This window comes from Eptatretus burgeri, chromosome 10, assembly GCF_056783735.1.
Source record: "Eptatretus burgeri isolate ZD-2024b chromosome 10, Ebu_testis_v1, whole genome shotgun sequence".
Lineage (NCBI taxonomy): Eukaryota > Metazoa > Chordata > Myxini > Myxiniformes > Myxinidae > Eptatretus > Eptatretus burgeri.
In genome coordinates, this window is record NC_140970.1 from 3,699,108 (window position 1) to 3,770,658 (window position 71,551).

Here is a 71,551-nt window from a genome sequence, read left to right on the forward strand (position 1 = left end):
TATCTTTACTTTGCCTTGCCAGCCAGAAGTTAAAAAAACCAAAAACCAATTTCCACACATTACATGGTTTGAGTCTCGTGGGAACTTCGAAACACAAGTCTCAATTGAAGAACCCACTGACACAAAATGTCACCATGAGCTATCGGGTTTTATGAGAGGGGAAAAGGTGAGGAAGAGTGGGATTTCAAAGATAGAAGAAGGCTGTTCCCCAGGAGGGAGAAAAGGGGCAAAGGAGTGAAAGGTGATTGCAAAGGCTGTGATGAATTATTTATGGATAGATAATTTCAGATAGAGGATCATCCTTCCATTAGAATTTTGAACACCGAGAGGGAATGAAGTGTTACAAGAAATATGAGAAGGAGCAAGGAAGAGAATGAGCAGAAATATGGGAAGGAGCAAGGAAGAGAATGAGCAAAGGAGGAAAAGTGGAAATATGAGAGAATTGTGAAAATCTGGAAAGGAAACAACTCCATTAATTAATCAGTATCAACACGATCACCACCAACACTGTGAGCATGCAATGGTCACATTGATTTGCAAAAACAACTTTCACTTGTAACTCAGGATTTTTCCCTCCGACCAAACAGTTAATGTTCTCAACAAGGTGAAACTATTGAAACAAGAAAAAGAGCAATCAGATTGCAGACCCTCACCAGGACTTATTTTGAGTGGTTTTTTTTTTTTTTTAAATATAAAATTTTTTTATGTGGACCATTTTATCCCGAGATGACCCTCAAAAATTCATACTGATCACATGTGGCGTTCTACAAATGCAATTATGATGTCATTTAAAAAAAATCACTCATTCCCCATGGGGAGTACTTGCTATGGGCAAAGTTTAAATTTTTTCGATAGTGTGGTTTCAGAGATAGAGGTCCAAAGTTTTTCCGTTTTCCAAAATGACTGCCACACCACATGACCTATGGCGTCATAATCATTAAAACAATCTACGTGAGTAGTTGTACCAGTGGTGAAAATTGTCTCAATCAGAGAAGTGGTTGCAGAGAAAAACACGAAGTTCTGTGCGGACAAACAGACAAACAGACAGATCCAAATGTAATTCCCTCTCCTTTGGCGAGGGTAATGAACATAATGCAAACATGAGCATATTTTAACATCTTTGCTGCAGCAAAGATAGCAAAAGAAATAATTTTTGTTCCTCAAAAAAGATGTGAAGAAGTAAAAATAAAATTAACATGAGGAGTCGGAAGGGGAAATTAAAAAATCCATTTCAGGCAGAAGAGGACTTGAGAATAACTGAATGAACCAGAAGGGCACTCGGAAGAGTGCATACCTCCACCACGTAATGCCTGATCCATGAGAACATATCAGGTCCAATACATTTTTGAAATATCATGCTATACAGTACTATATCGTTTTTGGCCCCATCTCTCAATGAGTGAAGAATCACTTTAAAAATTAAATAAATCTCGTATCCAGATCCAGATTCGGATCTTCACCAAAATCGAATGAATTCGTCATTACCAGACACACAACATGTCCACAAAATTTAATCCGAATCCGTTCACAACGTTTTAAGATACTGTGCACACAAACAGCAAACAGACAGAGACGGGTGAAAACATAACCTCCTTCACCTTCAGTGACGGAGGTAACAAGAAAGAGTAGCCAAAGAAAAACGAGTGGATGATCCACTGGCAAGGAAAGATGAATTCAAAGAGAGACCTCAACCCATAACGAACCATGGAATCGAGCGAGCGATCTCCACGGGGTAGCAACATGGACCAAAACCCAGAAGCACTGCTCAATAACCCTGCATCAACACACGAGAAGTAGTGAGCGATCGAGTGGAAGAGTAACACGGTGATGGTGAAATACACAAGCTCCAAAACACGACTGAAGCCTCATCGTTGTGTTTATACTTCACTTCGATCCGGAAAGGTGTAACAAGTGTGAACAATCAGAACTTCATCACCAACAAACAATCAGAAATTCATCACCAATGAACAATAAAAACTTCATCACCAATGAACAATAAAAACTTCATCACCAACTAACAATCAGAACTTCATTACCAACGAGCAGTCAGAACTTCATCATCAATGAACAATCAGAAGTTCATCACCAATGAACAATCAAAACTTCATCACCAAACAATCAAAACTTCATCACGAATGAACAATCAGACCTTCATCACCAACAAACAATCAGAACTTCATTACCAACGAGCAGTCAGAACATTATCATCAAAGAACAATCAAAACTTCATCACCAATGAACAATCAGAAATTCATTACCAATGAACAATCAGAACTTCATCACCAATGAACAATAAAAACTTCATCACCAATGAACAATCAGAACTTCATCATCAACGAACAATCAGAACTTCATCACCAATGAACAATCAGAACTTCATCACCAATGAACAATAAAAACTTCATCACCAATGAACAATCAGAACTTCATCATCAACGAACAATCAGAACTTCATCATCAACGAACAATCAGAACTTCATCATCAACGAACAATCAGAACTTCATCACCAACGAACAACTTCATCACCAATGAACAATCAGAACTTCATCACCAACGAACAACTTCATCACCAATGAACAATCAGAACTTCATCACCAACGAACAATCAAAACTTCATCACCAACGAACAATCAAAACTTCATCACCAATGAACAATCAGAACTCCATCACCAATGAGCAATCGGAACTTCATCACCAATGAACAATCAGAACTTAATCAACAATGAACAATCAGAACTTAATCAACAATGAACAATCAGAACTTCATCACCAAACAATCAGAACTCCATCACCAATAAACAATCAAAACTTCATCACAAACCAACAATCAAAACTTCATCATGAACCAACAATCAAAACTTCATCACAAACAATCAGAACTTCATAAACAACAAGCAACTTCATCACCAATGAACAATCAAAATTTCATCACCAATGAGCAATGGGAACTTCATCACCAATGAACAGTCAAAATTTCATCACCAATGAACAATCAGAAATTCATCACCAATGAACAATCAGAAATTCATCACCAATGAACAATCAGAAATTCATCACCAACGAACAATCAGAACTTCATCACCAACGAACAATCAAAACTTCATCACCAATGAACAATCAAAACTTCATCACCAATGAACAATCAGAACTTCATCACCAACGAACAATAAGAACTTCATCACCAACGAACAATCAAAACTTCATCACCAACGAACAATCAAAACTTCATCACCAACGAGCAATCAAAACTTCAACAATCAGAACTTCATCGCCAATGAACAATCAGAACTTCATCGCCAATGAACAATCAGAACTTCATCACCAATGAACAATTAAAACTTCATCGCCAAAGAACAATCAGAACTTCATCACCAATGAACAATCAGAACTTCATCACCAATGAACAATTAAAACTTCATCACCCAGGGGTTTCCTTCGAAGCCGGTTACCGGTGACCCACAGCCGTCGACTCAGAGAAAAAATGTCAAAGGTCACCGCCTACTTCAGCGCCGATTTATCGTTTTTTTTTTTTTTTTGTCACCACGATATTTTTGTTTCGGAAACACCACGAAATCTCTACACCCCATGTTTTGAAATCCGAGACGAAAACACATGAGTATTTCGATAAAAGCGGGCTTATTTTTACTGTTAGTACTCTCGCTGGGTTGAGCACAACACTGACCTAAAAATTACACAAGCAGCTAAAACACGCCTCCTGCAATAGAGAGTTCTCTGCTTTAGCCTCGTTTTGAACTGTTGGCCTGATACCCTGATACCATACAGCAATGACCTCAAGAAAATAAACTTTGTAGGCCTCACAGTTTCGGTGCCGAAACGATGGCATCGAAACGAAAATCCCTGTTTGACTTTGGATTTTCGAAGAAGTCCAAAGACATGGGAGGTAAACTTCTGGCCATCAGTAATTGGTCTAAACTTGCACTCTTGCGAGTGCGACGTTGTTGTTTCACGAAACACGTGTTTCACCTAGTCTATTTTGAGCTTTTGTCAAGTGATGCGGCTCCAAAATACGCGGTCACCCGTTGTGCCTTTTTAATTTATAAAGTAATTAGCCTCTAAGCTTAAAGCAGCTTTTGTACATGTTATTATTCGTGGTTATTTGCACTGAAAATCGTCATTTATTCACTGAAGTGAAGGCCAAGTATGAGCAGCTGTGAACTGGCCAACTGAATACTGGTACCGCAGGTACATGCATGTACCATAGACTTGCGAGCTTTTCTTGACGGTATAACAACACGATATTGGCAGATAATGTCAGGTGGAAGTTTAACAAAATTGGGATTGTGACTGTGACACAGTATTCACACTTAGACCGTTTGATTGGTTGACTGATTGAAGTGAGCTGACATCAAATAAAGAAATTATCAGAAAACGAGTGAAGTTAAATACATGTTTATCATTCATTTTCAAGCAATAAACTAGTCTAAAGTTATTAGTTTGAGCTGTTTATTAAATCAAAACAAAACACAATAAAATAATAATAAACAATATTAAACAAAGTAAAATGAAATTGAAGAGGGAAAATATGCATAAAATGAATGAAAAAAAAAAAAAACTGTTTTTGTCGAGTTTTCCACCCCAACAGCCTGATCATGAGAACTATTTCATGTCAGAAATCATGCCAGAATGCATCTCCAGCAATCTAGGATCCTCCGGCTTCCAGGGCCCAAGGTGGGCCCTGGACCCCGGCCATACAGCTGCACTCGCGGTGATGGTAACCTGCTACTTTTTAATGGTAGCCTCCTACTCCAAAAAATAAGGAAACCCCTGATCACCAACAAACAATCAAAACTTCATCACCAACAAACAATCAAAACTTCATCACCAATGAACAATCAGAACTTTATCACCAACGAGCAATCAAAACTTCATCACCAACGAGCAATCAAAACTTCATCACCAAAGAACAATCAGAACTTCATCACCAAAGAACAATCAAAACTTCATCACCAATGAATAATTAGAACTTTCTCACCCATGAACAATCAAAACTTCATCACCAAAGAACAACTTCATCACCAACGAACAATCAGAACTTCCTCACCAACGAACAATCAAAACTTCATCACCAATGAACAATCAGAACTTCATCATCAACGAACAATGAGAACTTCATCATCAACAAACAATGAGAACTTCATCATCAACAAACAATCAAAACTTCCTCACCAAAGAACAATCAAAACTTCATCACCAAACTAAAATGAGCATCTTAACGCTTTTGAGCAAAATCTTGTTATTGTTGAGGTTAATTTTTGTTACATGTGATCATTTTAACACAATAAACATACATTCACACAAAACGTGCAACAAAATGAATTCTGAGTTATTGATAAACACCGAGTTTCACCCATAATCAATATTCGTCACTACCTTCGAACCTGCGGCGTGATCAATCGTGATGTCACGTGGTTAAAAACGTCTCCACGTTCAGATGAAACTGAATAAACGTTGTTTTTGTAAAATGTGCACTCCCTCGATCCACTCGGCACACCATTGTTGTGTTTGTTTATTTTATTCCTCATGTAAAATGGTTATAAGATAGTGTCACCATTTGACAATGATGAGCGGTGCTTGAGAGACAATAGGAGAGGGAGCGCGTTCTTGGAGCATCCATAAAGGTCTCCGAACCACATGCTCACAATGGTCCAACACACGTGGTTTTTAAAAACATTTTTTCAACACATCAATATATATATATATATATATATATATATATATATATATATATTTGCCTTGTTCTCTTTTTGGACCTGTCTTGGACTCTTGTGAGCATCTTGTGACGAGAACTTTTTCAACTACTCATACACCCGTTTCTCGTGTTGTTAAAGGGACACCTCTCTTGTTGCTATTTCAATTATTTTCAATCTTGATTTTTTTTAAATGTTCAATAAACAATAGGAACTCGTGATATTGAGTTTCTCAATGTATTTGAAAATGGTGGACTGGCTTTCGTGGCTTTTTTTTTTGGTATGCACAGTCAATGCTCGTGCAAGAGTTAGAACACAGAATGGATCAGGATGCAACTGCAGAAGGAGAAGAGAGGAAACTGGCAGCAGCAGGGCCGAGGGAGAACAGAGATGAAGACGGACAAACAAAGTATGCGGTTTAACGATGAGGGGTAGCTGAGAACACAGGGGATGGACAAGATGTATACAGAAGCACATTTGTGGGGGTGGGTTGGGTTGGTTTAATGGGTGTAGAAAAGATAATGGTTTTGGATGGGGGATGACCTGAGATGGTGGTGAACAGCTGTTTTGAAGACCTGGAGAGAATAATGAGATTGAAGAGAGTATGGAAGGTGGTTCCATAGGCAGGAATAAATGAGTGGAGGTGAGCAGTGGTTCTGAATTTTAGCAGTTTCACAAGAAGGGGGTTCCTGGTGGACCATGTGCCTCCTGCAGATACCTGGGGACGTGGGGGAGGGGGGGAGGGACAAAGCACAGATATGGTAGAGGGTACAAGACCAGAAACGAGGCAGAAGAAGACAGAAAGACCACCGACCTGTCGGCGATGGCAAAGTGATAGGCCCATAGACACGGCTTCATCACAAAAAATTGCAATGATCTTGAAAGCCTTTGTTTCCATGGTGTCAAGATGAAGAAGGTGTGAGGTAGGGGAGCCAGCCCAGAGGGGAGAGCAGTATTCCATCAAGCTGCGGATGAAAGGCTCATAGGTGGATTGGAGTTCAGGTGTGCCAAGGACGGACTTTGCTTGACAGAGACTGGCTTTGGGGTCAACTTTGAAATGTGGTTTGCTCAAGAGAAATCATGGCTGAGAGTGAAATCCAAGAGTTTGAGTGACTGAACTTCTTTGAGATGGGTGTTGAGAAAGTAGATGGGATGGTTTGCGATTATGGTCCTTGCGATCAGAGCGAGAGAGCGAGAGACAGAGAGGAGATTGATTGATTCCTCGATTCCTCAGGGTTAAAAGACATTCCAAGTGTTTGACCAGTTTTGTGATTTTTGTCAAGATCTGAGGAGAGGGAAGAGGCTGCTGCCCGTCTGTCAGAAGGATGAGGGATCTCACGGCAGAGTGTGGAGTCATCAGCAAAGAGATAAAGTGGATTTTTCAGAAAGTCAGAGAGATTATTGATGAAGACTCGGAATAGGATGCGGTCTTGAACACTGCCTTGGGGCACTCATGCCTTGACAGGGAGGAGAAGAAGAAAGGATTCCGTTGAGAACCTTGCATCGCATCGATTGCTTGTCGCACCATTTCTACATTTCCCAGCATTTGGGTGGTTCATCACCTCCCTGTTGCCATTTTATGCTTCACACTGACTGTTTCGCTGAAGTTTGACACATTTGTTAATTTCTTTTCCTGGTGGAGCTTGACGGAGTTCAAAATGTCTCTTGAATTCTCATTGTGCCCAAATTCCAGGGGCCCCTTTGCCAAATACTGCTCAACAATAAATGCTCGTCCATGGTATCATCCTCAATTTTCAATGTCTCAGAGAAATTCCAGTTTCTCTCACAATTTGAAATGAAAAGAAAATTGTCAGCTCCTTGTATTGCAACGCTCTGTACAGAGTATGGTCCCAATGGATGGATGGATGGATGGAAGGGCCTGGGCTCATGGAGGGGCTTCATGACAAAGGGCCGCAGTTTTAGGGTATGGGGAAAGAAAGATGGACATGCATGAGAAGTTAAGAAGGAATGACACAAAAATGAGCAACAATGGCCTGCAGAGGAACAACATCTCCAAGGGAAAAGTTTAATTCTCATTTCTATGAGATTAATGAATGGGTTTTTATACAGATTTCAAGACTCGTCATTGAGCTGAACAGAAGGTGAATGGGAAACAGCTGTACAATAATGCATGGATGCACCACAAAATGAGGAGAGGATCGTTGCAGGTGACAGGGGGTAGCATCTTAGTGACTGGAGAAAAGCTCAGAGGAAGGAATGGGAGAGACGCTGAGGTGGTGGGTGGTCGCAGATTTGAAGGTTTGGACCGAAGAACATAAAACATGTTCAGGAAGACCGTTTGACACATGAGAGAAGAGGGAGATGAATCAATGAAGGTGAGCATCAACTCTAAACTTGGTGAAGGGTAGGTAAGGGTTTCTGGTGGAGTGAGGGGGATGGGGTGGAGGTATGGATTAGGCAGAGAGGTGGGAGGATGGGAGGAGAAAGACCAGAAGGTAGATGGCATAAAACTATAACCATCTTTTGATGAGGGAGAAGCAGATCGTGAGACTTAGCCTTCTGTCATGAATCACCTGGAGGGCCTGATACTCTTTCACTTCAAAGGGGACAAGATGGGAAGCAGTAGTACCATTCCACAAGTTCCAAGACAGACTGGAAGAAGGCCTTGTACACACCGTTATAAATGGAGGACTGTAAAAGAAGGGCTTGGTTTCGTGGAGAACTCATGCAGTGGCTGGCTCTGGAGGCCATTGTGGAGATATGACCCACTCAACAAAGGTTATATCTGATGGTGAGGTCCAGGGGCTCTTTACACTGTATCTTTTCTCAAGGGTGATCACAGCGATAAACTAGAAACTTTACCAGAGTCCTTCTGCAGTGAAAAACTGAGTGTGGGTTTTTCCTGCATTTAAACAATGTTCCAGGTAGATCATCAGTGCTTATTTCTTAAGATTAGTTGTCAGGGATACTACTTATATGCACTGACTTCTTGGCACAGGCGTTGGCCCGTAATTGCATTTTTTGGTATTTGATCTTTTGATTCCACTCCGGGTTCCAGGGCCAACAAAGATACTGCTCTCGCACCTTCTTGCCATGTGGTGGTCATAACTCGCAAGTTTGGTGGATTTCTGCACAACCGTTTAGGTTCGGAGATAGCACAACAGACAGACAGAAGGACAGATAGACAGAGCTAATTATATCTCCCGTTTAAAAAAAAAGAAAAAGATTGGGGATAAGCATTTTTAAATGAAATTTGTACGTATTTGCAATCAATATTTGGAGACACATGAAATATGTAATGAGTCTGCATTTGACCCCCGGTTCATGCCCCAGGGGGTGGAGACTTTGGGTCACAGGGGTCAAAAAAGATTTTTTTTTAACTCAAAATTTGATATTGGGTCATTACTGGTGGGACTTTTTTGCCATATTTCACCTTTGTTTAAGGTTGGAAGCGTGGCGATTTGCGATGGTGTGCCATCGACTGCTTTAGTTTCACTTCAATCGTCAGAGCAAACCAAATAATTTTGGGTCCATCACCACTGAAGTTACTGCATCAGGACCGATGTGTAAATCAATGTCACCTCCTTGGAGTCCTTACAGGACAGTACAAAGGTGGTGCACTTACCTTTGAGCTGTCTTGTCTTGGTTTTTGATTCCTGATCACACTATCAACTGTCAGATCGGTACTTCAGAGGCAGGAGGTTGCATCACAAAGTGCACCATCCCTCAAGTGCTGGTTAAGCCGGGTGTCCCGTCTACTTGCATTAACTGTTGTACATTAATAGAACGATTTTTCGATGAAGGGTAGGTGAGGTATCGCCGGCACTTTGAACAAATTCCAAAGAATCCAGACCTATTGGAGGGGGCACTGTATCAACGGCACAACCATGCTCCCTCTCGCAATGATTGTCGCAGCATAAACGTGTGCACACGAAAGAAGAAGAACCTCGTTGCAAGTCCAGATGAACAACTTGTTCCTTAACTTGGAGCCTTTCATCTGTGTCCTGGTTTGGTGCTTTTCAATTTTGTGATGCAAGATTTAGAATTTTTTGGTTGCATCATGCACCAAGCATGTTTTTCCTCTTTTTTTTTTACCCAAGGACACAGTTTTAGACATTCCACAAGCAGGACAAGTGTCAATACAAGATGGGAATTGAGCAGGAAGCAAAGAGTCAGCCTGCATGGGTGGAGGAGGTGGGCACATAGGGTCCAGCGTGCTTCAGAAGACCTGACGTCCACCAAGATGAGGTCAAAACTATAGATGGGCAGGTCAGGAACACTGCATCCCCATAGATGGGAATTGCTTCAACACCATGTATAAGTAAAACGTAATATGGTTGCTATTTATGTATTATTTGTGATTCCTCAGATGCATACTGTTCATAAACACGTTCAGATAATGGGAAAAAAAATATAAGCTTGAGGAGCCAAACCACGTGCCACAAAACAACTTTATTTAGGTTCCACTGATGAACACTTCTGCATGTACACACACCACACACACACACACACCTGAAGAGAGACACGGATGAAGAATAGGTAGAAAGAGAGTGTTAGACAATCAGAGACGAATAAGTTAATATGAACTTGATGTTGATTTTAACTGCGTCCCAAAAATAACAATCAACAATTGTCGCATTTCCTATTTTTGTTTATTTCATCAACAATAAATAATGATGTAGTATAGTTTATTTCTTCGGATAATACACTGACTGCTATCCTTTGCAGATGCGGAGAGAAAGACATGCAGAACTTGGTGGTATTAACAATATTCACGAGGAAGAGTTTGAGTCCGAGATTTATCAAACTTCTCTTTTTTAATGTCCGACTCATAATAGGAGGGGATGGGGGTATGAAAGGGAAATGAATCAGTGCAACAATGCGAAGGCTATGAAGGAGTATGTCAGGGTGATGAAAGTGTGAGGGTATGTCAGGGTGATGAAAGTGTGAGGGTATGTCAGGGTGATGAAAGTGTGAGGGTATGTCAGGGTGATGAAAGTGTGAGGGTATGTCAGGGTGATGAAAGTGTGAGGGTATGTCAGGGTGATGAAAGTGTGAGGGTATGTCAGGGTGATGAAAGTGTGAGGGTATGTCAGGGTGATGAAAGTGTGAGGGTATGTCAGGGTGATGAAAGTGTGAGGGTATGTCAGGGTGATGAAAGTGTGAGAGTATGTCAGGGTTATGAAAGTGTTAGGGCATGTCAGGGTTAATAAAGTGTGGGAGTATGTCAGGGTTATGAAAGTGTTCGGGCATGTCAGGGTTGATAAAGTGTGGGAGTATGTCAGGGTTATGAAAGTGTTCGGGCATGCCAGGGTTAATAAAGTGTGGGAGTATGTCAGGGTTATGAAAGTGTTCGGGCATGCCAGGGTTAATAAAGTGTGGGAGTATGTCAGGGTTATGAAAGAGTGATGGTATGTCAGGGTGATGAAAGATTGAGAGTATGTCAGCATTATGAAAGTGTTAGGGTATGTAAGGGTTATGAAAGTGTGACGGCATGTCAGGGTTATGAAAGTGTGATGGTATGTCAGGGTGATGAAAGATTGAGCGTATATCAGGGTTATGAAAGTGTGATGGTATGTCAGGGTTATGAAAGTGTGATGGTATGTCAGGGTGATGAAAGATTGAGAGTATGTCAGGGTTATGAAAGTGTTAGGATATGTCAGGGTTAATAAAGTGTGATGGTATGTCAGGGTGATGAAAGTGTGGGAGTAAGTCAGGGTGATGAAAGATTGAGGGTATGTCAGGGTTATGAAAGAGTGGGTGTATGTCAGGGTTATGAAAGATTGAGGTTATGTCAGGGTTATTAAAGTGTGACGGTATGCCAGGGTTATTAAAGTGTGGGAGTATGTCAGGGTGATGAAAGATTGAGGGTATGTCAGGGTTATTAAAGTGTGAGGGTATGTCAGGGTTATTAAAGTGTGAGGGTATGTCAGGGTTATTAAAGTGTGAGGATATGTCAGGGTTATTAAAGTGTGAGGGTATGTCAGGGTTATTAAAGTGTGAGGGTATGTCAGGGTTATTAAAGTGTGAGGGTATGTCAGGGTTATTAAAGTGTGAGGGTATGTCAGGGTTATGAAAGATTGAGGGTATGTCAGGGTTATTAAAGTGTAAGGGTATGTCAGGTTATGAAAGTGTGAGGGTATGTCAGGTTATGAAAGTGTGGGAGTATGTCAGGTTATGAAAGATTGAGGGTATGTCAGGGTTATTAAAGTGTTCGGGTATCTCGGGGTTATTAAAGTGTTAGGGTATGTCAGAGTTATGAAAGTGAGCGTATGTCAGGGTTATTAACGTGTAAGGGTATGTCAGGTTATGAAAGTGTGAGGGTATGTCAGGGTTATTAAAGAGTGGGTGTATGTCAGGGTTATGAAAGAGTGGGTGTATGTCAGGGTTATGAAAGAGTGGGTGTATGTCAGGGTTATGAAAGAGTGGGTGTATGTCAGGGTTATGAAAGAGTGGGTGTATGTCAGGGTTATTAAAGTATGAGGGTATGTCAGGGTTATTAAAGTGTGAGGGTATGTCAGGGTTATTAAAGTGTGAGGGTATGTCAGGGTTATGAATGATTGAGGGTATGTCAGGATTATTAAAGTGTGAGGGTATGTCAGGGTTATGAATGTGTGAGGGTATGTCAGGGTTATGAATGTGTGAGGGTATGTCAGGGTGATGAAAGTGTGAGCGTATGTTAGGGTGATGAAAGTGTGAGGGTATGTCAGGGATAATCTTGATGTCTTCAGCCGTTAACGCCCAGGCATCGTTTATACCCCTTTCGTCTCCGACATTTTATTGAGCCATACCTTTACTCCTCCATAACCCCTTCATCCCCTCACTCCTTTTGAAGGAGTGAGGGTATGTTAGGGGTCATGGAGGAGTAAGGGCTATGAGGGAGTGAAAGGGAAAGATATCCATAGAAGGCAGAGATAGACAGAGAGGGATCCAGAGAGAGTATATATTATATTTATATATATATATATATATATATATATATATATATATATATATATATATATATATATATATATATATATATATATATATATATATATATATATATATATATATATATATATATATATATATATATATATATATATACACACACATACATACCCATAAGCAAGCTCTGTTACAACACATTACTAATATATATCAGCATTTGGTCGAAATGTAAAATTTTTAATGAACTCATCACCATCAAGACGAAAAGCAATCTATTCTATCGATTCGAGAAACACAAAAACATTGTGAATGTGTGGAGAAGAAGGGTCTCCTCAAATACAGTATGTGTTGGGGGGGAGAGGGGAAGTAAAAGGTAAGAGTTGATTCCTTAAAGCTATTTCTAATATGGAGATGCTTTCACAATGTTAGAATGCAGTTAAACTTATGGGCTTCATGTTCAAATCCATCCAGAGATCTTCACTGTGGACCATGAGCACCATCAGGATCTTGGGGCTGTGTTGTGTTATGACTGGCTGACTTTTCTGCTGCAATTTTTTCTTTGAAACCTTCTGAATTTGGAGGATCTACAAAGCTCATTGGTGCCTCTCTGCGGCGAAGTGGACTACGGAAACCTTCACCCAATGACCGCATTCTGGCGCTGGGGCTGGCCTTGGCCCCAGTACGCTGCCCAAGATAACGCAGAAGTCCTCGAAGGGCCTCCTCGTCAAGTTCCTCTCCTGTGTCTACCTGACCTGGCCTTAGACGGTTGAATGTTGGTTCACGAGCGGTGTAAGGTGGTAGTGGTCGTCGTCCTGGCCATACAGAGCTTTCTCCTGGTTCTCTCAGATTTTCCCTATCATTCTCAGACCAAGGCAACCGTTGCTGCTCAAAACGACTGTCAACCCCCATTTCTGGCAATGCATTATCTTCAGGCCATGTGGACGGTTGATTATATTCAGCATAGCTTTCCTCCAATTCCTCCTCCTCTTCTGGTTCTTCGACCTCATCATTACTGCCCAGGCGTCCACGACTCTCTAATGAACGCAGGAGCCAAGCGAGCCCTGTGGGTGAGATGCGGTCACCATTGTGACCCTGAGGCCAGGACACGTCTTGGTACTTCGGCCGCTGCTGGGATAAACGCCAAAGCTCACGTCGGAGAGACTCAACTAAGGCATCACCCCGAGTGCTACCCCGTCCGGACACTGCGGCTGCGATATCTTCAGCCGTTGGGGTCCAGACTTCGTTTATACCCCTTTCGTCTCCAGCATTTTCTTGAGCCTGTGAAGGCTGAGCCTCAGCTAGTTGACGCAGCCAGGAGCGAGCTAGGGTTGTAGCCCAGCGATCCTCTGGCTCTCCTCCAGCCCGGCTGTGCATGAAACCCGGAAAAACAGGAGACGGTCGGACTGTTGGGCTGATTAGGACCACCATGATCAGGAAAGCGGAGAGGCGAGGTGGAGGCATGGTCATCTGTCGAGAGGCGACAATAACATGGTTATTTTACCAGAATCTACCATTTCTTTATTTTTGGTCTTTGCCCAAGTAGACCCAAGAAATGGAGGTCACTTGCTGCATTTCCTCGGCTTGAATGTTCTTTATTAGTCTTATGATATACTTACTTGGCATATTAAAGTGTGAGGGTATGTCAACAAGAAGAGAGGCACCTGGTACATGGGACCTCCTGATAAAAAAAACTCTTGTCTGTATACATGCACCATCAGACCCTGAAGGTCGATAAGCTGTTCTATATAATATGTGTACGGAATTGTGGGTAAAAATTGCAAGACACCAAGATTGTTGTCACACTGTAGTATTCTGCTTACGAATTGCACTAATGGGAGGTTGCGAGTTCTACTTCGTAAAAAATCCTCCCAAGTTTTGCAGATTGAGGCCACAGCCGATTCAAGCAATATATTTATTGCTGCTGCAGATACTCCAGACAATTGACAGGACAAAGTGAAAGAAAACCCAAAAACATTTAACAGCGTTTGATAACACAATTATAATTATATCAGCATCAGGTGAATGTAATGGATTTTTTTACAATTATAAATATATCGAGATCGTTTTGAAATTTCCTGCGGCTTTGGACTCCGAAGCTTCCCACCAAGCGCATCCATCTGGCAAATAATTTATTGTCTCTGTGCCGTAAATGACGTCCGTTCGTTTACACAGGTGTGAAGTCATCAATGTTCATAACAAGGCATCTAACACCGACCTGGTTTCTTCTCACACACCCCACTGCAATCAGGCTCTGTCTAAGCCTGGTTTGCCCTGTCAATGCTTTCGTCTCTCCATTCTATTCTGATTCCTTTTGTCTGCCGCAGTTCCTCTGTCCCCCTCAACATCCACAGCCCCCTCCCCAACACAGTTGCCGATTGTTTAATCAACACGAGGAATAATCCCTTTGTTTGTGTTTCCGGCGCATCGTCTTTTGGCATTTATGGAAGCAACAGGTGGACAACCCCCTCTCCCCACCCCTCCCCAACCCCCTCCCCCTTCCACGCACACACTGGACATGTCTCGCTCCTCTCCCTTTGTTTATATACATATATTTCTTCGACATGTATATCTCTCTCCCTCTCTTTGCCTCTCCCTTTCCTTTGTACGTCTCATTTTTATAGCAGTCTCTGTATTTCTCCAAAATTATTGTCTCCATATTTATTCATTCCTATCATTTGTCTGCAGAGTCCTTTTTTTTTTGAAAGTGGCCTGAGCGTGATTTAATCTCGAATAGAAGATACACTCCTTGTATTCATTTCTGTATATATCTGTCCGCATCTGCACGTCGCCATCCCTCCATATCCCCCACGATCCTTACCTGCTCTTGCAGCCAAAGCAGCGACTGCCTGTCGATTCAGCACCACGGAAAGCGCCCGGATTAAGAAGGAAGGGGGGCGGGGCTACAAGCGCGCGTGCTGCGTGACGCTCCGTCACCACCCACGCATTAACACGTGACAACGTGCACGTGGATGTGAGCACCGTGTTACCGTGCAGGCGCAAGCTTCCGTTTGCCCTGTTAATGCGCTTTCATCACTCGGCGCTAGCTTTGTGTCAGGGTTAGTCATCCAATCGAACACGTCATTAAGTACCAAACACGACTACGGTAGCGCGTTGCCATGGAAACACATCCAGCTCATGCTCGGATCCAAAGTTTAAATCTCATATCCGCTTGTACTGCCGTGATTTGTCGAATGTCGACCACTATCCGTTTAATTCACGTAAAAAAAAGTACATTGATATCTTCTCATGACCTCGTGATTCATGTTAAGGTCCATTGATGTCTCTGACTGGTGGAAGATGCCATCAAGTTGCATTCTCATCCACAAACTGCCATGTCTTCAGCTGCACAAAGAAAGAGAGTCGTTCGGGCGCAGAGTGGAGCCACCGACGTAGCTCCACAACAATGGAGGAATCTGCTTCAATGATATCGCATGCGCAGTCAGAGTACGAGGCGCCTGGTACATGGGACCTCCTGATCAAAACTCTTGTCTGTGTCCACCAAAACCGGCCGATTCGAAGTGCGTACAAATTTATCATGACGTCATGATCACCTTTCCACCCTCTGTTTCATCATCACACTCAAGCTGTGCCCAAATGCCGCACAATGAGAATGTCAGTCTCTCATGATACGAGAGTCCCCTTGACATGAGGCCCATTAAACGAGCCCCCCCCCCCATCCTCCCACCACCGATTGCAACCCTTGTCCTCCAAACACTTTTCCGACAAAAAACAACACCATGAGGAAAACATGTAAATAAATAAAGGTCCTCAAACGGTGGGTTCGGCTGCGTGGGAGTATCGTACGCTGTGACGTCAAGATGCACAACACGTCACTGTGCGTGCGCTCGCTGTGTTCCATTGAGAGAATCGTCGGTTTCTCTCTGTTTTTTCGCCCTTTTGTTTTCCATTCCAAACACGTCCATCGTTCAGTCTTCCTTTCACCCTCACAATTCGACGTGTAATTCTTATTTTATCCTCACTGAAATCCATCTTATGACGTCACGAATATAATCCATTCATCGACATGTCATGAAAGTTCATTCCTTTGTTGTCCGATTTAACTTGCTTTCATCGTGTGACATCATCTTTTCCGATTCCATCTGCAAATATGTCAACTCGGATTACTTTGGCTTTTATGTGATCGATCTGTCATCTGAAGGAGGGTGGATCGAGCAGCTGTATCATTGTTTATTTATTTCGTAGACGTCGAGGCTCATTGTCGGTCTGTGACGTCTCAGTCAAATTGAATGTGACGGCTCCTGGATTATGGGAGCATGGTCAGGTCGTCAGCTGCACGTGGTGTTCCATCGCATCGTGTCTGCTTGAGCTTTCGAACTTGTTTTCGAGCGAAATCAAACTTTCCAAGCACGTCTCGGGGCGACGTCTTGACCAGTTGTTGACGTTGAGCATTTATAACCAGGCTGGCCCTTTGTCCGTGAAAGCTGTCGCAATTGTTTGTGAAATGCTCGACGCATCTCACCAGTCCTTTTCGTTATTATAACCATGCGTACCCTGACGAGGAAACGTCACAATCGAAAGAGGGTCTTCATTGGGAACCTGCACAGGTAACCCGCAAACCCACCGGCGGGATGAATCAAAGGTAACTAGGCAACACAGGCAGAGGGCAACGGGGCGGGCAATGAATGAAAGACCGAGGATGTGAGCCTCATGAATGGAGAGGAGGGGGGGGGGGGGACAGAGACAGGAAAGAATGAATGAATGCGAGTTGCGAAGGGAGACACGTCATGGTCGCAAGGGGGGTGTATGTCGGTATCAGTTTAATTTACATTCCTCCTCCTCATTTACTCGATCCCTCTCTCATATCAACCCGGTTGCCATGATTTTCACCTCATTGCAGCCCCTGAAAGTGTGACAGCCACTGCCTTGATCAATCAATCAATTACAGGCTTGATGGTGTTCAACGGTGACGTCATCCTTCGAGGCTCATATAACGAAGCTGCCCACGGCAGAGAAACCGAGTCGTGTTGGATGCTTCACGATCACAGGGCTGGGGATGGAGACAGTTCGCGTGGGTGGCTCGAAAGGAGGGGGAGCGAGGGACGGGTTTGAGGGGAGGGTGAGCTGGTGGGATTATGGGACAGAGGGGTGAATTGGAGAGGAGGGGTGGGGGACGGGAGGAGAAATTGGGGGGGCTTTTACTGCAGAATGAGTCACTGAGAGTGAGTCACCACTGCGGTTACTGGCAAACTCAAGAGCAATGCATGAGACGCTGTCCACAGGGCAGAGAATCAGAAAGAATTGCTCTTTGTGTTGTATCTTCAAAGCTTGTGAAACAGCATTTTCAAAACATGATTTGTTTTTGTTTAAGGGGACGATGCTTAAACGAAAGACCTTCATTTGGATGATGTGCAAGTGATTCAGCTTGAGCGACGATGTTTGTAAATATTGATCTATCTGTGATTGGAATACTGTCTGTAAAATGTTCACAGCTGGACCGAGGCAGGAAAGGAGGGACAAAAACAAAAGGACATTGAGAGACACAACACGATGGGAACAGAGTTTCGGCATAGCCGAAACATTGAAGATCCTTTCGTTCACTCACAACAAAAAGTAGATTATTCGCTCTTGCGGCTTCTATGAGTCATTTGAATCATTTTCAGGAATGACGTAACCATGACATCCATTATCATCGATATTGTGACGATGAGACACATTATCATCAATGTAGTGACTGCGAGATATATTAGCATCGATGTTGTGACCGACCTTTCAACCCGTTATTGTCGATGTTGTGACCATAAGATGAGACCCGTTTTTGTCGATGTTGTTACTATGAGACACATTATAATCAATGTTCTGACCATAAGATCTATTATCATCGATGTTGTGATCATGAGAGCAATTGTAATCGATTTTGTGACTATGAGATCTATTAGCATCAGTGTTGTGACCGTGAGACCCAATGTAATAGATTTTGTGACCATGAGATCTATCTCCATCGATGTTGTGATCACGAGACCCATTATCATTCATATTTTGAGTGTTATGGATTTGGAAGCCTCTTGCACACAGACAGTCAGCAGTGCCTGCAGTTCAGTTATTTCGATAAGTATGTGTTTATAGTTAGGGTCCCGTCCCTTATGTCTAATGGGAATTTCGTGGGTGCGCTGCGGGTTTCTTTTATAGTCAGGTTTTTTTTTTACATCTTGAAGCCGTACAACGCCAATAAAACCCTCGCTTCACTCCTCCTCCCACTCTGCAGGCGAACAAGCGCTTCGCCCACCCAGCTTTCACTACTTCGCACCATCGACGCCATCGCCCACGTGCAACATGTCACGTACAGGGGTGAGGTTCCCTCCACCCACCATGAGCTCGTCCAATCGACAGCAGTCGGCCCGACAGCCGACCCGAGATCACCCTCCCCGCTACAAGGGTGGATGGAGAATAGGGTGCTCCCCTTGTTGTTCCATTTGGGTTCTCAGACACGCACGGGGGGGGGGGGGGGAGGTGGTCGTTGCCCCCTCCCACCGGACCTCCTCCAATCAGGAGGCTCATCAGCTAAGGGCCGACTCTGCCTTAGCAAGATGGAGTGTTCGTCCCAACCAATAAGGGGCGACCACTGATCGCCCGACAACCCCTCGTCCAATCCGGAGTTACTTCAGAGCGGTTCCCTCCTCGACCCGCGGGGGGGGGGGGGAGGGGATAAGAAAAGATGGTGAGCTGTGGTAAGAAGGGGAAGAAGCAGAGTCGAGTCATCGTCAAGAAGAGAGTATGTCTTTGCTCTTGGCCCTTTGGTCTGTCGTCGTGGTCGTCTGCGATCGTGGTCTGCGGTCTTTTGCGGGGCTCCTCGTGGTGGTGGTGGTCGAGCAGCCAGGACCGTGGTGCTCGATCGTCGTTCGTGGCAGCCATGATCGTGGGCTCGTGGATTCCGGCTCATGTGTTTGAGTCTCACCATGGTGGGTTGGAGTCTGTGTGACCGCACGAGGCGGACAGGTACCCGCCAGTCTCTGTCCCCCCCAGCTGAACTATCCTTCTCGGCTGGAGGGTCAAATAAAGACCGGACGGGGTCCATTTCTTTTGGGTGTGTGTGTGTGTGTGTGTGTGTGTGTGTGTGTGTGTGTGTGTGTGTGTGTGTGTGTGTGTGTGTGTGTGTGTGTGTTTTGCCAGTCTGTTAAGTCAAATTGTTAAGTGCTTTTTGCTCATTGTACATTGCATTTTATTCGTGATTAAGTCTGCTCTGTGTCTCCCTTCCCGATTATTGTAAAATAAACCATCTTGTTAAATGTTCCAGTTCGATGCCAGTCATTTCTACCATTGACCCAGCACGGTGCGGGCTTGAGAAATAGTAAGGCCGTTCGTGCCGTTCGGTCCGGCTTTGGTAACTTCCGCTCGGTTACGCCGGATCCGAATCGGTGATAGCGACTCGGTTCGGACAAAGTCGGCCGAGGGTGTGGCTTCCCCAGTAGTTAGACGGTGTGGGTACTCAGGTAAATTGGGAGTCGACAAGTGGAACCTACCTCACGCCGTCGAAATATTGGCAACCACGGTCCTCTAAGGGACCCGTCGACTCCGGAGTTATCTGGGGTGACGACCTTTAAATTCCGTGTTAGGTAGGAGACGGCCCGACTGCTCCATCTGGCGGTCGTCCTCGCTACCAAACACGGCACCAAAACACTATTAGCATCAGTGTTGTGACCGTGAGACCCAATGATAATCGATTTTGTGACCATGAGATCTATTATAATCGATGTTGTGATCATGAGACCCATTATCATTCATATTGTGACCATGAGATTTATTTGCAACAATGTTGTGACCATGACACCCATTATCATCGATGTTGTGACCATGAGATCCATTATCATCGATGATGCGACCAGGTGAGGTCAGGTATGGGAGCATGCACCAGAGCAGAGCGTCGCTGCGTCCACTTTGTGCCGGTACTCCAGGGGGCCTCCATCTGGCTATCTTCCAGGCAGATGCCTGGCCCCTGCCGATCAACCTGCTGCAACCACGATGCACCTGGTCGGCCCACTGTCCTCCTCCACTCACGAGGCTCCTTCGCTGAGAGGATCTGGTGAGCAGGATCAGCATCAGGAAAACGAGCCACATGTCCATACAGCCGCAGCTGATGCTCACGGACTATGCAGGTAACAAATCTCATTTGAGTCTCTCAGCAACCGCTTGTTGGACACAAAGTCCAACCAGTGATAGCCAAGGATTCTCCAAAGAGATCTGGTACCAAAGGAATTAAGTCTGTCTCAGATCCCTGGTCAGAGTCAAAGTCTCACATCTGTAGAGCAAGACTGGAAGCACCAAAACCTGAAAACTCGAACCTTCGTCCTCCTGCACAGGTACCGACAGCGCCACACCCCATAATGCAGTAAATCCATCACTCCCCAGACATCCATTGACCTCTGGCTCACAGCCAGCAGAGACATGAATATTACTGCCAAGGTAAGTGAATCTCTCCGTGACCTCAACATACTTACCACAAACAGGAACAAACAAAGCAGCATCCAAGATGTCAATGAAAGGTTGGATCTTGGTTTTGACCTGGGAAACCCAAAATCCCTGTTCCTCCAACGCCTCATTCAGCACCTCGATGGCCTCCAAAAGAATATCCAGTCTCAGCAAAGATGTCTGCATCATCTGTAGATGATCTGCATCATCTGTGTTTGTGTGTGCGTGTGTGCATGTGTGTGTGTCTGTCTGACTCGTATTAGTATAATTTTCTTTTTTTCAGTTTAAACACCTGTCTGGATGAACCAAACGCACAACTTCTGGAGGAATCTGACACAACACTATCTTCTGGAGGTAAATGGTATATTTATTAATATCATAATATAATCATCTATATATACCCTAATTGTTCTTCACTCTTTGTTTTGAACAGAATATGTTGATTACGAGTTTAAAAACCAAAACAAACCATCAGACTGCTGCGAAAGAAGATTTTGTTCAATGTCATTACTTTTGTTTAATTATAAATGCTTTCCTTATAATTATCTGATTTTGACATACAAGAAAAGAATAAAGGAGATGGAAGGGGGGGGGGGGTAGGTGCGCTCTCCCAACGACCTACCAACCCCCTCATCCCTCTCCCCTCCCCATGTGTGTCTGGAGAAGGGTGGGGGGTGGGATGAGGGGTGGTGGGTCAAAGGTGGGGGCGCACAGGGGGGTGGAGCTTGTGTGGGTGGGTGGAGCTTGTATGGGTGGGGCTTGTATGGGTGGGGCTTGTATGGGTGGGTGGGGCTTGTGTTTGTTGGAGCTTGTGTGGGTGGAGCTTGTGTGGGTGGAGTTTTAAAAAGGAGCGGAGTCAAAAAATGCAATTTCTCTTTGTCTTTTGTAATTCCTGTGAATAAAATGAACCTAAAATCTCTTCCCCCTTTAAATCACATAATTTGTAAGTCCAAGGGTTTTTTTCAATTTATCTTTTGCAATTCCTGTCTCTCTCTATCGAGTGCAGCCTGTGGCTGCTGGTTGCATCATTGGTTGGGATGCGGCTATGCCGCTGATGCAGTGTCCCCCTTACCAGTGCACTGGTACTCATTTTGCCGACCTCGGAAGGATGACAGGCTGAGTCAACCTCCTGGTGTATTAATTCAGCGGCCAACGGGGCTTGAACTCAGGACCCTAGGATCCCAAGCCGCCACCCTAACCACGAAGCCAACACCAGGCTTGTAATTCCTGTGAATAAAATAAACCTAAAATCTCTTCCCCCTTTAAATCACATAATTGGTAAGTCCAAGGAACTGTACCGACGACATGAACAATTTTTAAAAGTTCATTTGTCCATCGCTTGGTATAACCTTTCTCAAAATGAGATTTCCACCTGTATATTCTTACTATATCACCAACTTTCAACTTCGGCTTTCTGACATTAATCTCTTTTCACATTTTAATTTTGTAAATGTTTCTGATGGCTTTGTTTTCGTTGAGGTATGAATCGTGTCGTTGTACTTATCTACAATGTCCTGAATTAAAGATAACTATTGTTGAGAACCGAGTTGAGTGAATTTTTTATATAGTCTCTCTTTTAAAGTGCGATTAAAACGCTCAATAACAACCGCTTTTCCTTCATTAAAGGTGCTGTATAATGTAATGTTGTTATTTTAAAGAAAATTCATAAATATTTTGTTGTAGAACTCTGTATCCTCATCAGTCCACAATTTTTTAGGTTCTCTTGCTTTTATTGAATATCTGTTGGAAAGCTAACATTAGAGTATTACCTGTTTTGTTTTTCAAAGGGACAACCCACGCATACCTACTCCTCAAATCAATAATGGTTAAAGCATACTTGTCCCTCGTTTGTGTTTGGTGATGAATTCACTCTTTTTTGAGCCACACACCGAACATGTACCTTTTGTATAATCCTATTATTTTTACTTTTAACATACAAGATATATTTACTCTTGGTTTTCTTTTTACATTTTTGACAATAACTCATTTATTTATGTGAAAACTTCCTACAGAATGTGAAAACCTTTTTTGTTTCCAACATGCACATTTGAATCTTAATTTTTAAAACATAAAGAATCCTTAGAAATGTCTTCACTCTCTCCTCCATTTATTTAAGAAAAAAAATGTAAAACTTTAATCAAAGCTAATTACACCAACATCATCAATAATATAATCTTTTCCTTCTTTCTCTTCTTCATCTCCACTTTCTCGTTTAAATCTTTTCCCTGAAACCGATGTTAATAGTCTTGATGCATATATTTCTAATAGACTTGCCAATTCTTTGTTTTCCTCCTCGGTGCGTTGAGATTTATTTATTTTCTGTAATACCTTTGATCTTTTTATCTCACTGGTTCCCATATTTTTATATTTATTTATTCTCTCCCTCTCCTCCCTCTTCTCAGTTTCTTCAACTCCTTCCTCATCCCTTACTATCCTTGAACCACTTTCACCCCATAGAACATCATACATATATTCATCTGGATTATTTGATATTCCTGCATCCAAAATAAAAAAAAATTTACAACAGGAAACCAATAAAATTTCTTCGAAAAGATTTTCGAAAAGAGCCTTGCGTTTTCTTAACTCTAACATTTTCATTATTTAACATTTTAGTTAAATCAAAAGTTGTTGCTTTATTAACATCAGTATAAAGCCAATCTTTTATTGAAAATACCTCATTCTTATGTTGTAGAACATATTTATGAAAATACCGAATACCCTTTTCTTGAAGGTATGTTTGGACACAGAAATGATAATTTTATTGAAGCCTTCTTGCTGTCATTTATGAATCAGAAATATATGAGAGATTAATATAATGACAGGAAATACCTCCCCATCTTCCCAAAGTTAAATCAGTTTATATTCCCTTACTTATTATATTGTTGCGGTATTCGCGCCCGCCGGCGTGCTGACGGCCACGTAACTCGAATCGCGGCACGTCGCCCACCGGACGGACAATCCAGTCGTGACCCTCTCGGACTAACGCCGGGAACCAGTCACGGGTGGACCTTTCGGTCTCACCGCGATCGAGCCAATCAGCCCCCGCATGGGATAGGGTTGCTCGCCAAATTCGACCTACCTAAGTACCCACGCGGAAGGTAGACCGGGCGATCGCACCTCGCCGCAGGTCGACTTCGGACACGGGCCACTTAAGCGACCCGTTCCGTACTATCAGAATAACCGAGCGGTGTTATCGTCGACCTCGACGGTTCGATTAATTATCGGGCGTACTCAGCCCACTACCAACCCTTTACGTGAAGCAAGATGAGGGTTCAATGGAGGAAAAGACGAAGCGAAGCAGGAGAACAGTTCAACAATAAAGCACATTTATTCGCGGCACACGGGAAGCACACAAATACAATTCCACCAAATGCACACAAAAAAAAGAAAACACAATTCCATTTACACAAAAAGCAAATATAAAAGTGAAAACACAGTGCAGAGCTAATACCGACTACCGAGCACACGGCAACACTTATACAATTCTACTTCACAGACGGCGCCGACAACACATACCCAAAACCAAGGAAAGAATACCCTCAAGAATGAGGCGGGCCTGAGGCCGAGATCGGGTCGCGCCTACCCGTCTGGTGATGAGACGCGGAGCGGCGATGGCGCCGCAACCCGCGGGCCTCGTGGACGGTGTCTGGTAGGGGGTGGGAACGGGGCCCCCTTGGTCGCACTATCTCAGCGCGGGGGGAAACAGGAGGGGGTTGCTGATGCTCGGGGTATAGAGGATCTTTATTATCCCTGGTGTGCGTCTCCACCTCGGCCAGGTCGCGCTGCCGGCCTTCCTCGGGCGTGCAGCTCCCGGCACCGTCGCGAGCACCCCCTTGTCTGCCTTCGCCGCTGCCGCCTCTCCGCCTCTGGACTCTCCGACTCTGGACTCTTCTTTGGGCTCTCCTCGTTCGACTCTCTTCAGCTTCTCCAGCTTCTCCAGCTACTCCAACGACTGCAGGCTTCGGGCTCCAGACTTCCACACTGCTCTGACTGACGAACACGGTCCTTTTATCCCCCCGTAGCTTCGCCTTTGACCCCCTCCCTTTGACCTTTCACCTCGCTCCCCATTGGCCCGAGAAAAAGTGGGCGTGAAGGCTTCTTGATCCACAAATTTGCATATATCGATCGTCCTGGAGGCGGGGCCAAATCGTCCCTCGCTCACCGATTGGACGGCAAAAAGTGGGCGTGTGTCGTTTTTGATCCGTTTTTGAAGCACAAAATCCGTGATTTTGTACACGCTGTTCGACGCGCGCCCTGCCCGAGTCCAACACCGGTACCCACAGCGGGGCAAGAACGGTGGCGATGCTACGGTGGCGAGGTGTGACGGGAAGGTCGTGGCGGTTGTGGTGAAGCGGCGTTGTGGTTGGTGGTTGATGTTGTGGTTGTGGTGGTAATCATGGCGGTTGGTCCAAAATAAAGATAGTAAAAGAAAAACGGCTATCCTGAAGAGTCGCAGCTCGCATAAATGACATGTATTCCCACTAGACAACGGGTTTGGGCCGAACTACACATATACTTGCCGAGATACCTCACCTAAGGGGCCTGAATGGTGATTTGCGAATTTGGTAACCACAACACTACCCCCTCCCCTTTTTACAGACTCGTCCCGAGTCGTCAAATTTTCGTGTGCCATCATGTGTAGTTTTCCCCTAGTACATTTTACCTACGGATCCCTGAGTGCGACATTCATGGTATTCGTGTCCCCAAAATAAATAACCTGAGGGCTGCGTAACTCTCTAAACAAACTCACTCATACGGACGACTTAAATAAAATTGCCGGCGCTAGACAGACATGCCGGGGGCGCACTCATATTTACAGTACATCTTAACCTTAACTTACAAATTTTACACTAAACCATGCCCCAGGATCATTGAACTCTGCAAAAGAAAAGCAGTTAGCAGGGAGCCAGGCTGCCCGCATGCAGTCTCTGGCTCAAACAATGCAGGTGACAGGGAACGTGGCTGGCTGCTCACACGCAGTCCAAGGCCTTCCCTTTTGAACTGAACGCAGTGAACCACAACGGTGCATGGGCTGCACAAACGCAGTCTCCGTGCCAGCTCAAGTGGCACACGCAATGAGCACAACGAATGGATGCATGAATGGATGGACGCAAACACGGTGCACGGGCCGCCACTGCAGGCCCGTGTTGTAGCTGCCAACAGGGCAGTTCTCGCAGCTTGCAAACTGTTGCCTTGATCCTGGCGCACATGGAAATGAACAGGGGGGGGGCAAAGCAAAAATTGAACGGGGCTGGTGAACGTGGGCAGTGGGCATGGCATGGCAAAGGTAGCAGGCAAACACAGCCCGCTGAAGAAGGCCGCTGCAGGCAAACACAGCCGGCAGATGAACTGGCCGGCACAGGCCTTGCAGCACAGCAGCTGCAGACGATCCAGCCGGCACAGACCTTGCAGCAAAATAACAGCTGCCGATGAAGTTGGCCGGCACAGGCCTTGAAGAAAAAAACAGCCAGCCGATGAAGCTGGCCAACCTTTGCCGTTCAGTGGAGGTTGGTGGAGGGGGTGCGGTGGTGCTGGCCACTTGGAAGGCGGGCTCGGACCTACCTACCTGTCTCCCTCCCACCTATCGCCTTTGCCTGTCACTGTACATACCCACTCCCTTAATTTGTCAAACCCCAATTTAGCCCCAACTTATTTTTTTTTTTTTTTACTTTTATGTTTACTTCCCCTCTATAAATCGTCCCCTAACCCCCTTTATCGTCCTTGTTCGGCTAACCTATCCTGTCACCTAGCCGACTCCCAACCCCTACGTTCCCTTCCCGGAGGGGAACAAGGGAGAGCTAACGTCCTGTGTCGAGGCCCAACGAACCCTCAGAATGGCCTCCCCAGAGTTCGGCGATCTATAACCAAAGTGGGTCCAGCGGCCCACAACGACAGCGAGGGGATGGATGGTGCGGAGGGGTACATCTCCTAATCTACCCTAACCATTTAACAGTTAAACTACCCCGGGGCTTTCAACAAGCGCCTCTCGCTTAAACTATTGGTTCTAACAACCCAGATTCCCGTCGCCTGTGTTGGTGTCCTCACAATTTCGGGCCTCGCCCCCCAATTTTCTCTCCGTGCCCTCACACGGTCTCCTGGCTGGGACACGTGGCTCCCTTTGGCAGGCACGACCCTCTGCCGATTCTCCCGCTATGGCACCCCCGGGCACTACACTGCCTCCGAGCCTACCAGCTCCCTAACACCGGGGAGTGCCCCCCATGGCACCTCCCCTGAAACGCACACGTGGCAGGCCGGCCTCTCGGGCCCCTTTCCGAGGGTCACCCGTGCCCACAACACTGCCCACGCGGCTAATGGCGCCCCGGGCCCCCGCACCAAGCAGGCGCACCCGTGCCCACTACGCTATCCCGGCCCCCCATGGGCCCTTGGCCTACTAGCCTGGTGCCCGGGGTACCCACTCAGCGATACTCACCTTTCGCAGCCACGCTCCCAAGCCCGTCAACAGGGCTCCTGCACCCCTCCAAATGGGTCTCGAGCCTACTTTCCCACCAACAACAAAACGACCTCCATTTTTCAATTTGACTAACCCAGCTAACTCACTTTATACTGACCCCGGGGTCCCTTGGGTGGGAGTCACTCCTCCCCCCAATCACTCATCGCACCATGCATTCCCCATTCACTCCACACACACAGACCCGCTGGCCTCACTCACTCACCAAGCACATGCTTCCACTTCACTCACCAACTCTGGACTCTTCTTTCCTCCTAACTACATCCCCTAACTAACTCGTGCTCCCACGTCGTCCCTTAAACTACAGCACGTTCCTTTTAACACTACGTAGCTAAGCTACGTCCCCTCTACACATTCATAAGTCTGTCCATGTCTCTAAATAAATCATTTTATTTCCCAACCTAAATCTGGCTACAATCCCTCTAACTAATCCATTCCACGGACTCCATGAGGACTTACCCCTGCCCCATGGAGTCGGTCTAACTAAGCTAACCCTTCCCCCTAACTAGTTTCCATCCTGTGCCCTGGGTAAGGGGGTCTTTCACCCCTTGCCCAGGAATCCTGTGCACCCGAAAGTGAGGCTTGCTTTTTTCTTTTTTTTTTTTTCCATGCGCAGCACCTGCGCGGCAACTCAGAGCTCGCGCACTTGACACCTGCCCGTGACGTCATGCAGCTGCACGTGTTCCTCGTCCCTCCTTGGACGGTACCATCCGGCAGAGATACCCCTCCTGCCGGATTCCAACCACACGTGCAGCCATGACGTCACCGTGCGCAAAAAAAAACACAAGCCCCACTTCTCGAGGGGTTCCCCACGCGAACACATGTGCTTTGCCCGTTGGAGCTTAACACACACGATCGCGTGGAGAACCCGTCCGGTCCAAATCCATTTACCTGCCTAAACTTTGTCCGTCCGCGGGATCGGCAAATCCACCGCTGGCGTTTCCGGACCGGGACTTCACTCTCGCAAGCGAGCACGTGGCGGTCTCGTGCGTTGCACAGCACGGACCGCGTGCTCACTGCTGGGCGAACCCGGCACGGTCCCCGAAATAACTACAGCCGCTACTCGGCTTTCTCTCCTCTGTCGCCGTCTCCGTCTCCATTCCACACACGCATACCTGCGTGTCACGACGCACACAGTCCACTCCATCACATTCACACGGGGAGACGCGGCTGCGTGCTCCCGCATGCCAACCGACATCTCCCTCTCATACCGCTCTCTCACACACACGGTCTCCCTGGCACACAGCGACCTTGCACACGGCCGTTCACTCACGCGTGCGGGGGCACTCACCCGCGGTGCCTCACTCGCACTCCGTGCCTCATCCACACACGCGGGGGCACTCACCCGCGATACCTCACTCATACACACGGCGACACTCACACACGCGGTCTCTTCCACACACGGTGCCTCACCCACACACGCGGGGGCACTAACCCGCGGTGCCTCACTCACACTCCGTGCCTCATCCACACACGGCGTGCTGGGAAGCACGTACTCCGGCACCATCGCCACCACACCACTCACACGTGGTGCCTCACTCATACTGGCCGTTTCACTCACACACACGGCCTCACTCACACACGGTGCCCCATCCACACCCGGCGTGCTGGGAAGCACGCACTCTGGCACCATCGCCACCACACCACTCACACACAGGGTCGCTTCCACACACGGGAACGCACTCACGCCTTGCACCACACACACAGGGACAACTACACTGGGGATTCGTGTCCCCACAAGGGTCTCCGGGGCCTCTATGCCCCCCAAGCTCTCCGTGCACCTGTCCACAGCACCCGTCCCCTCAACCTCGCAAAGCACGACCGAACTCACCTGGTCGTGACTCACCTCAAGGGGGCATACTCCCTCCCCTCGTTCCTGGAGGAGGCCATCCAGGTGCTCGCACTGGGTCTCTACACGCTCCGCGAGCTCACCCCCATTGTCCTCCACTACCTCCGTGTGTGTGTGTGTGCGTCACTTACCCCGTCTTCCTCGTGTAGTCTCTCCTCTCTGGTTCCCTTCCCGGCTACCGTCACTGCCAACTCTTCACCCTTTACCTCCCTTGTCTCAACTATTATTTCCTTTGTCACGGCCTTCATGCCCGCCTGCAGGCATCGGCCCATGTTCTGCGTCTCACCCCGGAACTTTTTCATCTCTTCCCTCATTTGCTGTGTATTCGCATCCATTTTCGTTTTCACTTCATTTGTATTTGTATCCATCTTTTTGTTCATTTGTTGTGTATTCGCATCCATCTTTTGTGTATACGCATCCATCTTTTCGTTCATGCCTTTCATATCCGCATTTATTTGTTGTGTATTCGCATCCATCCTCGTTGTCATTGCCGCCAGCATGGCGCATAGCTGGGCCATGTCGGGTGCACTCAGCTGAGCCGTTTCGGCAAGGGTTGGGGAAGGGTTTTGGTGGAGAGCGGGGGGGGGAGGTGTCATACACCGCGGCCACTGCCGCACCCACCTCAGGTTCTGGGTTCAGTTGGGCGAGTTCATGTTCCTGCACAATCAACATTTCCTGCACGGGGATTTCATCCTGAGCCATGGATTCTACACATTCTACATCCATTTCTAATACCCCCGGCTCCCGCTCGCCTTGAGACGCCATCTTGCTTCTCGTGAAGGGTTAATTTGAATCGCTCGTAATTTGGAGGGAATCGGGGGTCGCTTCTCTCACCCCTGGACCGATTCCCGTGAATTTAGCCGGAGACAGGAGAGCCCGTTTTCCTGTTCTCCGATATCAGTGCCGCGAGGAGGGCGATGAATTTGTATCGCACGACCTGACACCAGTGTTGCGGTATTCGCGCCCGCCGGCGTGCTGACGGCCACGTAACTCGAATCGCGGCACGTCGCCCACCGGACGGACAATCCAGTCGTGACCCTCTCGGACTAACGCCGGGAACCAGTCACGGGTGGACCTTTCGGTCTCACCGCAATCGAGCCAATCAGCCCCCGCGTGGGATAGGGTTGCTCGCCAAATTCGACCTACCTAAGTACCCACGCGGAGGGTAGACCGGGCGATCGCACCTCGCCGCAGGTCGACTTCGGACACGGGCCACTTAAGCGACCCGTTCCGTACTATCAGAATAACCGAGCGGTGTTATCGTCGACCTCGACGGTTCGATTAATTATCGGGCGTACTCAGCCCACTACCAACCCTTTACGTGAAGCAAGATGAGGGTTCAATGGAGGAAAAGACGAAGCGAAGCGGGAGAACAGTTCAACAATAAAGCACATTTATTCGCGGCACACGGGAAGCACACAAATACAATTCCACCAAATGCACACAAAAAAAAGAAAACACAATTCCATTTACACAAAAAGCAAATATAAAAGTGAAAACACGGTGCAGAGCTAATACCGACTACCGAGCACACGGCAACACTTATACAATTCTACTTCACAGACGGCGCCGACAACACATACCCAAAACCAAGGAAAGAATACCCTCAAGAATGAGGCGGGCCTGAGGCCGAGATCGGGTCGCGCCTACCCGTCTGGTGATGAGACGCGGAGCGGCGATGGCGCCTCACTCCGCGGGCCTCGCGGACAGTGCCTGGCAGGGGGTGGGAAAGGGGCCCCCTTGGTTGCACTATCTCAGCGCGGGGGGAAACAGGAGGGGGTTGCTGATGCTCGGGGTATAGAGGATCTTTATTATCCCTGGTGTGCGTCTCCACCTCGGCCAGGTCGCGCTGCCGGCCTTCCTCGGGCGTGCAGCTCCCGGCACCGTCGCGAGCACCCCCTCGTCTGCCTTCGCCGCTGCCGCCTCTCCGCCTCTGGACTCTCCACCCTGGATTCTTCTTTGGGCTCTCCTCATTCGACTCTCTTCAGCTTCTCCAGCTACTGCAGGCTTCGGGCTCCAGACTTCCACACTGCTCTGACTGACGAACACGGTCCTTTTATCCCCCCGTAGCTTCGCCTTTGACCCCCTCCCTTTGACCTTTCACCTCGCTCCCCATTGGCCCGAGAAAAAGTGGGCGTGAAGGCTTTTTGATCCACAAATTTGCATATATCGATCGTCCTGGAGGCGGGGCCAAATCGCCCCTCGCTCACCGATTGGACGGCAAAAAGTGGGCGTGTCGTTTTTGATCCGTTTACTATCTTTATTTTGGACCAACCGCCATGATTACCACCACAACCACAACATCAACCACCAACCACAACGCCGCTTCACCACAACCGCCACGACCTTCACGTCACACCTCGCAGCCGTCGCATCGCCACCGTTCTTGCGCCGCTGTGGGTACCGGTGTTGGACTCGTGCAGGGCGCGCGCCGAACAGCGTGTACAAAATCACGGATTTTGTGCTTCAAAAACGGATCAAAAACGACACACGCCCACTTTTTGCCGTCCAATCGGTGAGCGAGGGGCGAATTGGCCCCGCCCCCAGGGAGATCGATATATGCAAATTTATGGATCAAAAAGCCTTCACGCCCACTTTTTCTCGGGCCAATGGGGAGCGAGGTGAAAGGTCGAAGGGAGGGGGTCAAAGATGAGAGGGCGAAGCTACGGGGCGGATAAAAGGACCGTGTTCGTCAGTCCAGGGAGTCGAGAGGCGGAGAGTAGGAGAGTCCGGAGGCGGAGAGTAGGAGAGTCCAGAGGCGGAGAGTAGGAGAGTAGGAGAGTCGGAAACAGAGAGTCAAGACTTCGCGGGCGGTGGAGTTGGCAAGAAGGAGCTGGTCGTCGTGTGCGTTGGAGTCGGAACGGAGGGGACGGAGCTGTGGAAAGGCAGCGACACCAGACGAGGGGGTGCTCGCGTCGGGAGCTGCACCCCAGGGAGGCCGACAGCGCGACCTGGCCGAGGTAGAGACGCTCGTCGCGGGATAATAAAAATCCTCTATACCCCGAGCATCAGCAACCCCCTCCTGTTTCCCCCCCGCGCTGAGATAGTGCGACCAAGGGGGCCCCTTTCCCACCCCCTACCAGACACTGCCCGCGAGGCCCGCGGAGTTGAGGCGCCATCGCCGCTCCGCGTCTCATCACCAGATGGGTAGGCGCGACCCGGTCTCGGCCTCAGGCCCGCCTCATCCTTGAGGGTATTCTTTTCCTTGGTTTTGGGTATGTGTTGTCTGTGAAGTAGAATTGTATATGTGTTGCCGTGTGCTCGGTAGTCGGTATTAGCTCTGCATTGTGTTTTCGCTTTTACATTTGCTTTTTGTGTAAATTACATTGTGTCTTTTCTGTGTGCATTTGGTGGAATTGTATATGTGTGCTCCCATGTGCCGCGAATAAATGTGCTTTGTGTTGAACTGTTTCCCGCTTCGCTTCGTCTTTTCCTCTATTGAATCCCCATCTTGCTTCACGTAAAGGGTTGGTAGTGGGCTGAATACGCCCGATAATTAATCGAACCGTCGAGGTCGACGATAACACCGCTCGGTTATTCTGATAGTACGGAACGGGTCGCTTAAGTGGCCCGTGTACGAAGTCGACCTGCGGCGAGGTGCGATCGCCCGGTCTACCCTCGGGGGGTAGACGCGGGGGCTGATTGGCTCGATCGCGGTGAGACCGAAAGGTCCACCCGTGACTGGTTCCCGGCGTTAGTCCGAGAGGGTCTCGATTGGATTGTCCGTCCGGTGGGCGACGTGCCGCGATTCGAGTTACGTGGCCGTCAGCACGCCGGCGGGCGCGAATACCGCAACAATATATATTGTGATAAATCACTTAATCTCACCAAGTCATTAGCATCAGTCGGGCTTGGATAATTTATTAATTTATAAGCATTTTTCGTGTTAATATTTTTTGCTATACTATATTTCTGTCGTTCAGCCTGTGCCTTTGTGTAATAATTTGATAAATCAATATCCAGTTCTTGGGATACACCAATGATAGAACCATCTTTTCCAATATAAGTCATTTATATTAGATTAAAAATAGTCATAATTTTTTTTATTTTTGTTGAGTTGAAATAACACATATACACATAATTGACCACAACACTTGGAATTTAATGCTTGGACTTGAAATGTTTGATAAACACCATTCTGTAAGAATTTTATTACTTCAACAGGTGGTGGAAGACCAAAACTATCAAAATAATATTTGTCTCTACTATTAAAAATACAAACCCAATGAGAACCGTTCCCATTATTATCTTATAAGTTCATAATAATATTCTTTGTATGTTTAGACACGTTTGTTAATTCATCTCTCATACAAATAACCACATTATGAATTTTAAATTTCTTACAATATTTGATGTTGTACTCTTTCAAAATTCTTTAAAACCACTCATCAATGCTCATTTATTTATCAGAAACATATAATCCATTACCCCTTTTAGTTAATTTTATGCCTGCTTGTGCGATAGAAGAAAGCATATCTCCAACTAACAATCTCGCTTTATCAGGCAGACTTTCAAGTTTTTCAGCAAAATCTACAATTACACGAATTTGTTTCTCCAACTCTTTGTTATGTCTTTCCAATTCTTTTTGAGCCCGGAGTTGAGCCTTCCTTTCGTTGGCAGTTTTCACCGCTGTTGAAATACCACCCATCAATGCTCCAGCCGCACTTAAACCAGCAAATAAAGGAATTAGAAATGGGAGAAATCCTCTACTCATCTCTCTTATTGAATATTTCTTCAACATTGGTTTTGACATTTTAATTTTAAGTGAGCCAGTATCGTTCAAGATTTTCACCTGTTCTCTTGTGAGCAAAACATCAATTCTTACTGCTCCTTTGCTCTGAATTGTATTAATGTTAATCATACAAGGCTTTTGATTTTGAATACAAGATGATAGTAGTTTATGAAGATTGATTTGATAAACATATACCCCAGTTGGCACTTTACTACTCATTTATTTATCAAAAAAAATTATGTGAGACTAATCATAACACCATTATCTGTATTAATCTGTAATTCTGTTTTTTCCAAAAGCAAACAATATGCATCAACTTCTTCACTCTTCTCTTTCAATGTATGGGGAAGTATCCACTCGATGAGACTTTATAGTTTCCTTTTGAGCACTCAGGTCAATCGCATATATTGTATGCAGACTTTTAAATGCTGTCATATCCAAAATGGGTTCTTTATTTCCATTGCTTTCACACACCTTTTGGTAGCATAATCATTTTTTTCCCAATTAATTTCTAATCTATCTCATGGACAAAATGTTCGATCTAGAGAAATGCGAAGTTGTTTCACCTCAGCATTATCACTCAATGCATTATTCTTATCAGTAGCAGTATCACCATCTGGTTTTAAGAAAACGAGCCACAGATATCGTGGCTTTCCTTCCAGAACACCCAAATTCCACGTGTAAGTGGTTTGGTACAGTTTAACGTGTTGGCATCTTCTTTTAAGGTATGAAACATTGAGTGGTTTCTTTGAGTTAAGTCTTCTATTCAACATCTCTTCTGTTTTAAGATTCGGAGTATATTCACTAATATACCAACTAATTTCATCAATTATAAATTTATTATGATCAGCAAAAGCATTAGCAACACCAAAAAGCAATCGACTTTCATTATCATTCCTTTGCAGTTGAAATCTAATTTTAAGACCATACAGAACTTTATCATGATCACAAAATCCACATATACCTTAAAGAGGAACTGCCACAGTAAAAATATCACCTGTTTTTGTATCAACATAAAACATTCCTTTCCTTTGACCAAATCCAGGGTCTGCATTTGTTCCCGTTGCCATATCAGGAATAAAACTTTCGACAGCTCCCTTTCCCATTCTGTCACTAAATGAATGTAGTATAAATTTTATAATTTCAGATGTAGCAGAGGCAGAATCAACCACTTCAACTTCTTGTGTTCCAATGTACAAACGAACACTATCAAACATTTTCCAGAAGAAATCATTTACGAGTGTAGCGTTTGTGTTATTCGCAGCCTTCGTGAATGTAAATTTTCACAAGAAACTTTCGGCTAGATTCAATCAAGTTTGTTGATTATTTATTTCAAAACTTTTTGTTCCATTTGCATTCCATTCTGTTCCAGTCATTGCATTTACCTTGAAGTAGTCTTCTTTTTTAGTAGAGTTTGAGATGACAATGGTATCATCCAAATCATAGATACTCTCAATTGCTTCCATACTTGTATTTACTTAGGAAAAAAGATGTTAAAACCTTTGAAACCCTGACCCAAGTATTTGAATTATTTTCTGTCGTTCTTGGGGAAACAACTGAGTTTTGCCTTTCTTAATTTCTTTTCTTGCTTGCAATTTATGAGATTCCTTTTGGGCATCTTTTATACTCTTTATAGCACCCACAACATTTCCCACAGCAGAAGCAGTTGAACAAATGAGGTCTTTATGTTTAAGAATAGTTGAACCTATACCCATTAGAGTATCAATTATCCCATCTCCTTTTTTTCTAAATTGTTGTCCGACACCCCTTTGTCCCTTAGTTTTATAGTATCCTCCACCAAGATACATACCTTCACCCTTGTAGTATGGGAAAAGGAACATCCCATCCCCTGTAATTATTGTATATTTTCCCAACTCGTGTTTCCTCACGATAACCATCGTATTTATTTATTGGAAAACTTCACGTAGGTGAATTCTGATGGATATAATTTCTCCATTAAAATAAATCATGCGATTATCTTGGTCGGTTATCCTAAAATTTACTCTGTATATGGTTTTTCCTGAAACAGGAAGATAAACCAGATTTTTGGGTTCCATATTGAATTTATAACCAATTGGGGTTGAGTCTGCTCTGAATGAAAATATTGTATTTGTTCTTATTCCATCATTATAAGCACCATCAATCAAATCACAGTGAATGAATACCGTATTTATGCCTGAGGATATTTGAATGACATTATCACTGTAAAACATCCTATTAGTTTCAATCTTTTTTGAGGAGAAACCTAACAACTCTCTAAATGAATTATGAATTGTGAAATCAACCTTGAAGTTATTTTTAAGTTTAATCATTGATTTTGAAGTATGTTTTTGAATATCTATAACAATATTTTTTGGTTCATCACCGCTCTTTCATAAGGTGAGCAATTTCGGAAGATATTTGAGAAATTCCATACCCTCCGGGTGAAACTGTTATCGATTTGTATCCACTTCCCGGATTATAACTAAACTTGTCATTTTCTCGGTGACATTAAACAAGGTATTATAAGTTTCGATGGACAATAAAGATTTCCATATTCTTTTGCTGCATCAAGTTGTAGTGGGTATGGGAATGAATATGTGTGGTCGCTTGTTGTGAAATTAAAACTAAGGATTGTGCTTCTCATCTTATTTAATGAGATAAAATGTCTTTGTATTGATATTTATTAATTATTTTCATGTTCAACTGGTGTAAAATGGCTGATGCTTCATTAAAACAATTGTTATTTCGAGCCTTCTTACTACTTAACAGCAATTACAGTCTATTAACTAATTGTGATGGGTCATTTGAAAGAAAACAAACACATGAACCAAGGCTACTTAAAGCCTGAATAATGTGTTTCTACTCATTCTTCATACTTTTTCCAGATAGACGAACCCTATAATTAAGAGAGTCCAGCAGATCAATATATACTCTATCACCCTTATTTTTCATCTCCAATGGTTTATCAAAATACTTTGATTCATCCCTCACAGTTGAACCTTGTTTTCCATCTTTTGTTGGAAGAAACATTAATCTCAGTTAGTTTAACAGGGGGTTGAGCAGAACTCAAGAACCTTAATTCATCATTAAATGAATTAAATAAAAATAAAAAAAACTTGACTTCCGGTTCCGGTTTTAGAGCAGCGAGAGGTCTCCTTTGGGGCTCCCTGCTGACGTTCTCAAAGCTAAGTTTCCGGTTGTTATTTGTCCCGTTTTAACAGTTTAATTTTCTCACCTACATGTTACTGTGTGTTGCTAGTTCGGTTTTGTTTCAAAAATCGTGCTATTTTGTGAGTATTTTTGTTGACGTTCTTACCTGTGCTTGAGGCCTAGGCCTAGGCTTGAGGCCTACCGGTTCCACTCGGTGTTCGATCGTTTTTTGTTTTTTTTTCTCCCCAATACCTTCAATTTCTATCCTCCCCATTACCTTCAATTTTGATCCTCCCCACTTTCCAAACATCCCCCATTCTCCCAACTAATCTCTTTCTTATCTCAACAAAAAAATAAAAAAATAAAAAATAAAATAAAAATACCCTACAACAACAACACGCTCACCTTCTCCCGATTTGCTTCTTCTTCTTCCTCTTAACTTCCTCCTCGTCTTCTTCCTCGATTTTTTTTTTTTTTTTTTTACACTTCCATGACCTAATCTGTTGAACTCTCTCATACATTATTTTTAACTACAAAAACGATCTTATAATGCTTCATCTTCCTCTCTCACACATGTGGTACTCTTTACTGTTTCACAATGCACTACTCTTCTGCTATTTTAACAGACTGCTCTCATTTCGACCTTTCCTTCATTCCTTGCCTAAAAAAATCCAACTATTACAGCGCTTCTTCTCTCCATGCTCTGAATTCACCTTCATTGCATCCATCAAGAATTGTGTTAAATCGCATCTCTGACCTAAAACTTTTAAAAACCACAGTTTGCAATGGATGCTCGCTTTCCATCAAACATTCTTTTTTTCCAACTTCAGTGCCAACTCACCCCCCTCACCCCTCACTCTCACTCTCAAAGCAACCATCCCACTCTTCTCCCTCCAAGCCTCCCTCTCACCTCTCTCAAAAATTCCCCCCTCACCTTTCTCCCACCTTTCATCCCCCTCACTCTTCCTTCTCAAAGTTGCCCCCCTCTCATCCACCAACCTGCCTCCCTCCACTGCCCTCTCACCTCCATCTCTTCACTCCACCTCCTCAAATCCTCAACTGCCTTCTTCCTTGTCTCTTGTCCCCCCTCTCCCCCAGCACCACAGAGCCTTTTCTCCTCCTCATTCGGCCCCCTCCCCTCGCTGTTCTGCAATACCCCACACTCCTTCAGCAACCCTCCTTACCTGCCCCCTCGTCCCTTGTCCTACCCTCCCCCTCCCCTCCACCTCCTGCACCCAAAGCCTCCTCCCCTTCCTCTTCATTAAAAGTGTGGACCTCAAATATCCGGGGCCTTCGCTCAAACCTTTCAGATCTTTCCATACAGGTTGCCACTGACAAACCAGACATTATCTGCCTAACAGAAACTTTCCTCTCCCAAGACGTGTCTGACTCCCAAGTATCTCTCCCTGGCTACTCCCTCTTACGGTATGACAGACCTGAGCCTCGTCCTGGTGGAGGTGTTGCTCTCTTCATCAAAGACTCTATTCCTCACTCTCTATGCACTGCTCTCACTCCCCCACACCCCCAGGAATACCTCTGGCTTCGGCTTCCCCTCCACTCCCACCTCATGTTTATATGTGTACTGTACCGTCCACCGAACAGTGATGACTCCATCTACACCTCACTATCCGAAAACATGGACCATCTTCTATCTTCTCATCCAAACTCTCTCTTCCTCTTATGTGGTGACTTCAATTGTCATCACGCCAGTTGGCTCGGTGTGGGTACCTCTCTCACCTGCCATGGCACCTCAGCAAAAGCTTTCTGCGACTCATTGGGACTGACTCAATCGGTCAACTTCCCGACCCGGATCTCAACCAATGGTACTCCATCTCTTCTGGATCTGATTTTGACAAATTTCCCTGACAATATCTGCTGCTCTTCCTTCGCTCCAATTGGTTCTTCTGACCACGTCCTTGTCAAAGTGGACATCTCTCTGGCTGTTATCAGAGAACCACCTCACCGCCGTCGAGTCTGGCATTTCACTCAAGCCGACTGGCAGGGTCTCCGAGCAGCCATCAAACTGACAGACTGGTCTCCTATCACTACTTTCTCAAACATCAACTCATCCTGAGAATTCTTTCAAAGAAACTTGCTCTCCCTCATGCACAGATTTATCCCCTCTCGTGTTCAGTTGTCTTACCCTTCCTCCCGCCCTTGGTTTACTGAAGCTTGTGGCGAGGCAGTTGTCCTGAAACAACTTGCCTTTGCCTCATGGAAAGCAAACCCAACTGAGGGCAATCTCAGTTCTTTCCACAAAGCTCGGAACAAGTGTGTATCTACCCTTAGGAGAGCCAGAAAACAACATCTTTCTCATCTCAAGTCTGAACTCCCAAACCTCTCTCCCTCCTCAAAATCCTGGTGGCGTTTAATCAAATCTGTTTCTGGTGTATGTTCCCCCTCCATCCCCTCCCTTACCTCAAATGGCCGCACTGCTGATTCCACACGTGATAACGCTGAATGTCTAAACTCGGTGTTTGCAGCTAAATCTTGTGTCCTAAACCCATCTCTATCTCTACCCACTTTACCCAGTCGCACCCAACTGTCCCTGGACTCTGTATCCTTTTCTCCTGACAAGGTGGAGAGCTTGCTTTCAAACCTCGAGTCAGATTCTGCAACCGGTCCAGACGGCATCAGCCCACGTGTCCTCAAAGTCTGCTCTTCTGCTCTTGCTCACCCTCTCTCTGTTCTATTCACCCTCTCATTTGCCCAAGGTCATCTGCCATCTGCTTGGAAATCTGCTAACATCACTGTCCTGCATAAAAAAGGTGCAAAAACAGATCCCTATAACTACAGACCAATCAGCCTTCTCCCAATCATCAGCAAGGTGATGGAATCCATCATTGCCTCAGATATGAAATCCTTCCTCTTCTCCAATGGCTTGATTTCCAATCATCAATTTGGTTTCAGACCAGGTCACTCTACCCTGGATATGCTGCTTCTGCTCTCCCATCAATGGATGGAGGTCCTCAATGCCAGACAGGAAATCCGAGCCGTATCCCTGGACATATCACGTGCTTTTGACACAGTCTGGCACCCTGCCCTACTCACCAAACTCTCTTCCCATGGTATTCAAGGCCATCTCCACTCATGGCTCGCAGACTTCCTCTCCTGTCGCAGTCAACGTGTGGCCCTAAATGGAGTTCTTTCATCCCCTCTTCCTGTGCAGGCTGGAGTTCCTCAAGGTAGCGTTCTGGGCCCTGTTCTTTTTCTGGTTTTCATCAATGATCTCTCGGATTCTCTGCAAAATCCTCTATTTCTCTTTGCCGACGACTCCACCCTCTGCCGTACCATCTGTCATCCCTCAGACCAGCAAGCAGCAGCTTCTTCACTCACTGCAGATCTGGATAAAATCACAAACTGGTCCAACACGTGGAACATGTCTTTCAATCCAGACAAATCTCACACTCTCACTATGTCTCTTCGAAAGAACCGTTTACAAAACCCCCCCATCCACTTTCTCAACAATCCTCTGGAAGAAGTCTTTTCTTTCAAGCTTCTAGGTCTCACTATCTGCCATGACCTTTCCTGGGAAAGTCACATTTCCAACCTCGCCTCAAAAGCCAGTCGCCGACTGGGAATCCTCCGTCGTGCTAAGTCCTTCCTCGGCCCTCTTGAGCTCCTGACCACTTACAAAGCTTTTGTCCGTAGCCTGATGGAGTACTGCTCTCCCCTCTGGGCTGGTGCTCCTGCCTCCCACCTTTCTCGGCTTCACGCTGTCGAAACCAGGGCATTTAAGATCATCGGCATCTCCCGCAATGAAGCTGAGTCTTTGGGCCTCTCACTCAATCACCGCAGGTTGGTCGGTGGTCTTTCTGTCTTCTACCGACTCCTCTCCAGCCTTGCCCCCCTGCTCTCTCTGCGATTTGTCCCCACCACATTTCCACAGGGCACTCAAGGTCCGCCAACAACCCCCTTCTGGTAAAACTACCAAAATCACGAATCACTGCTCATCTTCACTCTTTCATTCCTCTTTTTTCCCGCCTTTGGAATAAACTTCCTCACTCTATTCTTTCCCATTCTTCTCTCCAGGCTTTCAAAACAGCTGTTCACCACCACCTCTTATCTTCCCCCATCCAAATCCTCGATCTTTTCTACCCCCGATAATCCACCCAAGCCCACTTCCTTCATTTCTCCTGCTTTCCTTCCTGAAAGTCCCTGAAATGTCCATCTTCTCTTCGCCATGTTCCCCGTCCCATCCCCATCCCTCTCCCTTCCACAGTTCACCTAATGTGTCTGTTCCCCACTGTTTTGTCCCTTCCACTCCCGCCCCTCTTGTCTCATGCCTCCTTGCTGTGAGTTGTGTGTTAGCTCTCATACGAGCCTCGACCAAGGTATACAAAAAAAAAAAAAAAAAAAATATCAATCCCTTTTTTGAACAAGATAAAATATTGCTGGTTGTTCTGTTGGAACGAGTCCTGCTTTTGTTTTTGAATCCGCTGAATATTCATTGTTTTGAAGAGCCTTCACAATATAATCAGGGGGTCGATTCATCTCTTCCAGTTGTTTAAATAATCCATCATCATATTCCAATTCTCCTACATGCTCTAATTCTTCCTCCGTCACTTGACTGAAATCTTTTTAGGAGTATATTCTATTGTGGGAACTGTGGAAGCATCTATAATTTCTTCTTGGGAAGTTTTCAAAAGTGGTTAAAAAAATTCTCTTGTTTTCTTTCAAATGCTTCTTCACCTGTTAGTTTGTCTGCTTTTTTTCTTTATGTCTTTCTGTTGTTTTACAACTTTTGAAACCAACTCTTGATGCTCCTGAAATCTTCTGGCTCTTTCTTTCGCATCCATTTATTTATTGGAAAATATCATTCACTGAATTATAAAGGTCAACAGGGAAATTTTCCTTTTCTTCATCATTAAAGTAGATGTCTTCAAATAAATGCTTTTCTTTCAGTATTTCATCAAATCTTTATTAACATTAATACGAGTTGTAATTTCTTCTTCACTAATACTTGTATCTCTGCTTTTCATATGTTTGCGTTGAGTTTCTTCATCAACATCAAAACCGAATGATAAAATCTTATCCCCCATTACCACTCAGATGTTTAATAATTTGTCTCATTCCTGCTGGATTCGTTTCGAATATCCCAAGACCACCAGATTTTAGTTTCTTTAACTCACTCTTACAATGTGATTATTTTGTTGTACCAAGAGAAACCTCCTCAAATATTTGGCCTTCTTTCCTCAATCGCATATGTTCCTCAACTGAAATATAGTAATAATAGTGGGGCAACTTAGCATAACAATTGTGCATTTGTGAGGAAAGCACCAAATTTGGCACACTAGTAGCCTATCATATTATGAACAGATTTGGATATTGGGCCATCTCAAAAATTTTGATGGCAGTGGAAAATGGCTGCCACAGCCATCAGCGGCTGAATTTGAAATGGCCCAATATCCAAATCTGTTCATAATATGATAGGCTACCAGTGTGCCAAATTTGGTGCTTTCCTCACAAAATGCACAATTGTTATGCTATATTTAGCTAAGTTGCCCCACTAGTGCCCAAAAAATTTTGAAATTTGTTCTACCCTTATTATCAGGATTTCCATCGATATGTTTGTCTGTCTGTCCCTCTGTTCGGTCCAGTGCTCTGTTAATACAATGGCGATTTTGATGAAACTTGGTTGGTAGGTTCATACCATGACCTAGTTGTGTGCAAATGAGAACCGTTGCTATGGACACCACCGTTGCCGAGCAACGGGACTTTGAAATTTTTGAAAAATTAATTTTTTAGAAAATCAAAAATCGGGCCACGAGCGACTGTGGGCAGTACATTCAGCCATATTGTCAAAAATTTCCAGCCGGATCCTATGAAAACTGTCGGAGAACATAGACTTTGAATGAACCCTGGTCGAAAACAAGAAAAAAAACGAAGTTCATTATATCTCAGACTATGAGTCAGATATACATGAAACTGGTATGGTAGGTTCATGGTATGTCCTCGTTATGTGTGAGAAAGAACAGTTGCTATGGACCCCTCCGTTGCCTAGCAACGGCCAAAAAACCTCTAAATGTGGGGGTATTTTAACGAAAAAACAATCTGCAGCATTAACCCTTGAAGCTCGAATCATGAATTTTCTTGTGCTTAATCCTCAGGTCATTCCCCATCGAACGGGCCCATCGCATCAGGTTCTATTGGGTAGTCGACTACCCATGTCTGCCTACCGGCTTGTCTGTCTGTCTGTCCCGAGCATAGCTCCATGGGTTTTGATCCGATCCTGATAAAATTTTGGTGGGAGGTTTATATCATGATCAAGTTGTGTTTTCCTGAGAATGGGCATGGTGCGCCCATTATGGGTGGAGCCACGCCAAAAAAACATGTTTTTAGGGGTAGCCGATTTCAATTTGCATCTTCTCCTCGGGGGTTTGTCGAATCTGACAGGGGTTTTGGTATTTCGTTAGCCCAATGGCACCTGCATAGCCCCACGGAGCTCGATTTTTCATTTTCATTCCAAGGTCAAGGTCACAAGGTCAGGAACTTAGAAAATTGCGCATTTTGACATAAAAATCCATCTTCTCCGAGGGGGTTTGTCGAATCTGGCAGAGGTTTCGGTATTTGCTTAGCCCAATGGCACCTGCATCACCCCACGGAGCTTGATTTTTCATTTTCGTCCCAAGGTTAGAAACTTAGAAAATTGCGAATTTTGACCTAAAAATCATACGACTGCCCAAACTTTGAGAGCTCGGATGACAATATTTTTTATCCATAATCTTGAGGTCATTCCCCACCTAAAGTCTTGAAACCATTTTGCTCTATCTCGAACACCTTGCCCGTGGCGCCCCCTTCAATTTTGTTTTTACGCTGATTTCATCAAAGTATGGATAATCCGAGGAGTGCGAAATGCCATACAGCCTATATGACGTTATATTGTTCCTGGAATGTTCCAGAGGAAGTTTTGCACCAAAGGTCATAATACTTGACCTTTGACCTTTCAAGTTCAGAAAGGTCAAATTTTCAAAGTTGTGGTAATCGAACTGGGTTTTCGACCTTCTTTGACGAACCAACTCCAATAAGCTATAGCACGTATCCTGTTTCCTTATTTTAATGTCCACAACATTGTTTTGTGACCTTTAAACGTTATGCAAAGGTCAAATTTTGGAAGTTGTTGAACGAAACCGGGTTTTTGACATTTTGCAGCTAACCTGTCACTCGTACCACATCATGTTGATCATTTTTATAACTTGGTCAAAAATTATCACATTGTCTCATCCTTGACTTCTGAAACAATCTACATCGTCAAATACCACTCGTGAACCATTGTCGTCTTCAGACTTGTATTTTTTTATTTTCATTAATTAGAAGATAATCACAGAACATACATTGTTTATAGGCTTTTGACTCTGTGTTTAATCCCCGTCTTTCACACGCAGGACAATTCTCAAATTTGTCATGTGGAAATCAGGAAATTCAAGAGGCTCAAAATCTCGTAAACTATTCATATTTATAAAGTAAAACTTTACTTCAAATAACATTCAGCTTCATTATCATCTTCGGTACTTTCATAATAATCTATAAAACTACTTTCATAACTATCGTTTGAACACAAACTCTCGGTATCATAACTATATTCTGTTCCAACAGAGACACTATCATCACTTTCATAATCTTCAAAATCTTCAATTGAATAATGATGTATTTAATTAGTAGAAAAAAAACATTACCATCTATATCTATGTACGTTTTCATTATCAGATTCAACTTCTACATTTTTTATATTAAAGGTAATTTTAAAATGGTCCTAAACTACTATTGAACGAAATGTCATTTCACCTGATATATTAACATCCTTTATTTCATCAGGATTTACATCTTTAGGGTTGTTGAAAAAAATACAAATTTCTCCTCGCATATTACAGATGGTCTTATCTTTTCTTTCTAAAGCTTCATCCATAAGGTTTTTCTTTTTTGATACTTTTTCTTGTTTCATTGCTTTTTGTGGTTTTGAATATATTGTTACGAATTTGGAAACCTATCGCACACAACATTCAGGTCCTATAGATTAGTTATATCGGTAAGTATGTGTTTTATAGATAGCTTCCTTTCCCTTGTCTCATGGGTAAATAAATGTCCATGCGCTGTGATTTATTTTTATAGTAAGGATTCTTATTAGAAAACAAATCAGCAACGACAACAGAAACGACCGTTACTACAGTTCTGCAGAGGACAAGGACAACCCTCTGCTCCGGATTCTCCGCGGGCCGAGTGGGGGAGGGGTCGAGCCGGCAAGGGCACAACAGAAACGACCGTTACAACAGTCCTGCAGAGAATAAGAACAACCCTCTGCTCCGGGGTTCTCCGTGGGCTGAGAAGGGGAGGGTCAAGCCGGCGGAGGAGGATAAAAGGGGAGGCAGAAGCTGGTCGAGGGGCGGAAGAGCTGAAAATCTCGAGAGGAAAGGGGCATCTTCAGACCTGGACATCTCGTCTTGCTGGAGCGTTTGTCTCACTGGAGCACTCATCTCAGGGAGCCTGTCTGGCCGGTCGTGGTCGACGTCGTCCTTGTCCTCCTCACCACGACGGAGAGCTCGAGCGACGCCAGTCCCTGCAGGAACCGCAAGGGTCGCCCGCCGGTGTCTGGGTTCGGCTCGCCTCTCGCCAGACCGACCAGCTTGAAGACCACACGAGACGGACAGGTCCAAGATAGGTCTCAATAAAGACCATTTGGTCCGGTCATTTTGGGGTATTTGTGTGTGCCTGGGGCCCCATCTTTAAGTAGTAAACTGTTAAGTGCCTTTGCTGTATATACTTGCATTTCTTATATTCGCGTTAGCTCTGCTTTTACGTGCTTCCCTAGTTCCCCCCATTATTGTATAAATAAACCCCATTTGTTCAATGTTTCAACTCGTTAGTGTCCATTCTTTCATTGGCTTAGCGTCCTGCGTGTTGGAGAAATAGTAAAAGTGGTTACGTTTTTAAGGGGCCATTTGGACTGACGGGACTTTGGTGACCATCCGCTGAGGTCACACGGTTCGAGTACGCTAAGCGGCTCGTTCCGTACGGGTGCCATCGAGGGTGTGAAGACTCGGTAGATCGCCACGTGGTCTCTCGGTATTTTGAGAATTGGCGAATAACCCTGTACCAAATGGCCGAAATATTGACGCTTCACGGTCTGAAAGGGACCCGTACTCTTCGGACTTTTCCGAAGAAGTACGATCTGAATTCCGGGCGATCCGTCGAGCCGACTCTGCAGCTCCATCTCGCGGTCGTGCTCGCGACCGACATCTGGCCCCACAACAATATTGCCAGAAGGAGAGGATAAACTTTTGTTAGAGCTACTTTAATTGATGTTCTTCCAGATATACTAAAAGCCCTTCCACTGAAAGAAATTGAAGAACTCATATTATTCACCATTATTGTTTTTATCCAAGAGTTGTTATATTTATCTTTATTCAATTTTACATCCTCAACATATTTCTCAGTATCTTTTACAAATGAAAAGATTGATTGAAACGTGTCTTTTGTGTCTTGATACATTGTATTTATCAAGTGAAAAAAGTTGGAGGATAATATGGTTTTAAGCACAGATTCACCTATAAATTAAACGGAATTTTCATCAATAAAATTTTATTTTAAGCAAAGTTTTGTTATATAAATATGGTGAATACAACGTACTGCAATGTTTGTAATCATGAATATAAATGTTGTAAAAAACACCTTCAAACCAACAAGCACACATTCAATCTTTTCAGACAAATATCTCCACTTGACCAAGAAACAAAACATTGTGATAGATGTGATAATGATATTCTTTAAAAAAAATTATAAACACCTTCAATCACCAAGCACAAGAACAATGAAGAAAGGGAAGGTGCCACGAAATTCTCCATTGAAAACACTGATGGGGCATTTAAAGGAGATATAAAAATATGATTGTTTTGCTTTCAAGACCCTGGACCATTTGCAATCATTGAAGCTGTTGATAGGGTTAAACAAAGTATTGAAACTATAATTAAAAACAAATTAAGTGAAATGAAAACTTTTAAGTTTTATATGGGAGTAAAATTGAATATGGTAAGAGAAGGTGATGAAACTACTCCCTATATCTCATAATTTCAAGATTTTGTAAGATGTGATGTTTACGATGAATTCCACAAACAAGAACAAGATGTTGATAACACTGTAGTAGGTAGTGGATTTGGTATTACAAAAATAATCTTTTTAGATATACACATCTTAAAATCAGATCCTCTTCAAGCCTCTTCTTATATTGATTTACCAAAAGAGATAAAACTTTAGAAAGTGGTTGTTAATATTCAAAACAAAGATAATAAATATTTTCTGTGGTCTGTTCTTGCTCACTTACATCCTCCACAATGGAAACCTCAAATGGTTGAATATTATAAGAAATACGAGAATACATTAAATGTTAAAGATTTGAAGTTTCCAATGTCATTGAGAGATATTCCTAAATTTGAGAAAATGAATAATCTATCTGTTAATGTATATGGATTAACAGATACAAACAAAGTTCAGATATTAAAAATTTCAAACAACTATAAAAATGATGAAACACACATTGACCTTCTCGACTTTACTTCAAAGGAAAAATCACATTATGCTTTCATCAAAAATTTACAACATTAACCAAATCACAACGATACAAGAGAAAATGTAAAACGTATCCTTGCAAGAGATGTCTCAACTCCTTTCATTCAAAAGAACGATTAAATCAACATTCAAAATGTTGTAGTAATCATAAATCAACCATAATCAATTTACCAAAAGCAGGTTCAAACATATTCAAAGATTTTAACAAATCTATAAAACACCCACTTGTTATATATGCTGATTTTGAAAGTATCCTTGAAAAGATAGATACTGTTTCTCCAAATCCAAATAAATCATACACAAATAAATATCAAAAACATACTCCTTGTGGTTTCTGTTATTATATCAAATCATCTGTTGGTGATGAATACAAGTTAGAACTTTATAGAGGAGAAGATGCCTCAGAGGAGTTTGTAAGACGATTGGAAAAAGGCTGTACTAGACGAAGAGAAATAACGGTTAAAACCTATAAACCAATGTCATCAACAAAGGGAGAGAAAAAGGAATTTAGAAAGAACAGTATCTGTCATATTTGTGAGGAGAAAATTGAGGGAGAGGTCAAAGTTCGGGATCATTGTCATCTTACTGGAACATATAGAGGTCCAGCTCATTCCCGTTGTAATCTTAATTACAAGCCCCCAAACTTTATTCCTGTCTTTCTTCACAACAACACTCACAATGACAACATCTATTTATTAATGAACTTTCAAAGACATCTGGAGATATTTCTGCCATTTCTAACACAAATCAAAAATACAACTCATTCACAAAAACAATTCATACATCCCCCATAACCCATATCAGATTTCTTGACACATTCAAGTTTATGGCAAGTCCATTATCTAACTTAGCATCAAATATTAAAAACTTACCGAATGTTAAAATCACATTTCTCAAATCAAGAAGAGATTGATCTCTTATCACAAAAGGGAATATATCTGTATGACTACATGGATTAATTTGAGAAGTTTAAAGAAACAACTTCCTTGAAGGGAAAGTTTCTATAGCAAGTTGAATAAAACTCATATTTCCAATAGAGAGATTATATACAAGCTATAAAGGTTTGGGAGAAGTTTAATATTAAGAATCCTGGAGAATATCATATTTTGTATCTTAAAAATGATGTATTGTTACTGACTGATGTGTTTGAAACTTTTAGAACAATCTATCATAATAAAAATTATTATGGATTAGACCCCACTCACTATTACACAGCCCCGGGTTTGGCTTGGAGTGCTATGTTAAAAATGACGAAACAGAATTTGGAATTAATCAGTGATACAGATATGCTCTTAATGATAGAGAAGGCTAAAAGAGGAAGAATATCTCAAGTATGTTCCAAGAGATATGCTCAAGCAAATAACAAATATCTTCCTGATTATAATAAGAATGAGGACAAGTCTTACCTGATGTATTATGATGCTAACAATTTGTATGGGTGCGCCATGTCTCAATCTTTACCTTATGGAAAACTTAAATGGGTTAAAGAAAAACATTATGAAAAAGTTTTACAAGATATTGTTGTCTCCTCTCAAAAAGAATTGGATAAAGCTGAAGTTGGATATTATTTTGACGTTGATATAAAATATCCAGAAGAGCTTCATCACAAACATAAAGACCTTTTGCCCCTGATAAAGAAAGTCCAATAAAAGAATGGTTAAGTGATTACCAACAGTCATTTAATATAAAAGGTAAATCTCCAGAAAAACTACTTACTATATTAAATGATAAAGAAAGTTATGTTTTGCATCAAAGGAACTTAAGACAATATTTATCTGCTGGGTTGAGAGTGAGGAAAATTCATAGGATTTTGAAATTTAAACAGTCATTGGTTAAAGAAGTATATTGATTTTAATACAAAAAATACACCCGTGCGGGAGTGACAGTCATCTCTGCGAGAATAACCAAACCGCACACCATTAATAGTGAAATAGCAAATGCAAGAAAAGCTCTCCAATAGACCTTATTCCTCATCCAAGTTCGGAACATCTGAGCATGCGCAGTTCATTTTCAGCCTTAAATTTTGGTCAATTTCTCATCTATCACGAGCTCAAAGTTGCTGAAACTCTGCGATCTGTACTAAAAAATAATTCTCTACAAGGTAAAACCAAAACTAGCCTTCTAGCTGTTAAAATTAAAAAGTGTTGCGGTGTTCCGAACGAGAGCCGAATAGGGTCTATTTCCTGACTTACCACACAGCTGTAGCTGTCTACTGGACACCAATCACCAAATTTATATACTATACTCTCCTCTGCACTAATGCCGAGTCCATCAAATAATGTCCAGTAGGTAGATGGCCAAGAGTTCGTAGAAGTAGGTGGTTTAATCACTATCACTCTATGTAGTAGAGTAGGTAAGTACAGTAGCAAATGGCAGACAGACAACTACGACACAAACCAGTCAGTCAGTCGATTTGATGGGTAGATACGTAGGCCGAGCCTTTTTGTTTTCCAATCTCTTATAAAAAGTGCAACAACAACACTGACGACACCACACTACTCACTCTTACTCTTACTATCCACAGTTCTATTCGTTCACATCAGAATATTCCAGTGGACTCCACTGGACCAACTGATGACTAAGACAACCGATGACTGTGCACTATATGCAGGAATTATGTTTATATGTGTACGACATAAGATAAACACAGAAGGAAACTGGAAAAATCACAATCACACATGGCGATTATTTGACGAAACAGTGCTAAACGCTGGGAATATTAAAAACACAACAACACCGTAAAAAAAAAAAACTTCATATGACTGGACACCTGTCCTGTCATGTCATGTCGGCTGCCGATCAATATTCGTGTCAAAAGAAGGATGGCGAATATCAAAGTGCTGGAAAACAATGGAGATCTCTCTATTGTTTTCCAGCACTTTTACGTATATTAAACACATAAGGATATGCCATCGGATATTTTTCGATTCTGATAGCTTCTATGACCTAGGCCTATGGCGATTTGCTGATTTGGTGGGGACATTCGGCTATGAGTGGGGGTACCTAAAAAGCTATGCTATGGGCAGGCAGGCGGGCCGCAGGCGGCCAGGCAGGCAGATTATATAATAGGAGTCACAAACCGAGAGTTAACGAATACCAAGCACAAGAACGACCTTTACAAGCATGAGTTCCTGTTACTAGGGTGTAGTGTTCTCGGGTCAGGAGGGATTTATGGCCAACTTTGAAGTCAGGTGACGCGAAAACGAAAGCGAATATCAAAAATCCGGCCCAACCAAATCTAGATATTGTCTCATAGATTCATATGCCACAATCAAATTCAAGATAACTTTAGAAATGCAGGAGGAGATAGATTTTGAAAATCGTCATTTTGCAACAACATGAAGTAGCTTTCGCAAAATTCAAAGTCACGTGACGTGTACGTATTCGAAGATATTGGTATTCTTTAGAATGGACATGAAAGACAACGTCAGCTGCTATGCAATGACACCATTCACTAACTTTTACCATGCCCAGTAGAGAATATGCAGCCTCCTGAAGGTAGGGCAGTTTTTGAAAACTATGAAGTCACGTGACGCGAAAGCGAAATTCGAAAATCCGTCCCGACCAAATTTAGATATTGTCCCATATATTCATATGCCACAATCAAATTCAAGATCGCTTGAGGAATGTAGGAGGAGATAGATTTTGAAAATTGTCATTTTCGCATTTTTTGCCAACTTTGAAGTCACGTGACACGAAAACGAAAATCGAAAATCCGGCCCGACCAAATTTAGATATTCTCCCATAGATTCATATGCTACAATCAAATTCAAGATCGCTTGAGAAATGGCGGAGATAGAATTTGAAAATCGTCATTTTCGCAACTTCAAAGGCCTCGTGACCTTGACCTTCGGTGACCTTGAAAGTCATACCATCGTGTACGTCTCATCGATCTCTATCAGGATCACTAATGACCAGATCTCCTGCTTCAACTTCATTGTGAATGGATGGACGGATCGTCACCTCTCCTCTCAACACCCATATTATTAGGTCATGCTCGAAGAGATGACCTAAAAAGGAGAACAGAAGCAAAAACAGATTTTGAGAAGGACTTTTATAAATTAATGAATAATGCTGTATTTGGAAAGACTATGGAAAAATGTTAGGAATGGACAAAACGTAAGACTTGCGACATCTTGGAAACAGGCTTCAAAGTTAATTAATAGACCAAGTTTTGAGCGAGCAGAGGTGTTTTCAGAGAAATTTTGTGCTATTCATTTGAAAAAAAGAGAGTATTGAAATGGATAAACCTATTTATATAGGAACATCAATTCTTGATTTGTCAAAGTCGTTAATGTATGACTATTACTATAATAATTTAAAATCAAAGTATAAGCATAACGTGTCATTGTTATATAATATATATGGATACAGATAGTTTTATATTATAAATTAAGACAAGTGATGTAAATGAGGATATGATTGATAATGTTGTTGTGGGCCGGGGGTCGGTGGCGAGGATGACCACCAGACGGAGCAGTTAGGCCGTCTCCCACCGAACACTGGAATGGAAGGTCGTCACCCAGGATAACTCCGGAGTCGACGGGTCGCTTAAAGGACCGTGGTCGCCAATATTTCGACGGCGTGAGGTAGGGTCCACTTGTCGAATTCTAATTTACTTAAGTACCCACGCCGTCTAACTACCGGGGAAGCCACACCCTCGGCCGACTTTGTCCGAACCGAGTCGCTGTTACCGACTCGGATCCGGCGTAACCGAGCGAAGTTACCAAAGCCGGGCCGGACCAAATGAACAATTTACGGCACAAACGGCCACCCTAATTCTCAATAAGCACTGTGCTAAGCCAATGAAAGAAAGCACAGACAGCGAGCTGGTACATTTTACAATTGGGGTTTATTTTTAATGGGGAGGAGAGCACAAGGAGCAGAGTTAAACTGACTAAAACAAATACAATCAATGTACAAGCAAACACTTAACGGTTTATACTTACAGGACTGGGCCCACGGACACGGACACACACACACCCACAAAAAATGGACCCCGTCGCGTCTTTATTGGACCCTCCAGCCGAGGAGGATAGGTCAGCTGGGGGGGGTCAGAGTCCGGCTGTGCACCTGTCCGCCTCGTGCGGTTTGGTCGGTGGGACTCAAACCCACAGCTTTGACTCAGCACGAAGGCGGACGAGACGAGAAGAACCCTTGCGCTGCGAGGACGAGCAGAAAACCAGACCAGACGAATGGATCACCAACCGGACAGGGGAGAGCAGACCAGCGCCAGCGCAGACAGAATGCGCCGAACACTCTCCCTCCCCCTTGCGCGCAGGGGCCAGAGGGACTGCCTCTGACATCACCTCATCCCTCATTGGATGTGGGGGGGGCGTGTCGGTTGCCTCAGTGGCCTGCCTTCATTGGGTGGAGGGCGTGTCGATGTCTCCGCCCCCCCCTGAAGAGGCCCGCCCCTCGAAGAGGCTGCGCAATAGTATATGGCGTTCTGACTTCCCATTGGCTGGCGAGCATCGGCCGATGCTCGCTCCTCGCTGAATGGACAAGAGGGACTCCAGGCCCTTTTTTGGAGCGAAAACCAGAGCGCCAGCGACCGATGAAACCCCGCCTACGCACGTGTTCGGCACGCCAGTGCGCGAAGAATGCGAATAGTGCCGAAAGCAGATGGGGGCTGTTGCCGTGGACTCTTTTGGAGGGTTGTTGGGGGATTTAAGATGTAAAAAGACCTGACTATAAAATAACCCGCAGCACACACATGAAATTCCCATTAAACACGGGAAGGAATCTAACTATACACATACTTATCGAAATAACTAAGCTTAGGGATTGCTGTCTGCTTGTGTGCAAAAGGGTTTCAAATCCATAACAATATTGATATATATGGGACATTTTTACAAAAGCGGGTCAGGTAACGATAAAGAACAAACTCAAAAATCAACCTTCTTTGATATTCTCGAAATAGTGCTTGAACCCCTTATAAGGCCCAGAAAAATGTTCAAATTATGTCAGCAACGCAGGATCACCATAAGGCCTCTACACTGACCGGGCAATATATTGTTACGGCTGTGGAAATTCGCAAACCACCATCCAGGTCTCGTAGGTGAGGTATCTCTTAAGTACATGTGTAGTTAGCCCCAAACCCGTTGGTTAGAGGGAATTAATGTGATTCATTCAGGCTGCGACGCTTTGAGATAGGCGTTTTTCTGTTCTATCTTTATTTTGAACCAACCACGTCTCAACGACCATCAGACATCAACAACCAACCACAACTCCGCTTCACAACAACCACAACCACACCTGCCTCTCAACAACCACGCCATCCTCACCACTCCGCTAGCAACCGTCAACATCGGCACAAACACAAAAGGGGAACAACAACTCCCACCCCGGTTTCTCTGGTAAACAAGAATGACGGTTGAAACTCAACTCCCGCCCCGATTTCTCTGGTGGAATGTTCCCCCCTCCCCTCCCCCCGCGTGCCGCGAAGGGAGGGGCGGGGTGCCGGGGAAATAAAAGGGTGCACGGAAGTGACATCAGGAAGAGTGACACCAGAGGAGGTCAGGTGAGAGGAGGTCAGGTCAGGGCGGTCGGTGAGAGTGTCAGCATCAGTCGGCGGTTCATGGTCTTCTGCCCTTGGGTCTTGGAGAAGCGGTCCGTAGAGCGACCCACTCGTTGGAGCTTGCAGTCGGTGGACAGTCCGGACGTCGCGGAGGGGACGCGGACTGGAGGTGCCGCTCTGCCAGCTGTGTCGCGCGGACCTGCGCGTTCGTACAAGGAGCGCCGGAGAGAGCTCGCCCACCATCGCACCGCGAGGGTGCAGGTAACCTGCAACGGTCTTGTGGGACTCGTTCGGTCTGCCAAGTCCCACGCCATAAAGGCCCACGGGCCCCGTCTGCCCCCTTGTCTTTGAGGGTGGCCTTTTCTTTTGTTTTTTTGTATGGATCTTGTGGCGCCGTGTCTTGTAAAGTAAAACTGTATAAGTGTTGCCGTGTGTTCGCGTATTCGGTTAGCTCTGCATTGTTGTTTTTGTTTTAAATTGATATACGTGTGCTCTTCGTGTGTCGTGTAAATAAAGTGCATTATGTTGAATTGTTCCCAGTTTCGCTGCGTCCTTTCCTTTGTTAGAATCTCCATCTTGCTTCACGTAAAGGGTTTGTAGTGGGCTTAATACGCCCGATAATTAATCGGAACAGTAGAGGCCGACGATAACACCGCTCGGTTATCCCGATAGCACGGAACGGACCGCTTAAGCGGCCCGTGTCCGGAGTCGACCTGCGGCAAGGTGCGATCGCCCGGTCTACCATCCGCGTGGGTACTTTGGTAGGTTGAGTTTGGCGAACAACCCCATTCCACGCGGGTGGCCAATTGGCACGATCGTGGTGAGGCCGAAAGGCCCACCCGTGACTAGCTCCCGGCGTTAGTCCGAGGGGGTCACGACAGAATTGTCCGTCCGGTGGGCGACGTGCCGCGATTCGAGTCGCGTGGCCGATCGCACGCCGGCGGGTGCGAATTCGCAACAATATGCTTGATAAAAATTATCGGACAGTCTTTACCGTTACCTGACCTGCTTTTGTGAAAATGTCCCATATGATACAAGTAATTACAAGTCAGGTGATGTGTTGTTTTCATCAAAGAATAAAAAGGTTATTGGTGAGTTTAAACATGAATTGGGTGGGAAGGTCATGGGTGAATTTATTGGATTGAGATCAAAGTCTTCTGCTTTCACGTATATTGAAAATAACATTGAAAGGTGTTCATAAGAAGCTCATGGGAATAAATAAAAATATAATCTAGGAAACAATAAAAACTTTAAACATTATTAACCTCCGCCATCGAAGATGGATGGAGGTTACTGTTTTCACCCGTTTGTTTGTGAACAGTATTACGGAAAAACTCCGACGGATTTCGACGAAACTTGGTGGGGGGGTTTAGGTCTGGTCCAAGGATCATGCCATTAGATTTTGGACTTGGTCCAAAGTCCAATATGGCCGCTATGGCGGCCAATTTGAATTTTTTTTTTTTTTGCATTTCTACACGTTTTAAGTGATTTCCAACCCCCCCCCCCCCAAAAAAAATTGTTAGAGAAAAAAAACATTTTGCAACTTTTTTTTTCAACAAAATTGATTTCTTTTTTTTGCATTTCTACATGTTTTAAGTGATTTCCAACCCCCCCCCCCCCCCCAAAAAAAAATTGTAAGAGAAAAAAATTTTTTGCAACTTTTTTTTCAAAATAATTGATTTTTTTGGCATTTCTACATGCGTGTTGATCTTGTTTAGTTTATTCAATCGTGGTTCAGTAGAGTCTGATCCATTTTGACGTACAATGAATAGGATATCAGGTTCACTTAAGTGACTCAGCAGTACTGGCGGCGGAGGTTTTGCACTCTACTGAGTGCTCCCCCTCTAGTTACAACTGTTTAACCTTAAAGAAGGAAGAGTACCGAAAAATGAATACAATAAGAAGTTATAAACATCAATTATATACAGAAGAGGTAAATAAGAAAGCATTAGGAGCTTTTGATGATAAAAGATATATTTTAGAGAATGGAATCAATAGTCTCCCTTATGGTTATAAAAATAAATGTTAAAATATTGGGTTGGGAATTTTAACAGGCTACCGCTGTCTTTTTACCGACTTATAAATGATAGAACCAAGCAATAACCAAATGAAAGAATGGAGATGAAATCAGCCTTGGTATTTAAATGGGAAACATAAAGAATGTGAGAAATATCAAATAAGTCTTATTGAAGAAATAACCGGGGTAAAAGTAGATAAAACAAATAAGCGGATAAATTTAATTACAAATAAGTAAGTTGAAGGATGTAAAGAAAAAAATAATATCCTTGAATGGACTGAAAACTTTGATGGTTATCAATTGAACAATGGAAAAACAATTTACTACAAACTCAAAATGATATGTGGCTCAGGAGGTGGTCAAACAAGAGCACTAAGAGAAGTTTATCATTTCATTTCTGAACAAGAAAGACACTTAAACCAAGTTCCAAGTTATTCTTTGTGAATATACTCGATGGGAATGAATGTGAAGAAAATCAAGTTATTCCCTGAAGTAGAACATGGACAAATATTTGTTGGTTCGCTCTTTGAGTGGAATGAAAATATGAAAGTGAAGAAGTGCTTTAATCAGCAAGTCTCAATCTTTCATAGTCTCAATTTTACATTTGCTTGTATGGGAGGGAGAGGGGATAGGTGGGGAGAAAATGAGTCTCAATGAGTCTCCATGACTCCCCAGGCCAAACCAAGACGTCTGTTAACCTCTGGCTCACAGGCAGCAGAGACATGAATATCACTGCCTTAGGTAAGTGATTCTCTCCGTGATCTCAACATCCTTACCACAAACAGGTACAGACAGGACAGCAGCATCCCAGATGTCAATGATAGCCTGGATCTTAGTTTTGACCGAGGAAATCAATCATCCCAGTGGCTCAGACTCCTCATTCAGCACCTTGAGGGCCCCCAAAAGGATACCTAGAGTCTCCGCAAAATCAAGGTCAGAGATCTTGACATTCCCAAACGATGCACTGCAGCTTGATCTCTCTGACATCCTCCCCAGAATCCAGTCCATACAAGTGCTAAAAAGTGTGGGGGCCAGTATACACCCCTAACGAACTCCAGTAACAACTGGAAATAAGTCAGAGATGGGATCACCACATCTCACAGCACTCTCAGTAGCAGAGTATAGTTCAGACATCAGATTGATCAGTTTTGGTGGCACCCCCCAAAGACCAAGAATCCTCTGATGAGCATCCCGATTCACTGAATCAAACGCTTTACAGATATCAACATAGGCTGCAAGCAGCCCCTGCCGAAACTCTTGTCTGCGCTCAGTGAGGACCTGAAGTGCATGGATACGGCCAATCATTGACCTCTTTGGTGTAAAGCCTGACTGCTCTAGACAGTGGTGCTGAAGCAGATGCTGGTGAACCACATCAAGAATTATCCTTGCCCAGCACTGAGAGCAGCGTCATGCATTCATGCGTCATGCGTTCAGCATGGATGCCACAGATCCCAGGAGCTTTACCCCATTTCAACCGGTTCACCACAGCCTGTGTTTCCACAAACCCACCAGACAAGGGGATGGGTCTATTCTGAACATGCATTTGTGGAAATAAGTCTGAGGACCTGGATGTTGTGTGCATTACTCAGATCCAATTCTGAAATCCACAACAACATTTTACTGCCGAATCTTACCAACTCGGTGTTTTTTCAGACCCCAACTCAAAAACCACTCAATTTCACTAAATGTACCAAAGTTTCACATCAATGACTAAACATGCTGTTTCATTGATAAAAAAAATCAACAAACGTAACAAAAATATATATAAAATATAACACTTACATTCCAACTGGGGACTTTTACGACCCCAACTTAGAAGCACTAAATTTCATTCAATCTGCTGAAGTTTCACATCAATGAGGAAAAATAATTATCTTGATTGGATGATGTTTTAGTGATAAAATAAACAAACATAAGCATAAAAAAAAGAAAATTGGAGGACTTGCTCTATACTAATACCATGTGAAGTAATCATATCTGCAAAAAATTGAACAAAAACAATCGGGCTCTTTTTTTGGACCCCAGAAAGGATTTGCTTGTAACACTGTGCAAAATGACGAAGGAAAGGCATTTTTAGTCGGCCGCATCAAACATGGCAGCGAAGACCCCTGGAAGGTGAGATTGGGCTGACGAAGGATAAGCTTTTCATGAAGGTAAGCATTAACTATCTTCAAAAATTAAAAGGGGTGTTTAACTTCACTCAAATACCCAGTTTTCACTCATACACTCCTTTGGCCGCTTCAAAAAGTTCACTTAGTATGCATGCAAAGTTTCAGGATGCTGCAGTAGTGGACCAGTGGGCCCCTGTCAACCTGTCTTCAAACTAAAATACGCATTTTGACATTCGTCTGTCTGACGTTGATGTATTCAGTCGTTACTCATGCAATCTCAACCAATTAAACTTGCCAAGAGGACTACAGGACATAAGGCAAAGGTTGTAACGACTTCATCTGCCCTCATCAGGAATTCCGAAGGTGGGGGCGACGCAAATTGTCTTTGTGGTTGTGTGTGAGGGTATATAGGACTTATTCAGATGACGTCACCGGTCACGTTACTGTGGCAGCTCCGCCATATTGAGTGGCAAGAAAGTATGTACCGAGTCCATAACAACTGATAGTCTCCACTTCAACGACACCGTTACTTCCAAGCAAGCGATTTTTTTTTTCTGCAAATGGGTAAGAGTTGTTGTGCCCCGGGATGGACTCAGCGGTATACTAAAGGCTCTGGAGTGCAGTTTTACCGCTTTCCCGCCGAAATCTTTGGATGTCGGTTCTGAGAAGAGAAAAATGGCGACCTGGCGAACATGACTGGTTGTGTGGCCTTCATTTTGTCTCCGGTATGTAACTAATTTCTGATACGTTATTTCAGTCGTTGGTATTAAATAGCAAGTGGTTACAAAATAGTGTCCGATTTGTATCATCAATATACATTATATCCCTTGTTTTATTGACAGAATGAGATAGGCTAGATCACCTTTCTAACAGCTGTCTAACGCGCAGCTCTGAGTTGTTTCACTACAGAAAGTCACATCGATATGTCTAATACATAAAAAACTAGCACTTGGAAATATCCACAGCAGTGTGGCATAACACCGGATGTTTGTCATGGAAAAAAATATATAATGTATCTGTAAGCAAACTGACGAACGAAGATTTTCTACAAACTCAGCATTTAGACAAGAGCTTCACTTGGAATTAACTTGTGGCAGCAGTCAGGTTAAAAAAACGTGACGATGGTTGCTGAACAAAACAAGCAACAACGATAATACAATAATGGTGAAATGAAAGAAAACAGGCTCACCTTTACCTCACGATAATACAGTTCTTGTCAGCTTTCGTCGAGATTATGTCACTAACAAACCCGGCGACATAATATGAGTAAGCATCCATACTCTTGAAGGCTTTCAGGCTGGCTTGAGTGTGAGGACTCGGCGTTTCAACAGGAAAAACGATTTGAGGCCTAAATTTCCTTTCTGTTGTTCATTTATCCTTTGAAATAATATAAGGATCTTCACTAAGACCACACAGCTTCATGAACTTCAGTCTTCTTAGAAATATCATCGAATCCATGGAAATAGCTCAGAAGTTCGCGTGACACGTACGTGGTGGCCATGATCTTTTTGCCACTCAATATGGCGGAGCCTCACCTTCCGCTGTGACGTCACTCGCTTAGTGCATAGGGTCAATTAGAAGTGATGCTTCAGAACCCTCAATTCTATCACGACTCAGGAGTAAGAGGACTCCAGGTTATTTTCACACTCGCTTAGCTGATGCTGCTTTAGCCTCGATTGCAAAAAAAAAAAAAAAACCCAGTAGGAATTTCTGTATTTTATTGCCTTTTCCGCTTTGGAAAGGTGTATACATAGCAGCTTGAGCATCGTTCCACCTTATCGTGCCATTTTCCTTGGATATCTCAGAAAAAATGATAATAGCATATTATTAATAACATTAACATTACAGTATTGCACAATAATAATATTAACACTATTAATCAGACAATAATTGACAGAAATAAAAAAAAAATAATGTGATCTCTCCTGGCCACTGAAAAAAATTTTAAAACATTTTTGGAATTAAAACAACGGTAACCCACTTGTCTCACCACCAGCCACAAACACAAACTCGTGCAAAAAGTTGGGTTGTGCTTCATTACCAACCAGCTAGTTATCGCTAACCAGGTTAGCCATTCCTTATCAACAGTTTCGTTGGAGTGCTTGCTGGAGCGCTTAAGCCACTTGGCGAGCACTCCACAAACTGATTGGTAATGGAACACACCTCAGCACATGTGCTAGGCCGAGAACCCTTTTCTGATTCTGCCACTTGTGTGATGAAAAAGGTTCATTTCGGCTGATTTTCAACCCTTTTCGCCTTGTGTTGAGCTTTTTACACTTTTCAGCACCTGTGGGGTAATTTTGTTTCATCCTCGGGCCAGGACAGGTGCTCTGATTAAAAAAAAAAGAGACAAAAACAGCACCGCAATATCCCTCGTGAGCATGGGTTATTCCATTTACTAATGAGGGGTGTTTTGTGATTGTTACCTTCGCAAACTTTGTTGCGAAGGTTTTGTTTTGATCGCTGTGTATTTATTTATTTATTTATTTCTTTGTGAATATGTGTGTTTGTTTGTTTGTTTGTTTGTTATTCGCATAACTCCAAAAGTATTGAACTGAATCGCAGCAAATTTGGTGGGATGATTGGTTATTATCCGAGGACCATTTGATTCGATTTTGGGAGCGATCGGGTCAAAGGTCAAGGTCATGAAAAGGTCAAAATCGTCTTTTTACCATAGCGCGGTCAATTTGTATCCAATTTGCATGCAACTAATGCCAAAATGTTCAGAATTCAATGCCCCATCTTGTGATATGTGACATGACACAATGACGTAATAACCCTTATTAGCGGTTGGGAGTCAAAGGTCAGGGGGGGTCACGACATTGCAAAATGTGCGGTTTTAGTCATAACACGGTCAATTCTTATCCGATTTGCATGAAACCAACACCAAAATGTTGACTGTTCTGTTCCCCACACTCTAATACCAATTACAAAATTAAGAGTACAAAGGTCAAGGTCGAGGTCATGAAAAGGTCAAAATCGTCATTTTGCCAAAGTTCGGTCGATTTTTATCCAATTTGCATGCAACCAATGCCAAAATGTTGTGAATTCAATGCCCAATCTTGTGATATACGATATGACACAATGACGTCATTACCTTTGTTAGCAGTTTAGGTCAAAGGTCAGGGGGGTCAACGACCTTTATTATCATAACGCGGTCAATTCTTATGCAATTTGCATGTAAGTAGATTCAAAATGTTTAGAATTCAATTCCCTATCCTATGATGTGTAATATTTGATTTCTTATAATGTGACCAGTTGTCATCAGATTGACTTGACACCGACACCCAAAAAGGTCAGGGAGTTCATACAGAAATTGTACAATGTACGTGAATCAGTGTCAAACAGCAGGAAATTTAATGTTTTTAAGCCATCATAACACATATGAGATGGCAAATGTGGTATGGGATTAAATACCCTCACAATCAACGGTTTCTTGGGGGGGGGGGCAAAATGTAGCGTTGGCGAAGGTATGCGCTCTACTGAGTGTCCATTCGAGTTGTATTTGTATCCATTAAACATCATTATTATTACCTCCGTCACCAAAGGTGAAGGAGGTGATTTTCTTTTTTTTGTAAACATTGTCGAAGGTTGAATAAGAGCTAACACACAATGCTCAGCAAGGGGAGGGGGGCATGAGACAAGAGGGGTGGGGGCATGAGACAAGAGGGGTGGGGGCATGAGACAAGAGGGGTGGGGGCATGAGACAAGAGGGGTGGGGGGCATGAGACAAGAGGGGTTGGGGGGCATGAGACAAGAGGGGTGGGGGGCCATGAGACAAGAGGGGTGGGGGCATGAGACAAGAGGGGTGGGGTGGGGTGGGGGGCATGAGACAAGAGGGGTGGGGGCCATGAGACAAGAGGGGTGGGGGCATGAGACAAGAGGGGTGGGGTGGGTGGGGGGATGAGACAAGAGGGGTGGGAGAGGGAAGGACAAAACAGTGGGGAACAGAGACATCAGGAGATCTGTGGAAGGGAGAGGGATGGGGTGGGGAACGTGGGGAATAGAAGATGGACATTACAGGGACTTTCAGGAAGGAAAGCAGGGAATTTGAAGGAGGTGGGTTTGGGGTGGATTAACGGGGGTAGAAAATATTGAGGATTTGGATGGGGGACGATAAGAGGTGGTTGTGACCAGCTGTTTTGAAGGCCTGGAGGGAAGAATGGGATTGAAGAGAGTGTGGGAGTTTGTTCCAAAGGTGGGAAGAAAGAGGAATGAAAGAGTGAAGGTGAGTAGTGATTCGTGATTTTGGTAGTTTTACCAGAAGGGGGTTGTTGGCAGACCTTGAGCACCCTGCGGAACAAAGCAGGGGGGACGAGACCAGAGAGGACACAGAAGAAGACAGAAAGACCACCGACCTGCCTGCGGTGAGAAAGTGAGACACCCAAAGACTCAGCCTCATCGCGGGAGATACCAATGATCATAAATGCCTTGGTTTCCACAGCGTGAAGCTGAGAAAGGTGAGAGGCAGGAGCACCAGCCCAGAGGGGAGAGCAGTACTCCATCAGGCTGTGAACGACAGCTTTGGATGTGGTCAGGAGCTCAGGTAGACCGAGGAAGGAGTTTGCACAATGGAGGATTCCCAGTCGGCGACTGGCTTTGGAGGCCAGGTTGGAAATGTCCCAGGAAAGATCACAGCAGATCGTGAGAACCAGAAGCTTGAATGAAAGGACTTCTTCCAGAGGATAGTTGAGAAAGTGGATGCTGGTTGGGGGGGGACGGGGGGGGACCTAAACGGTATTTTTGGAGAGACATAGTGAGAGTGTGAGATTTGTCAGGATTGAAAGAATTGTCCCACGTGTTGGACCAGTTTGTGATTTATCCAGATCTGCAGAGAGCACAGAAGCTGCGGCTTGTCGGTCTGAGGAATGACAGATGGTACGACAGAGGGTGGAGTCATCAGCAAAGAGATAAAGAGGATTTTTCAGAGTTAGAGACATCATTGATGAAGACCAGAAAAAGAACAGGGCCCAGAACACTGCCTTGAACTCCAGCCTGGACTGGAAGAGACGATGAGAAAACTCCATTTCGGGCCACACGTTGACTGCGACAGAAGAGGAAGTCTGCGAGCCAAGAGTGGAGATGGCCTTGGATACCATAGGAAGAGAGTTTGGTGAGCAGGGCAGGGTGCGAGACCGTGTCAAAACCACGTGATATGTCTCGGGATATGGCTTTGATTTCATGTCTGCCATTGAGGACCTCTATCCATTTTTGGGAGAGCAGAAGCAGCCTATCCAGGGTAGAGTGACCTGGTCTGAAACCAAATTGATTATCGGAAATCAAGCCATTGGAGAAGAGGAAGGATTTAATGTCTGAGGTGATGATAGATTCCATAACCTTGCTGATAATTAGAAGAAGGCTGATTGGTCTGTAGTTGCAGGGATTTTATTTTTTTATTTGCAACTTTTTTCTGCAGGGTGGTCATGTTTGCTGATTTCCAAGCAGATGGCAGATGACCGAGAGCAAATGAGAGGGTGAATGGAGCAGAGAGAGGGTGAACAAGAGCAGGTAAGGGAGCGGATGGAGGGGGAGCATACACCCGAAACAGATTTGATTAGACACAACCAGGATTTGGAGGAGGAAGAGAAGTTTGAGAGTTCAGACTTGAGAGTCAAAATATGTTGTTTTCTGGCTCTCCTGAGGATAAACACACTTGTTCCGAACTTGATGGAAGGAACTGAGATTACTCTCAGTTGGGTTTGCTTTCTATGAGGCAAAGGCAAGTTGTTTCAGGACAACTGCCTCGCCACAAGCTTCAGTGAACCAAGGGCGGGAGTAAGGGTAGGACAACTGAAGACGTGAGGAGTGTTGAAGCGGACTTCCTTTCTAAATAGTAGTTTGGTAATCAATTTGCTCAAATGTGACCATCAATGGACTCGATGTATAAAAATTGTAGTTAGATTAATTATTACACCTGTTATTCGTTTTAATGCATCTCCATTTATTGGAACCTATAATCAAACGTATTTTATTGGAACTTGTGTCTTCTCTTGCTTATTGTTGTACTGAAGCTAAAGGCCAAATGCCAATTCTCTTAGCCTTTCGATGCACCCAATGTCCTTTCGCTGTTCCTGTTTCTCTATCTCTCTCTATTTCTCTCTCCTTCGATTTCTAATTAATGTACCTGTCATCTCCAGCAGGCCTTTTGTGAAGATCTATGTAATGGTGACAGCCTGAGTCTGTCCAGGATTGTTTCACCCTTGCTTGTTAAATCGTTTGTTGTTTTAACCAAGATAAGAACTTTCTGGACCCGCATGTATTGCTTTAAACTGGCCCAGACAAGGTCGGATGTGGGTCACTATGACCCGGCTCTCCTCCTCCTCGGCCCCCTAAACTTCCCCCTCCCTTCCTTTTGTAATATATATATATATATATATATATATATATATATATATATATATATATATATATATATATATATATATATATACGATTCTTGAAAGTCCAATTTAGCGGAGACCATTGGATGTATTTACATCAATGTCCTTTGCTCCGTAATAAATATTCTCTGATTGAATTGTACTTTGCCTTGAGTGGACTTGAGTGTTAAGAGTTGTCTTGAATAATAAGAGTTCCACAACAGGGGACAAATAAAATCTGTGCATGAGGGAGAGCAAGTTTCTTTGAAAGAATTCCCAGGACGAGGTGATGTTAGAGAAAGTAGCGATGGGAGACCAGTGTAGAAGTTTGATGGCCGCTTGGAGACCCTGCCAGTCGGGCTGAGTGAAATGGCAGACTCGACGGCGATGAGGTGGTCTTTGACTTTGATAAGCACATGGTCAGAAGAACTGATTGGAGTGGACGAAGAACAGCAGATGTTTTCAGGGAAATTTGTCAAAATCAGATCCAGAAGAGCTGGTGTACCGTTGGTTGAGATCCGGGTCGGGAAGTTGACCGATTGAGTCAGTCCCAATGAGTCGCAGAAAGCTTTTGCAGAGGTGCCATGGCAGGTGAGAGAGGTACCCACACCCAGCCAACTGGCATGATGAGAATTGAAGTCATCACATATGAGGAAGAGAGAGACTTGGGATGAGAAGATAGAAGTTGGTCCATGTTTTCAGATAGTGAGATGTAAATGGAGTCATCACAGTTTGGTGGACGGTGCAGCACACATATAAACATGAGGTGGGAGTGGAGGGGAAGCCGTAGCCAGAGGTATTCCTGGGGGTGTTGGGGAGTGAGGACGTGCATGGAGAGTGAGGAATAGAGTCTTTGATAAAGAGATCAACTCCTTCACCAGGATGAGGGAGTAACCAGGGAGAGATACTAGGGAGTCAGAGACCTCTTGAGGGAGTAAAGTTTCTGTTCGGCAGATTATGTCTGGTTTGTCAGTAGCAACCTGTGTGGAAAGATCTGTCAGATTTGAGCGAAGGCCCCGGATGTTTGAGGTCCACACTGTTAATGAAGAGGGAGGGGAGGAGGCTTTGGGTGCAGGGCAGGGGAGGAGGAGGGTAGGAGGAGGGAGGTAAGGAGAGTTGTTTAAAGAGTGTGGAGGGTTGCAGAAGAGATAGGGGAGGAGGCCAGATGACGAGGAGAAATGGCTCTGTGTTTCTGGGTTGAGTTACAGTGGGGAGTAATAAGAGAGGGGGCAGAAGGCAGTTGAGGATTTGAGGAGGTAGAGTGATGGGATGGAGGAGAGAGGGCAGGGGAAGGAGGCAGTTTTGTGGATGTGAAGGGGGGGAACTTTGAGAAGGGTGAGTGAGGGGAGTGAATGGTGTGAGAAGGGTGAGTGGGGAGAGTTGAGGGAGAAAGATGAGGGGAAGCTTGGAGGGGGAAGAGTGTGATGGTTGCTTTGAGAGAGAGGGGTGAGAGGGTTTTCACCACTTTCTGCCTGTTTGTTTCTCTGTGTGCAGGATATCTCAAAAGGTTGTGGACGGATCCGGATGGAATTTTGTGAACAGGTTGTGTATGTGACAAGGACGAACCGATTAGATTTTGGTGAAGATCCAGATCCGACTGCTGGAATTTTTAGTGATTCTTCACCATTGAGAGATCGGACCAAAAATGATATATAGCACGATATCTCAAAAAAGTTGCGGACAGATTCGGACGAAACTTGGTGAACATGTTGGGTGTGTGACAAGGAAGAATTGATTCGATTTTGGTGAAGATCCAGATTCAGATCTGATCATTTTAAAGTGATTTTTCACCATTGAAAGATTGCGCCAAAAACGATATAGTTACTAGAAAGGATGATATTTCAAAAATGTAATGAGCCCGATATGTTCTTGTGGATCAGGCATTGTGTGGTGGAGGTATGCGCTCCACCAAGTGCCCTTCTCGTTCCACTTGCTTTCTCTACTACCCTCACCTCACCCCCCTAAGTGAGATCCACTTGTTCGGCAAAGTGAGATCCCACCTTTGGGGTCCGTCTCGAAAGGTCGTGAACCACAATCGGTTGTGTGGGGGCTCCTTGTCATCTCAGTGTCCCACGCAATTGCATGGGTTGCACGCCCCTAACATCACCTCTGTGAGCACTTGCTTGTTATTATAGATTTTTGAATGGGACTCCTGGATGCGAATTTTTTTGTCGTCGTTGTTTGTATTTTGTGGAAAAAAGAAAAGAAAGTTCTCACTCTGTTCAAACTTTCTTTCTTGAAGGGGGAGAGTGCCTCAGACCAGTATAACATTTAATTGTGCTTTGGTGAACGGGGGAGACGAGGAAAAGGCAACAACACTTCTCCTGAGCTGTTACACTCGTTTTTAAGTGGTGCAATCATTTTAAAACTGACCTATTCAGTGAAGAAAGGATCGGGGGTCTTTTGTCTGCGAACATAGGAAGGTTCAGCGACTCCCCCATTCCCTAACCACGACAGATCAACTTTAACCCACTGTGCATTGGTTTATGGAGATTCAGCTTCGCTTCTTATATCATACCCTGTTTGGTAATATTCACTGAACTCCCTCTATTCATTAAATATACTTGTTGGACATTGCACTGCTGTTATCTCCATGACAATTTCAAAGCTTTATATCCTCGATGGTGGCATTTTGGGAAATTTACACAACATTTTGGAGAAGGCCATATCCATAAACAAATCAGAGCCATATCCCGAGACATATCACGTGCTTTTGAAACGGTCTGACACCCTGCCCTGCTCACCAAACTCTCTTCCTGTGGTATCCAAGGCCATCTCCACTCATGGCTCGCAGACTTCCTCTCCTGTCGCAGTCAACGTGTGGCCCTAAATGGAGTTCTTTCATCCCCTCTTCCTGTCCATGCTGGAGTTCCTCAAGGTAGCGTTTTGGGCCCTGTTCTTTTTCTGGTTTTCATCAATGATCTCTCTGACTCTCTGGAAAAATCTCTTTATCTCTTTGCTGATGACTCCACCCTCTGCCGTACCATCTGTCATCCCCCAGACCGGGAAGTAGCAGCTTCTTCGCTCACTGCAGATCTGGATAAAATCACAAACTGGTCCAACACGTGGAACATGTCTTTCAATCCAGACAAATCTCACACTCTCACTATGTCTCTTCGAAAGGACCGTTTGGAAACTCCCAGCCCCATCTACTTTCTCAACAATCCTCTTGAAGAAGTCCTTTCTTTCAAGATTCTGGGTCTCACTATCGGCCATGACCTTTCCTGGGAAAGCCACATTTCAAACCTGGCCTCCAAAGCCAGTCGCCGACTGGGAATCCTCCGTCATACAAAATCCTTCCTTGGCACACCTGAGCTCCTGACCACATACAAAGCTTTCGTCCGCAGCCTGATGGAGTACTGCTCTCCCCCTCAAGCTGGTGCTCATGCCTCTCACCTTTCTCGGCCTCACGCTGTGGAAACCAAGGCATTTCGGATCATTTGTATCTCCCACGGTGAGGCTAAGTCTTTGGGCCTTTCACTCTCTCACCGCAGGCAGGTCATTAGGCAGTCTTTCTCTCTTCTACCGTCAGGGCCGGATTTAGACATGTGGTGGCCCCTGGGCAGCCTTCAGTAGTGGAGGCCCACCCTACCTTAGATTACTAAAAAGGTGACAAGACATATTTACAGTCATCCATAAAGTTTTAATCTCAGTCTCATATAAGATATCTGTTCACATAAGATATAAGTGAGCACGCGTGACGCGCATGCGTGTCCACTATTTCTCGCCATGTGAGCTAAATATACCTCAACAGTTTTGTAAAGCAAAGTGCAAACGGCTAAACCCAGGTTAACCAAACGTAAGCTAACTATTAAAGTAACCTTAAAAATACAAGGACCATAAATGTAACCTGAAAAATTCGAGGATAATCCATCTATAATTCCAGCAATCTCTGTGTGTATGTGTGCCTGTGTGTGTGTGTGTGTCTGTGTGTCTGTGTCTGTGTGTGTCTGTGACCGCTGTTTCTCGACAACCTCTGGTCCGATCTAATTGAAACTTGCCAGGTATATTGCTGGTGACCCGAGGATGTGCCTTTTCAAGGTTTGATATTAATCGGACAAGTGTTTCCCAAGTTATGGCCATTTATTTACCAACCAATGACATGAGCTGTTGCTGCGGCCATTTTTTATCAACCAATGACAAGACACGTTGCTGCGTAGGCGTGGCCGATGGGGAAAGGGCGCCTTAAGCCTGTATCTCACTGGGCTGTGACAGCTCGCGACTAGTTGGAGACACAAAATTGCGATAAAATAGCGATAATTTTCACTTGGAATCACACTGAATTAATTTTTGCATATGTCTCACGAATATCTCACACTTGCGTATGTCTCACGTCATTGAGAACAAATTGCGATATAATTACGAAACTCTCAGGGGTCCCAGGACAGATTATCATTTTTTTTCTCCAATCAGTCACAATTTAGTTTCATAGGTCGCCAATCCCTCACAAAGTTGTCACATTTGTCGCACCTGCTAACTCACGGAAACTAAATTGAGAAGGGTTTGAGACCGGTTCGAGACAACCGCGACGACTCTGTGACTATTTTGAGAGAAAATTTGTCGCACTAATTTTTTGAACATGTTCAAAATTCAAGCGACACCAGAGCGACGTCCTGCGACTCACGCGAGGAAATTGAGAACCACCACGAACGTTTCGAGACATTTTGGAGAATCCCGTTCGCATTTTGTCGCAAGCTGTCGCAGCCCAGTGAGATATACAGGCTTTAGTTACCGTGGTGCAGGAGTGGCAATGGTCAATGGCAGGGAATGTCATGGCAAGCAAACACAGGGAGGTAAACTTGATTTTAATTAACTCTGTGTGTGTAAGTATCATAGCAGTTGTTACTTCAATGCTAGCGATAATTCGTGGAATGCATGTGAACATTCCGTACGGGCATGCACTACTTACGGATAGTGATGACTTACTGTATTCTAATAATTTCTCGATTTCTTATGCGCATTTATAGATCAACACAATGCCCCAATCCAGTCGTCGTTTACGAGAGCGATGGAACGGCCTGTGTTGTTGTTTGAAAGTTGTTTTTTTTTGGCTTGCACGTACGGCCATGCACGTATGGGCACGCGAGAGCGAAGGAACGGCCTGTGTGGTTGTTTCTGGCACGTGGTTTGAAAGGTTTTTTTTTTGCACGTACGGCCACGCACGTACGGGCACGCAGGTACGGGCACGTACTCGTAATAGTAAAGAGATGTACAAAGTCCCATACTCCCATAGAAGTCAACTGACTTCCATATAAAATAGAGAATGAGATAAGCTGAATATTTTATATCTGTTCCACGAACTACCAACTACCATTCAGGCACTCACAAATACATTTTTCCTTACAATTTTTTTTCCATGAAATACGTGGAGGTCCCCTGGTTGTGGAGGCCCCTGGGCAACTGCCCAGCTTGCCCATGCCTAAATCCGGCCCTGTCTACCGTCTCCTCTCCGGCCTCACCCCACCCCCCCACCCCCGCTCTATCATAGGGTGCTCAATGTCAGCCAGCAACCCCCTTCTGGAAAAACTACCAAAATCACAAATCACCTTCACTCTCTCATTCCTCTTTTTCCCCACTTTTCAAATAAATTCCCACACTATCTTCAATCCCATTCTTCTCTCCAGGTCTTCTAAACAGCTTTTCACCCCTTCCTCTTATCTTCCCCCATCCAAAACCATGATCTTTTCTACCCCCGTTAATCTACCCCAAACCCACCTCCTTCAAATTCCCTTCCTTCCTTCCCGTAAGTTCCCTGTCGTGTAAGGTCCTGTAAGTCCCTGTGGTGTCTGTCCTGTTCACCCCGTGTTCCCCGCCTCATCCTTCTCCCTTCCACAGATCTCCTAATGTCTCTATTCCCCACTGTGTTGTCCTTTCCTCTCCTGCACCCTTGTTGTGTGTTGTGTGTTCGCTCTCATTCGAGCCTCGACAATGTTCAGTAGACAAAAATTAATAAAAATAAAATAAAAAGGCATGTGGCTGATTGACCCGTGCATAACCTTGGAGCTTATTTGTCCCTCCAATTTCTCCTCTTATACAAGTAAAACACTGTCATTTACAGCTTGGAGTTCTTGCCTTTATCTATGATACAGTAAGGCTTTCCCTGTGGACTCAAGTTCTTCTCCATGCTACACAGTGATATGAGGACTTCTTCGGGTCCTCACCGAACGCAAACGAGAGTTTTGGCAGGGGCTGCTTGGAGCCAATGTTGATCTCTGTAAAGCGTTTGATTCAGTGAATCGGGATGCCCTCTGGAGGAATCTTGGTCTTCATGGAGTGTCACCAAAACTGATCAATCTGATGTCTGAACTATACTCTGATACTGAGAGTGCTGTGAGATGTGGTGGTACCATCTCTGACTTATTTCCAGTTGTTACTGGGGCTCGTCAGGGGTGTGTACTGGCCCCCACACTTTTCAGCACTTGTATGGACTGGATTCTTGGGAGGATGTCGGAGAGATCAAGCTGCAGTGCATCGTTTGGGAATGTCAAGATCTCTGACTTTGATTTCGCAGATGATGCAGCCATCTTTGCGGAGACTTTAGATATCCTTTTGGGGGCCCTCGAGGTGCTGAAAGAGGAGTCAGAGCCGCGAGGATTACGGGTTTCCTGGGTCAAAACTAAGATCCAGGCTTTCATTGACATCTTGGATGCTACTGTCCTGTCTGTGTCTGTTTGTGGTGAGGATGTTGAGGTCACAGAGAGATTCACTGACCTTGGCAGTGATATTCATGTCTCTGCTGGCTGTGAGCCAGAGGTAAACCGACGTCTGGGTCGGT

General features: G+C 44.2%; 2 protein-coding genes across 4 annotated transcripts in view; one reads left to right on the plus strand and one right to left on the minus strand.

Moving 5' to 3' along the window:
* ACE2 (angiotensin converting enzyme 2) overlaps window positions 1-5,957 on the plus strand; it is a 141,424-nt gene extending 135,467 nt beyond the window's left edge. For both annotated transcript variants that reach the window (XM_085896870.1, XM_085896869.1), the window contains one exon: window positions 1-5,957. This exon is cut by the window's left edge and continues 959 nt beyond it. The gene's annotated coding sequence lies outside the window, so the exon portion shown is untranslated.
* Window positions 5,958-10,103: 4,146 nt separating this feature from the next.
* LOC147017840 (uncharacterized) lies at window positions 10,104-59,910 on the minus strand. Of its 2 annotated transcripts, none has more exons than XM_085896873.1 (2): window positions 59,607-59,910; window positions 10,104-14,070 (listed from the first exon to the last, which is right to left on the minus strand). In XM_085896873.1, the coding sequence occupies exon 2, from the start codon at window positions 14,068-14,070 to the stop codon at window positions 13,081-13,083; it is 990 nt and encodes a 329-aa protein (XP_085752999.1). In that variant the 5' UTR covers window positions 59,607-59,910; the 3' UTR covers window positions 10,104-13,080. The 2 variants fall into 2 exon arrangements, with proteins under 2 accessions (XP_085752999.1, XP_085752998.1); XM_085896872.1 differs by lacking the exon at window positions 59,607-59,910 and adding an exon at window positions 15,422-15,564.
* Window positions 59,911-71,551: the final 11,641 nt, after the last annotated feature.

Bases quoted from the DNA above. Each gene is read 5' to 3' on its own strand.
- LOC147017840 (XM_085896873.1), bottom strand. From the start codon at position 14,070: ATGACCATGCCTCCACCTCGCCTCTCCGCTTTCCTGATCATGGTGGTC.